We start from the raw sequence: 72089 nt of genomic DNA, 5'->3' as shown, positions 1-72089 counted from the left end.
GTGGTAGAGCTGGGATCAGAGTTCAGATCCTCTCACTACCAGGCCCACACTCTTTCCAGTAGGCCATGCTGCTTCTAAGTGGGAGCTCAATAAATATTACCACTACTTAGCACTTTGCACACTGTAAGCACACTCCATAAATACTATTGATGGAGTATGGGGTATAATAAGGAGGAGATTCTTCAGCCCAAATTTCCCTCCCTAAACTAACTAGTAGAGAGAAAAACAAGCAGGAGAAATGACAGGGCAAAAAGTAATCTCTCAAGGAGAGCCTCATGGGATTCAAGTTCAAGAGTCAATGCAGGGCCTGGACCACTATCGTCTGGTGTTGCCCCCTAATAGCATTGACAGCCCTGGGTCCCTGGGCCCATTCTGGGCTGGGACTCAAAGCCAGTGCCAGGGGGGTGGTTGTGAAACTGGCAGAAGACGAGATGGTTCTGCCACATACGGAGAATACCATTTTTCCCCTTTCGTCCTCTCCCTAGGTCCCTGCTACATTGTAAGATGCCTGAAGACAGGGATCCTATCTGCCAAGTCTACTGTACTCACCCAAGCACTTAGTATAGTGTTCTGCATACAGTAAGTGCTTGATAAATATAAATTGATGGGCATCAACTGACTTCCTTTGGAAGCCAAGGCAATATTCGAATGCACCGAGAAGTGAATTCATCGCAGGTGAATCGGTGGTTTTACTTCTAGAGATTGCGGAGATCATCATCATCATCATCATCATCAATCGTATTTATTGAGCGCTTACTATGTGCAGAGCACTGTACTAAGATCAGGTTTTCTCATTTTTATGACAAATTTCACTGATGGTTGAAGAGGATTTAACATGTCCACAAAACCGTTGCTTTAGAAATCTTCCACACAGTGGAGACCCAACTTGGAGAAGTAAATTTGCAACAGATCAAATGGAATAACGTGGATACAGTTTGGAAAGTTTAACCTTTGAAAGACTTATCTGGGGATACCAAGCACCTTTGAACAGTGCTCGACATACTCCAGGTCCTCAATAAATATTGTTGATGGTGAAGTGGCCTTTTCTAAGCAAGTAGTTAAAAAAAAAAGTGTTCATTTCATTTATTTGACCTGTGCATTTCCTTGGAGAGAAAGAACGCAAATAAATGATAATGGGCTGGTTGATTCCTTTATTTAGTGCAAGGCCACTAGAAGAATGGTAGAGCAAAAAGAAGGAAGAAGGAAGGTTATTCAAGAACCCATTACAATCAATCAATCAGATTAGAAATGACAAGGAGCACTTACACATAGCTGGGGCTAGCAACCTACTAACTTTTTCAATTAATCAATGCTATTTATCAAATGCTTACTGTGTGCAGAGCACTGTACTAAGAGCTTGGAAAAGTGTACTGCAACAGAGTTGGTAGACAGATTCCCTGTCCACAATGAGTTTACAGTCTAGAGGGGGAGGCAGATATTAATAGAAATAAATTCTGAACTTTATAGTGATGAGTTTACAGTCTCGAGGGGGAGGCAGATATTAATAGAAATAAATTCTGAACTTTATAGTTATGAACATAAGTGTTGTGGGGCTGAGGATAAAGACTACTGATCTTTACCTTATTCTTCCCTGCTTTTCTCTAGCATCCTACAAGGAAAAACCCTGCCTGTCTCCACAACCACTAAACAAACAGAATCCATGGACAAAAGGAGAGTGGGAATTCTCTCAGGATTTGTTTTTTTTTTTTTTAATAAAAAATGTCATTTGTTAAGTGCTCACCATGTCCCAGACACTGTACTAAGCACTGGGGATAAGAACAAATCAGGTTGGACACAGTCCGTGTCCCACATGGGGTTCACAGTCTAAATTCCTATATTACAGATGAGGTTACTGAGGCACAGAGAAGTGAAGTGATTTGCCCAAGGTCACACAGCACATAAGTTGGGATTAGGACCCAGATCCTTCTGATTCCCAGGTCCGTGCTCTATCCACTAGTCTGTGCTGCTGCTTCTTGGGCTAATCACTTCACTTCTCCGGGCCTCAGTTACCTCATTTGTAAAATGGGGATTAAGACTGTGAACCCCATGTGGACTAACCCTTGGCCTGCTGACGAAAAGCTAAACAGAATCAGGGATGGAGATCGGCCGGAAAAGGCAAGAAGCACTGCTTGATCTTCACCCCAAAACATACCTTTATGTTTTCCACGCAAGAGTCTCTATCAAGTGTCAAGAAGCACAATTAGCCAAAAGCAGAGAGGAGACATGAAACCATGGAAATTTATAAAGGCGGTGGCAGGTAGACAAGGAGATTGCGATTGTGGGCCGCTAAGGGGGACAGTATGTCTTCATTAAATCTTGTTAGAGCTGGATCTGCGTATTCATTAGATAATATTAAAAGGCCAGTTTCTGTAAGAATCATTACTTGGCTGGTGTCCCCTGGTCTCAGGGATCAATCAATCAATGGTATTTGAGTGCTTACTGTGTACAGAGCACCGTACTAAGCGCATGGGAGAGTACACTAGAACAGAGTTGGTAGACACATTCCCTGCCCACAAAGAGCTTACAGTTCATAGAAATATAATCTGGATGACAGACAGGAATTTACTGATGATGAAAATTGAACACACTCCTCATCTCCTGGTTTACAGTCTACTTACATCATTATGTATAGCCACCCTCAATCAGCTAACAAATCCATCGATCTTCTCATCACTCCTATCCATGTATCTCTTTATAGATTATTCACTCAACCACCTGTGTTTGTTATTGACTTTCAAATTTTTACCTATTGCACAACCGCTGGTTAATGTCTGCTAATTGTCTGCTGTGTGACCTTGGACAAGTCACTTTTACTTCACTTCTCTGTGCCTCGTTTCCCTCATATGCAAATTGGGGATTAAGACTGTGAGCCCTGTATGGAACATGGAGCTCAACATGTCCAAAACTGAATTCCTCCTATTAATTGAATCTATTGAGCACTTACCGTGTGCAGAGCACTGGATTAAGTGCTTGGGAGAAAACACTATAACACAGTTAGTAGACACGTTCCCTGCCCACAATGAGTTTACATTCTAGAACAACTCTAGACTGTAGACTCCTCCTCTTTCCTCCCAGACGCTCTCATCCCCTAACTTTCCCATCATAGTTGACAACCCCACCATTCTCCCCAACTCTCAATCCCAAAACTTTGGACAGACGTGGGAGCATTGATAGGCAGGTACTGTTTAGACAGTGGGCATTTGGGAGGAATTAAGAAAATAAGTGGAAGAATAGCAGGTTGAAGAGAGCTGATAAAATGGGGCCAGACTGGGGAGAGCAGTTTAATAACCGAAATCTCCCTCTGTGATTTTAGGGAGTAATAAAAATAATAATGACATTTATTAAGCACTTACTATGTGCAAAGCACTGTTCTAAGCACCCTGGAGATTACAAGGTGATCAGGTTGTCCCACAGGGGGCTCACAGTTTTAATCTCCATTTTACAGATGAGGGAACTGAAGCACAGAGAAGTTAAGTGACTTGCCCAAAGTCACACACCTGACAATTGGTGGAGCTGGGACTTGAACCCATGACCTCTGACTCCAAAGCCCGTGCCGTTCCACTGAGCCACGCTCCTTTTCATAATAAATAATAATAAGTATCTCATAAGTAATAAATTGACAGTTTTGATTTTAAGTTTTGAACGCATTTTAATCACTTTCTAGGCTTATTTGAAAAACAGGTCATAAGCAGAGGACAGACTGTACTGCTTATGCTAAAGCTAAAGTTTTGTCACCTTTAGAACATCTTTCTGTTCTCTTCCCATGGTGACTAACAGCAGTCTGTCATCTTTCCCAGTGTGTCTGTTGCACCAAGGCTTCTGAACATCCCAACAGCACCAGACCTCTGTTCTACTGAACATTGTCATAGCATCAACAGAGCAATGTGATTCAATGGACCGTCTCTGCCTGTCTCAAAAGGCTAGAGAGGAAAAGGGATAGTAACAGGGCGTGGAGTTCTTTATCGATCATAAATAATAATAATAATAATGACATTTATTAAGCACTTACTATGTGCAAAGCACTGTTCTAAGCGCTGGGGAGGTTACAAGGTGATCAGGTTGTCCCACAGGGGGCTCACAGTCTTAATCCCCATTTGACAGATGAGGTCACTGAGGCCCAGAGAAGTTAAGTGACTTGCTCAAAGTCACACAGCTGACAATTGGCAGAGTGGGATTCGAAAGAGACCTGGCAGTGAGACACTTTTTTAAAAATAATATTTGTTAAGCACTTACTATGTGTCAAGCACCGTTCTAAGTACTGGGGCAGACACAAGCTAATCAGGTTGGACACAGTCTTACCTCCTATGGTACTTGGACCGTGTCTAACCTGCTTATCTTGTACCGGGCCTTGAAACAATGCTTGGCACATAGTAAGCACTTAACAAGTGCCATAATAATAGCACATATTTACAGATGAGGTACCCTAGGTACAGGGAAGTTAAATGACTTGCCCATGGTCATACAGCAGACAAGTGGTGGAGCCAGGATTAGAACCCAGGTCCTTCTGACCTATGCTCTAGCCGCTAAGCCACACTGCTTCTGCCGACAGGTGGTCGTTTCCCCTGAGATGTCCCTCAGGGAGATCCTGGGATAACTCAGCCTAAGGGACAACCAGGAAATCATCATCATCATCATCATCAGTTGTATTTATTGAGCACTTACTGTGTGCAGAGCACTGTACTAAGCGTTTGGGAAGTACAAGTTGGCAACATATAGAGACAGTCCCTGCCCAACAGTGGGCTCACAGTCTAAAAGGGGGAGTCTAAAAGGGATATGATCCTAGGCACCTTCAGGGCAACCCTATGATTGTTGACCCCATTAGAACCCCTAAGGGAGGCCCCAGGGGTGCCTGCTTGGTGAAAGCCAACCAAGTGGAGCCTTGGGAACCTTGGCATTTAGCATTCAACCCAGTGGCATTCACCTCATGGAGCCCTGAGGGCACTGAATCTGGGCACCTGATGGACAAAACCCAAACCCCTTGTTGGAAGGCCACGGCTTAATGGAAAGAGCACGGCCTGAGAGTCAAAAGGACCTGAGTTCTAACCCCGGCTCTGCCACTTGTCTGTTGAGTGACTTTGGGCAAGTTGTTTAACTTCTCTGTGCCTCAGTTCCCTTATCTGTAAAATGGAGATTAAGACTGTAAGCCCCGAAGGGGACATGGACTGTGCCCACCTTGATTAGCTTGTATCTAACTCAGAGCTTAGTACAGTGCCTGGCACAGATTAAATACTTAAATATATAAAAGAAAGGATGAAGTCAAGTCACCCCAGGAATCTACTCATATCACTGCTCGCTGCCCCATGCGGGATAGTATGATAGGTTCCCCCTTTTAGACTGTGAGCCCACTGTTGGGTAGGGACTGTCTCTATACGTTGCCAATTTGTACTTCCCAAGCGCTTAGTACAGTGCTCTGCACACAGTAAGAGCTCAATAAATACAATTGATGATGATGATGATAGGTTATCTGGAGTGCCAGGCAGGAATCCCTGTCCTACATGGGGCTCACAATCCAAGCAATAGGAAGAACTGGTAACCCATCCCCATTCTTCAGATAAGAAAACAGACATGGAATGTATAAGTGACTTGCCCAAGGTGACATCAGGCCAGGTCTCTTGACTCCCATTAGACACACACTCCCCCCACCCCACCTCCACTTCCCTGCCTATAGCAGCATTTTTTCCCTCCCTGTTTTTCTTAACCTCATAAAGACTGGTGAAGAAAAAGGGTGATGGTGTTTTTCAACCATCCTACCTTTATTTTCAGTGATTTTCCCATTCATTCATCTCACTGAGATACCAAGGATTTAAAAACCACCCTTAAGCATCTGAAATCCTGGACTTTCCAGACGAATAAACCAATTGCCACATTCCCCTGCTCCCCAGCACTGCTTTGTAAACTCTTAGGTTGCTTTGTTAAACTTTCACCACCAGGCCCATTGCCTTTTTCCAGGAGGCACAGCAGTCCCCACCTTTAAAGTCCTCTTGAAATCCCACGTCTTTCAGGAGACATTTCGCGATTCATTTTTCCTCTCCTCAGATCATATCCTCCCAACGACCACCATGCCACTTATGTGATAACAGCCACCCAAAGCATTCTAGGACATATTTTCCCACCAAATCCAACAGCCTCCACTCCGTCCTAATCCTCCTCAACCGCCCCCGACCCATCCCCTAGCCCACATCTTGCCTCTGGCCTGAATGACCTCTCTTCTCAAATCTGACAGACAATTACTCTCCCCCCAGTTCAAAGCCTTACTAAAGGCACATCTCCTCCAAGATGTCTTCCCTAACTAAGCACCCCATTGATCTTCTCCCACTACCTTCTACATCACCCTGTCTTGCTCCATCTGGTCTTCCCCCATAATAATAATAATAATGTTGGTATTTGTTAAGCGCTTACTATGTGCAAAGCACTGTTCTAAGCGCTGGGGTAGATACAAGTTGATCAGGTTGTCCCACGTGAGGCTCACAGTCTTAATTCCCATTTTACAGATAGGGTACCTGAGGCACAGACAAGTTAAGTGACTTGCCCAAAGTCACACAGCTGACAATTGGCAGAGCCGGGGTTTGAACCCATGACCTCTGACTCCAAAGCCCGTGCTCTTTCCACTGAACCACGCTGCTTCTCTATCCCCATCCCCTCCCACAGCACTTATGTACATAACTGTAATTTATTTATTTATATTAATGTCTGTCTCCTCCTCCTCCAGACTGTAAGCTCACTGTGGGCAGGGAATGTCTGTTTATTGTAGTACAACGTGGCTCAGTGGAAAGAGCACGGGCTTTGGAGTCAGAGGTCATGGGTTCAAATCCCAGCTCTGCCAACTGTCAGCTGTGTGACTTTGGGCAAGTCACTTCACTTCTCTGTGCCTCAGTTACCTCATCTGTAAAATGGGGATGAAGACTGTGAGCCCCCCGTGAGACAACCTGATCACCTTGTAACCTCCCCAGTGCTTAGAACAGTGCTTTGCACATAGTAAGCACTTAACAAATGCCATTATTATTATTATTATTTAGTACTGTATTCTGCACACAATAAGCACTCAAATATAATTGAATGAATGAATGAATATACTGGGAAACATCATGGCCTAGTAAAAAAATTACAGGCTTAATTGTCAGAGGGCAAGTGTTCTAATCCTGGCTCTGCCACTTGTCTGCTGTATAACCTTAGACAAGTCATTTAACTTCTCTCTGCATCTATAAAATGGAGATTAAGACTGTGAGCCCCAAGTGGGACATATACTCTGTCCAACCCGATTAGCTTGTATCTATCCTAGTATAGTGCCAGGTACATAGTAAATGCTTAACAAATTAAAAAAGAAAAAGATTAAATTCTCCTCCCACCAATTTAAACTGTAGGGACTGTGTCTGACCTGATTATCTACCCCACATTTAGTACAGTGCTTGGCATATTATAAACACTTCAAATACCGCAATTCTTATTATTACTCGACTATTTTAGTACTTCATTCAGCTATTCACATTCCTTTTGTTTTCCTCCTATCTGTAAATTATTTTGTGTCTTTTCCTCTCAAATTTGTAGTAGTTGTGTTTGTTAAGCATTTACTATGTGCCAAGTTCTGGGGGTGATCCAATACAAATTAGTATGGTTCCTGTTCCACATGGGGTTCACAGTCTAAAAGAAGAGTAAACTCCGTGAAGCTGACAATTTTGTATTTTACCTCTATTGTACCCTCTTGAGCTCTGCACAGAGTAAGTGTTCAATGGATACTACTGATTGATTCTTCCAAAGGCGAATCTGGCAGCAAAGACAGGTTAAACCAAATATTGCTTGTATGCTGTGTCTGGTTTTGTCCACACTGACTAAATACATTTTTCTACTCTCCTTCTCTCAGACTCTGGAGACCTGTTCAGTGAAATATATAAAAAGAATAAGTGAATCACCCACACGCCACAGCACAACTTTGGGCCTCCAAAAGCGAGGATTTTATATATATATATAGATAGATAGATATACATATAGATATAGATATATACATATAGATATATAGTTATCTATATATACATGTGTATATATATGTGTGTGTGTGTGTGTTTATCTGGAGGTATTAGCAATATACTCTTAGTTGCATTTTTTGTGTTTTGCTATTTGGTTAAATTTTCTGGATTGGTATTTATGTAGGTCCCCCCAGGGTACAATCAAATAAGTGAGTATTGTCAGCTTAGGTGCAAATTAGCCAATTTTGAGACACACAGTGAACTATCTACGCAGCAATGTGAGGCTTATAAAGGAAGTTACTGGCTGTGAAGGACTTTTTCTATAGGCAGAATCTTATAAGTGGCCATTATGCCTCCTAGTTCCAAAGAGGAAACATGCATTGTCACAGGAAAATTCATTAAGTGGACAGGCTTTCAAGTCCTGGAACTTGACTTAACTGGAACTTAACTAGAGAGGAATCATAAATGAGGGAAGGACAAAGCCAAAAAGACTCTAGCAATAATATCAGCTCGGAGAGAGAGGTTTTTCCCACCTGTTGAATAGTTGAGGATAGAAAAATTACTTGGTTATTTTTCCATAGTTCCAGGCCATTCTTAAGTCATTAACTTTTATGGAGCAAAATTTCTTTAAAGGATGGTCAAAAGGAACGGAGGTGTTGCTGCCCTCTCCCGGTCATCGGGGAGAATTATCTTCTTCTTTTCAAAATTAGGATCCATCTCTAGGATCCAAAGGCCCTTTAGGAGGTCAAACAGTTCATCAACTGTATTTATCGAGCACTTACGGTGTGAAAAACACTATTCTAAACAGTTGGAAGAGTACACTATAAAAGAGTTGGAAGACATGTTCTCTGCTCGTCAGGAGAGATAAACAATAAATTATGGACATGTACCTAAGTGCTGTGGAGCAGAGGGTTTGGTGAATAAAAGGTACAAAGTTAAGTGCAAGGGACTAGGGAAAATTAGGGCTTAGTCGGGGAGGGCCTCTGATCTGGAACACCCTCCCTCTTCATGTCTGACAGACGATTACTCTCCCCCCTTCAAATCTTTATTGATGGCACTTCTTTTAGACTGTGAGCCCACTGTTGGGTAGGGACTGCCCTATATGTTGCCAACTTGTACTTCCCAAGCGCTTAGTACAGTGCTCTGCACACAATAAGTGCTCAATAAATACGATTGATTGATTGATTGATCTCCTCCAAGAGGCCTTCTCTGATTAAGCCCTTGTTGGGTAGGGACTGTCTCTATGTGTTGCCAATTTGTACTTCCCAAGCGCTTAGTACAGTGCTCTGCACATAGTAAGCGCTCAATAAATACGATTGATGATGATTAAGCCCTCATTTCCTCTTCTCCCACTCCCTTCAGTGTCATCCTGATTTGCTCCCTTTATTCACCCCCTCCCTCAGCACTTGTGTACTTAGCCATAATTTATTTATATTAATATCCAGCTCCCCTGCTAGACTCTAAGCTCATTATGGGCAGGGAATGTGTCTACCAACTGCTATAGTGTACTCTCCCAAGGATTTAGTACAGTGCTCTGTGCACAGTAAATGCTGAATAAATACGATTGATTGATTGATAAGGCTTTGAAGGTGGGGAAAGTGATAGTCTGTTGGATATATGTGGAAAGCCCACAGTGAGCTTGTTGTTTGTCTTCTGCAAACAAGAGAATGGTGAAGACTCTGATGAGCTCTACTTGAAGGCAGGTGATTGCTGGCCTGTGAGGGTGGAGCATGGAGGGAGGCGTCTCCTTCTCTCCCTGTTCTACCCAGTAATGGGTCTGGACCAATCAATGACCACCGCATCACGCCACAGCTGCCATGCTTAAAGCAGATAAAAGGTGGTCATTTTGAATCCTGTGGAAGTGGGCAGAGAAGATGTATCTGAAGCACCATTGAGGCATGGAGAGAGGCATTCAGGGGCAAAGCACGCAGAGGAGAAGGAAAGAGCAGCACTTGGAAGCAGAAAGAAGCAGCAGAATCAGCTCCCCTTGACCAGCAGACTGGTATTGGACCCTCGGTGGAGTGAGTGAGAGTGTATATGTGTCACTCCCTTGCATGTTGGTAAAACTAAGTAAAAAAAACTTTCCACAGTAGCGTTGGTGGTGTTTGACTCCACTACATGTCACTGAGTCTCCCCTGGTCCAGGAAGATCCTGGTTGGTATGAGACAGGGGCTCGTGAAAACATAAAGGTGGAGGGAATGCCAGGCCAGAGGCGGGACATGGATGAGATAGATAAGATAGAGGTACAGTGAGTATGTTGGCATTAAAAGATTAAACTTATAGTGCTGGGTTTTAGTAGGAAATCAATGCAGCTGGGGTAGAAGAGGGGAGGTGATTAAGTGTTTTAAAACGACTGGTAAGGAGTTTCCTTGCAGAGATGCAGTCTGGACCATGAAATTCATAACCCTTTCCCCTTCTCAGAGGTTAATTATTGTTGACTTTTCACTACTATCTAGGACAAAGGAGCATATGGGCCCACAGTGGGGAGGGAATGCTAGGAAACTCTCCACCTGTACAGGTATTTAAGGAATTATTCACCTGAAGGCAGTCACTGGGAGAGGGGTTGGAGAATCAAGGTGGGGCACATGACTACCTCAGGGCCATTGATTTAGTTTGATTTTTTTAAAGAAAAAAAGAAGCTGTAGCCCTTCCCATCTCACCCTATAAAACCATTTGACCAAGTGCTTAATCAGAGATCTACCTCCCACACAAGAAATGGAAAGAGCATGGTCCTGGAGATCAGAGGACCTGGGTTCTAATCCCAGCCTCAGTTTCCTCATCCTCAAATGGGGATTCAATACGTGTTCTCCCTCCTAGACTATGAGACCCAGAAGAAACAGGGACTGTGCCCACCATGATTATCAAGTATCTACTCCTACACTTACTACAGTGATTAGCCACTGTAAAGACAACATTTCTGTGACAATGTGGGAAGACTTAAGCCTTGTTACTAGCTATCTCTCTTCGACCTCAATGGCGATAGAGGAGACATACAAGAAATCCAGGCAAGGCAGGAGAAGGGATGGGTTCCATCTACCCAAGGCCTTGTAAATCTCTACAAGCTAAAGGACACAGGGTTAACCTAATATCAAGCTTTCAAGGAATGTGTCTTTGGCCCTGACAATCATGGGCAGACTGGAAGGTATTTAGCAGCTGGGCAATGTAAACTCATGTTCTTTCAGTGCCATTTTGCAGGGAGACTGATTGGGAAAATTCCACCTTTATCCATTCCATTACCACAGTTTGGACAGTCAGGAGCCAAACTTAGGTTGTCACTGAGAGCAAGGTTGTCCTTGGGTGTTTGCAATACTAATAAGGAACAACACCTCCAGCAGTTATAGCTACTGCACCCAGTTGTGGACAAGGCAAAGGTCACCAGGGGAAGGAGTGGGACCAGAGTCCCCCCACTTCAACTTTCTTTCTCTCCATTTCCTCTGCCCCTTCCTTACCTCTCCTCCCACTGTACCTCATCTGCAGAAGCCCTCTCAGCTTTCCTGGCACTCTCCAGGCAAAGGAGTTGAAATGAGTGAAGCATACATTCCCTTTTCCCTGCAGTGTTCTTGTAACAAACTGTGGTATATCAAATACCACGCACTGTACTAAGCACTGGGGTAGATTCAGGATAATTAGATCACACAGTCCCTGTCCCACGTGGGGTTTTCAATTTAAGACAGAGGGAAAACAGGGATGTATTCCTCATTTTACAGATGAGAAAACTAAGGCACAGAAGCTAATTGATTTGCCCAAAGTCACACAGCAGGCAGGTAGTGGATCCGGGTTTAGAGAACCAGGCAACAGACTCAGCATAATTCAGTCACTCGCACCAGGAAAGCCAGAAGAATTCCTGGGACTTAAGTATTTTCACTTGGATGGGGAGGGATAAAATACTTTCCTCTAGGTCAATACCAGAAATCTGTACACAAGGGACCCGAGATCACTGCTTACTGGATTTTCTGGCTGGGACTCCCTATTTATTCTTATCCAATAATAATTATGGTATTAAGTGCTTACTATGTGCCAAGCATTTTTTTGAAGCCCTAGGTACGTACAAGTTAATCAAACAACCCCAGGGTGGTTTTACATTCTTTTAATGTCATGTCTTCCAGCTGGGCCTCACTCTTGACTCTCCCTCCTCCATCCCCTTCCCCATGCTCAACAGGCAGACCATACCTTTACTTGGCAGCAGTGTGGCCAAGCGGAAAGAGCCTGGGCCTGGGACTCAGAGGACCTGGGTTCTAATCCCCGGCTCTGCCGCGTCTTCTGTGTGACCTCGGGCAAGTCACTTAGAGGCCCAGAGAAGTTGTTTCCTCATCTACAAAATGGGGATTCGATACCTTTCTCCCTCCTACTTGGTTGTGAGCCCATTATGGGCAGAGACTGTGTCCGACCTGACTAATGTGCATCTACCTCAGCAGTTAGAACAGTGTTTGACAAAAGGTAAGTGCTTAATATGATAATGAGACAACAGGGTTTAGGGGGGAAACTGCCAACAACAAAAAAACAATCTGTAAATTCTAGGGGGTGATGGTCATTGAGTGAAGAACTACAGCCTTTGTTCCAGCTAAACTCAGCTGCCTCAGCGTGGGCAAGAACATGTCATTCCATGCTGTTATATTGTACTCTTCCAAGTGCCTAATACAGTGCTCTGCACAAAGTGCTCAATAAATACCAATGACTGATTGACAAGGTGTTTTTCCTTGAACCCAGTGGCTAACAGCTAGGGACTTTTAAAAATGACTTCATTCTTCTAGAACCCCACTACCAACACCAATCAATTGCATTTATTCAGAGCTTACTGTGTGCAGAGCACTTTGTAGAGTACAATCTAAGAGTTGGTAGACACATTCCCTCCCCACACACACAAAAGCATCTTGAGGAACAATGAAATTAGGATCTAATCCTCCCACTATGCCAGTTGGAAATGCGGCAAATAATCATGGAGCATGGGGATAAATGCAGTGCCAGAGAGATTAGAATGATGTAAATGAGTCAGTGAGACCCAGGCTGAAGAACTGAGGCAGTCAGCTGGTCTGCTCTCCTGAGCAAAGCACCATATAAGTTCAAATAATTGTTTGACTGTTCCTGGCCCAAACCCTGAAATCCCCAGTGAGATTCTGAGGGTTGGCATTCTTCCAGCCAGACTAGGAATGGAGTGGAAAGAGTCGCATAACGGACCTGCCCATACTAGGTCTCTGAGGGACATTATAAACGAACACGTCCTCCCTACTTGATTCCGTAGCCAAAACCTCTCTCAGAGCACTAAAGAGCACTTATTGCCTTCTTTGAAATATCAGTAGCACTTATGAGCACCTGTTATGTGCAATGCACCATACTAAATGCTTGAAAGAGTACACTTGATAAGCAACATGGCCTAATGGCTAGCGCAGGCCTGGGAGACAGAAGGACCTGGGTTTTAATCCTGGCTTCACTACTTGTCTGCTGTGTGACTTTGGGCAAGTCACTTCACAAAGAAGTGAATTCTTTGTGATTCAGTTACCCCATTTGTAAAATGCGGATTAAGATTGTGGGGCCTGGACTTTGTCCAACCTGAATACTTTGTATCCACCCCAGAGCTTAGAACAGTGCCTGGTACGTAATAAGTGCTGAATGGATACCATAAAACACAAAATTGAGATTGTAGGAATGATCCCTGCCCTCAAGGAGTTTACAATCTAGCAAGGGAGACCGACATTCATATTTTAAGAAAGGTTAGAGAAAATCTTTTCCTAACTCCTCTTCCTTTTCTCCCACTTTGTCCCTGCTTTCTAGTAGTCAAAGAGGATGGGCCTTCTGGTCTCAGCTTCAGGATGTAAGCAGAGCATATTGGTCACCTTGCCAGCTTGCCACTCTTAGTCTCCTGTCTCAGCGTACCCAGAATTTCTTATTCCATCCCAGCCTCAAATGACAGTGTATAGGGGTGGGATTTTCAGACTTGGGCAGTATGAGTGAAGTCAGCCCGCTAAGCGTTAAGCTCCCTCCTCTAGACTGTAAGATCCTTGAAGGCGGAGACCATGTCTACCAGCTCTAGTGTACCTCCCAAGATAGTCATTGCTCAATAAATACTATTAAGTGGTAGTGATATTACAGGTTAACAACAGGCAAAACATGCCATTTCTAACTGATTTTAGATAAAGGCACCCAGTGATGCTTATAGAGTGAAACAATGACATTACACTTTACCTACCTCACATTTCCAATCCCTGTTAATATGCAGGGAACATTTGCCTAACTCATAAGGTAGGGCAGAATGGAAATTCATGTCTGCACCTGAGCTCTGAAATAAATTTTCCAGAAAAAACAGATGTTCTTATAGAAAAAGAAACAGTGCTCTTTCCAAATGGATTCAAGTAAAGAGCTCTTCCAGTTTAGTCCAAGTGGGATTTTTCTCAATCTCCATGGTGATTTCGGTGTTGTAGAAGTTAACTGCTTAGAAAAGCCTTTAGAATAGAATTAAAAGTAGAAATTAAAGCCCAGTTCCCCAAGCAGGCTTGTTGTTGATGATGATTATTAAACACGTTTGGCAAAATTTGCCAAATGTTTCACTAAGTTCTTGCCCAAAGAAGGGAGTTTCACTAATGTTGCCCTTGAGGGGTGGGGGAATAATAGTAACAATAATATTAAGCACTTACCATGTACCAAGCACTGTACTAGGTACTGGGGTAGATTCAAGGTAATTGGGTCAATGATTAGATCAGGTCACTAAGCTCTTATTATTATTATCATGATTATTATTATTATTATTATTATATATAGTATTATTTATAATATAATAATATTATTATAATATAATATTAGTATAATAATAATAATAATGGCATTTGTTAAGCACTTACTATGTGCAAAGCACCATTCTAGGAGATAGGGAGGATACAAGGTGATCAGGTTGTCCCACGTGGGGCTCACATTCTTAATCCCCATTTTACAGTTGAGGTAACTGAGGCACAGAAGTTGTGACATGCCCAAAGTCACACAGCTAACAATTGATGGAGCTGGGATTTGAACCCATGACCTCTGACTCACAAGCCCATGCTCTTTCCATTGAGCCACGCTGCTTCTCTGGAGTGCACTTTCCCAAGCATTTAGTACAATGCTCTGCACACAGTAAGCACTCAAATTCTATTGAATGAATGAAGAAAAAGTGTTGCCTAGTGGATAGAGCACAAACCTGGGAGTCAGAAGGACCTGGGCTCTACTCCTGACTCTGCCAATTGCTTGCTGTGGGACCTTGGACAAGTCGCTTAACTCCCCTATACCTCAGTTTCCTCAAAATGGGATACCTGTTCTCCCTCCTACTTGGAATGAGAGCCCCAGGCAGGATAGGGACTGGGTCTGATCTAATTAACATGTACCTACCACAGTGCTTGGAACAGTGTTTGAGCATCGGAAGCACTCAAATACCATAAAAAAACAGGTCCCAGAAGAGTCTCACAGTAAGTAGGAAAAAGAACATGAATTTAATCCCCACTTTGTAGATGAAGGAACTGAGGCTTAAGAGTTAAGTGACTTGCCTTCCTCCCTTCAAGGCCCTACTGAGAGCTCACCTCCTCCAGGAGGCCTTCCCAAACTGAGCCCCTTCCTTCCTCTCCCCCTCGTCCCCCTCTCCATCCCCCCCATCCTACCTCCTTCCCTTCCCCACGGCACCTGTATATATGTATATATGTTTGTACATATTTGTTACTCTATTTTACCTGTACATATCTATTCTATTTTATTTTGTTAATATGTTTGGTTTTGTTCTCTGCCTCCCCCTTTTAGACTGTGAGCCCACTGTTGGGTAGGGACTGTCTCTATACGTTGCCAACTTATACTTTCCAAGCGCTTAGTACAGTGCTCTGCACACAGTAAGCGCTCAATAAATACAATTGATGATGATGATGATGGTTGCCTGCATTTAACAGGCAGGTGGCAGAGCAGGGATTAGAACCCGGGTCCTCTGATTCCTAAGCCCTGGCTCTTTCCCCTACTTTTCTGGATCTGCTCTGTGTGCAAGGCCTTCGGTGATGGTGGATCTATGAGAAGATGGGATAATAAAAACCTTTGCATCCTGCCACCCTGCTCTGAGGAGCAGGCTGGCACCCCCCACCCCCCCCCCGATCCTCTTTAATGGAAAATCTGGGCCCAGATTGTCCCTTTCTAAGCTCACCCCATCCTATCTGGGTCACCTTAAAGGTTGTGGGGAAGGAAAGGCATAAGCAGAATCCAGGAAGGGAAGGACTGTGAGCCCATTGTTGGGTAGGGCCCGTCTCTATATGTTGCCGACTTGTACTTCACAAGCGCTTAGTACAGTGCTCTGCACACAGTAAGCACTCAAATATGATTGAATGACTATTCAAACTATCACTAAATCCTGTCAGACCAACCCGCACAGCATCACTAAAATCCACCCTTTCCTCACCAAACTGTTACCACATTATGTGGCTCAGTGGAAAGATCCCGGGCTTTGGAGTCAGAGGTCATGGGTTCAAATTCCGGCTCTGCCACTTGTCAGCTGTGTGACTTTGGGCAAGTCACTTCACTTCTCTGTGCCTGTTACCTCATTTGTAAAATGGAGATTAAAACTGTGAGCCCCCAGGGGGACAACCTAATCACCTTGGAACCTCCCCAGTGTTTAGAACAGTGCTGTGTACATAGTAAGTGCTTAATAAATGCCATTATTATTATTAATCTAAACACTTATCCTATCCTGCCTTGATTACTATATCAGCCTCCTTGCTGACCTCCCTGCCTCCTGTTTGTCCTCACTCCAGCCCATACTTCACTCTAAAAAAAAGTTCATTCCATTGTTCCCCACTCCTCCAGTGGTTGCCCATCCACCTCTGCATCAAACTCCTTATCAGCAGCTTTAAAGCACTCAATCACCTCGCCCCCTGCTACCTCACCTCACTGTGCCCCTACTACAACCCAGCAAGTCCACTTCATTCCTCTAATGCCAACCTACTCACTGTAACTCGATTTCATCTATCTCACCACCTACCTCTAGCCTGGAACATCCTCCCTCTTCAAGCCAGCTCTTAGTACAGTGCTCTGCACACAGTAAGCGCTCAATAAATACAATTGAATGAATGACTGTCCAACAGACAATTACTCTCCCCTCCTTCAAAGCCTTATTGAAGGCACATTTCCTCCAAAATATCTTCCTTTACAAAGCCCTCATTTCATCCTTTTTCCAAACTCCCTTCTATGTCACCCTGATTTGCTCCCTTTATTCACCCCTTCCTCACCCCATAACACTTATATACATATCCATAATTTATATTAGTACCTGTCTCCTCCTCTAGACTGTGAGTTTTTTGTGGGCAGGGAATGTCCACCAACTCTGTTATACTTTCCCAAGCACTTAGTAAAGTGCTTGCTCTGAACACAATAAGTTCTCAATAAATGATTGATTTGGCGTCTCCTCTTCTCAAGCTATACTAACTCCCTCGAGGAGCACTCCTGATCCTACCTCTATGAAGAGAACTCCCAAATCAACCTCTTTAATTGAGCTCTCCTCATCTGCAATCTCCTGCCTCTAGGATGTTTTTATATGGCTGCCTCCCAGGTACCTAAAGCTCAACATGGCCAAACCAAACTCCTAATTTCTCTCCAAAAATCCCCTCCTCTTCTTAACTCTCCCATGACAGTTGACATCACCATCACTCTCCCTGTCTCTCAAGCTCACAGCCTTGGCACTGTCCTTGACTCCTCCCTCTCATTAATTCAAGCGCTTAGTACAGTGCTCTGGACACAGTAAGTGCTCAATAAATACAAATGAATGAATGAATTAAGCCCTTACATTCAGCCTGTCACTGCATCCTGTCAATTCTTGCTCCACGATGTTTCCAGACTCTGCCTTCTGCTTGCCATCCATAATGCCACCATACTGGTCCACGCACTGGTCATAGTCTTACTTTCCTGCATCGTCCTCCTAACCAACTTTCTGCCTCCAGCCATGCTCCTCTCCAGTCCACATTTTCCTCTGGTGCCCAGATCATTTTTCTAAAACACCATCTCCCCACTCCTCTAATTTCCAATCATTACTCATTTTTGTGTTGTGAGAATAAATAAGTAATTATCAGAAGGTTTGAAAGGAGTGATGCCTTCTAAACAGTGATTGAAGAAGTTGGTCATCACCATGAATGGTATTTGAGTGCAGAGCACTATTCTAAACACTTGGGAGAGCATAATACAAGAGTTGATACATGCTATATGTAAGGTAGAAGCTTAAGGCAGAGAGATCAGTAAAGAAGCTATAATAGTAATCCATCCAGAAGCTGAGATGCCAGGGTGGATCCATGAAATATATTATTTGTAATCTATTAGAGTCTGTTTCCCGCAACTAGCCTGTAAGCTCCCTGAGGGCAGGGATCTTGCCTACTAATTCTATTGTGCACTCCCAAACCTTAGTGCAGGATTTTTCATACAGTCAACACTTAATAAATACAATTGATTGAAACATATATTCAATAACTACATTCAATGATTCCACTATTTGTACATATTACCAAGACTGTTTCCTCCATTAAAGCGTAAGCAACTTGTCCTGAGCTTTTGTCGAACTTTCCCAAATCACTCTCTCCCTGAGCACCCAGTTGGTGCTCAATAAATACCACTACTACTATAATTATTACTACACACTCCATATGATTATTATAACATTTGCTAAGCACTATGTGTCTAGCAGTGTTCTAAGCGCTGGGGTGGATACAAGATAATGTTGGACATAGTCTCAGTCTCACAATCTAAGTAGGAGGGAGAACAGGTGTTGAATCCCCATTTTACAAATGGGGAAACTGAAGAACAGAGAAGTGAAGTGACTTGCCCAAGATCACTCAGCAAGCAAGTGGTGGAGGTGGAATTAAAACCCAGTTCCTCTGACTCTCAAGCCCTTGCTCTTTCCATTAGTCCATGCTGTTTAAAGAAAAAAAAATAGATTTGGAGGCTGACTAAATGTGAGAGGTCAAAGGCAAGTTGGAGTTAAGGTTGACAGCAAAGTTGTGAGCTCCTGGATGAGAGGATACTAATGGTGTTTTTGGTGAAGGGAAAGTTAGGAAGAAGAGAGATTTAGGAGGGAAGATGAGGGGGACTCCATTTCTAACATCAAGTTAAAGAAGCTGGCAGATCATCCAGGTAAAACGTGCCACAGACAGGAGGAGATATCAAGTTGTAAAACAGATGAGAAGACAGGGATGAAGTTCTGGATTTTGAAGTCAATCAATCAATCGTATTTATTGAGCGCTTACTGTGTGCAGAGCACTGTATTAAGCGCTTGGGAAGTACAAGTCGGCACAGAATGTAACTAATACAATGTGAGCAAATGAGTTTCCCAAAAGAAGAGAGGAACCACAACCATAGACTTAGTAAAGAGTCTTGAAAGCCATTTACTGTTAAATGATAGTAATACTATGTTAGGTACTTTTTATGTGCCAAGCACTGGGGTAGATAAAAAGTAATCCTATCAGATACAGCCCTTGTGTCCAACATGGGGCTCACAGTCTAAAGAGAGAGATGGGAAGAGACCAGATACTTAATCTTCATTTTACAGGTGAGGAAACTGAGGCATGGAGAAGCTAAGTGGCCCACCCAAGATCACACAGCAGGTGAAGAACAGAACCAAAATTAGAAGCTGGGTCTCCTGGCTTCCAGTCCTGTGCTCTTTCCACTGGGCCACATAAACGGGAGGGAGGATGAAAGAACCGGAAAAGGAAACTAATGAAGATGAATCAAAGTTAGGGGATGAGTTTTGTGTTGGCAAAAAAAAAAAAAAAAAAAAAAAAAGCTGGCAAGATAGTTTAGGAGGAAGGGATCAACAATATCAAAGGTAGTTGAGAGGAGGAGGGAGAAGAAGATTAGGAGTAGAGCCCATTAGATGGATGACAGTCATCGCATATAAAAGGACTTAGCTTTTGGGTGGAGAAAAGATTAAAAAAAAATGGTACTTGTTAAGTGCTTACTATGTGCCAAGCACTCTACTAAATTCTGAGGTAGTTACAATTTAATCAGATTGGGTACAGTTTCTGTCCCATATTGGCTTCACACTCTTAATCCCCACTTTTTTTTTTTTTACAAGTAAGATAACTGAGACCAAAGAATTTGTGACTTGCCCAAGGTCACACAGCAGACAAGGGGCAGAGCTGGGATTAGAACCCATGACCTTCTGATTCCCAGGCCCATATCCACTACACCATGCTGCTCCTCCAAAATAAATGAAGTGTAGCCCTTATGGGTGAGCAACTTCCCTGCCTAGAGAGGTCTGGTCTTTCCCCTTTATCTACACTGAATCTAGCCTGACCCTGTATTGCATTGCTTAATATAAACTAAAACCACTTAATCCATGGGCCCAGCCACAAGCAAAATCAGATAGGATTAGAACGCTGATCTATGGCATTTTACTATCTTAGTTACAGGTCTCATCAGTGAAAATACTTTCCTGTTGGCCAGGAGCTTCAGGCGCACTAGCTAGTTAAGATTTGTTAGCTATTGCCCAAGATTATTTGGAAATACATCCAATTTGTCCACTCGAGTAATGACAATGGATAGGATAAAAACTGCAGGGAATAATAATAGTTACTTCTCAGAGTAAAAAAAAATATAATGTCAGGATTACTAATGAATTAATTCGAGGATTGTTACTTTAGGTGAAACAGTCCATTTAAACAATCCTAGAATTGACAATACAAAGTCATTATTTCAGCAGACTAAATATCCAGGAGACATCCTAATAAAGAAAGGTGAGGGAACAATTTGCGGTTTTATATTCAGAAGTCATTTCTAAGCTTGCATTTAGAACCTACAATATGCTGGAGTTGTAAAGAGCTCAGACGTGATTTACCATAAGAATACATTCCACTTTATAAGAATCATGTCGTTATATTTATCTGGTTCCTGAGGTCCTTCTGAAACCCATTCATTCATCCTAATTCAGGATCAAAAGGTTCAAAGAGTTTCATCCAGACCACAGTATTATTTGAGTAAACTCAGGAGTTAAGCTGAGCCATTTTACTGATAACTCAATGGCTAAAGATGTAACAAAGGATTTGTAGTGTAGGCAAAATACCCAACAAGACATCTCCACTGAATTCCAAATTCCATAATTTCCTACTCACTTAAACCCTTCCATTCAAATATCCACTCAAGAGTTTTAACATAAATACTGATTCCACTCAATAGTTTTAACATAAACACTGACCTTCATATGTCAAAACAGCCATAATGTTTATTTATAAAACAAGCTATTCACTCTGTGGCTCAATCCCATTACAAGAAGTCTGGCAGTTTAGATAACTAGAAGCCAAAATATTTACCTTGCAGGTAAATAAAATTAGAGGTATTAACCTTACTGATTCTTACCTTTCAAAAGGTTATCAAGGGGCTTCTGATTATGCAAACAAAATGTGTGAGTCTGAAATTACTCTGTGATTACAAGTGCTACTGGCAAGGAAGAGCTGAAAATGCCTTCAAGAGAGTTCAAAAGAGCAAAGCCCTTCTCCTTGTGTGTTAATGAATTACTGTGAGCAGGAATAATAATCCATAAGTCATTTGAGTTGATGGTTTTTAGCTGAAATATATTCTGGTCAACACAGCAAGAGCCAGCCATACTAAAATCTCCAAATCAAAGAATTCAATAGCACTTCCAACCATCTGCTAGTGGATAACACAAGCAAACTGCCTAGGTTTTTCAAATAGCATCTCTCCTCCCCATTAACAATGCCCCAAAGATTCAGTTTTTCCTCTAAAGCCACCTGCAACTTGCTGATATTGCTCACCTGGCTGTCTGCCCCTGCTCTCTCTCCCTCCAGGCTTGTACCTCCTCCTGCCTTCAGGAAATCTCCATCTGGATGTCCACCCACCATCTAAAACTCAATACGTCCAAGACTGAACTCCTTATCTTCCCTCCCAAACCCTGCCCTCTCCCTGACTTTCCCATCACTGTTGATGGCACTACCATCCTTCCCATGTCACAAGACCACAAATTTGGTGTCATCTTTGACTCTGCTCTCTCATTCACCCCTCCCATCCAATCCGTCACCAAAATCTGCCAGTCTCACCTCCACAACATCACCAAGATCCGCCCTTTCCTCTCCATCCAAACCACTACCTTGCTGCTTCAATCTCTTATCCTATCCCAATTGGATTACTGCATCACCCTCCTCTCCGATCTCCCATCCTCCTGTCTCTCCCCACTTCAGTCTATACTTCACTCTGCTACCTGGATTATCTTTGTGCAGAAATACTCTGGGCATGTTACTCCCCTCCTCAGAAATCTGCAGTGGCTGCCTGTCAACCTACAAATCAAGCAAAAACTCTTCACTCTCGGCTTCAAAGCTCTTCATCACCTTGCTCCCTCCTACCTCACCTCCCTTCTCTCCTTCTCCAGCCCAGCCCACACTCTCCACTCCTTCTGCCGCTAACCTCCTCACTGTACCTCGTTCTCACCTGTCCCACCGTCGACCCCCGGCCCACATCCTTCCCCTGGCCTAGAATGCCCTCCCTCCACACATCTGCCAAGCTAGCTCTCTTCCTTCAAAGCCCTACTGAGAGCTCACTTCCTCCAGGAGGCCTTCTCGGACTGAGCCCCCTTTTTCCTCTCCTCTTCCCCATCCCCCCAGCCCTACCTCCTTCCCCTCCCCACAGTCCTTGTATATATATTTGTACAGATTTATTACTCTGTTTTACTTGTACATATTTACTATTCTATTTATTTTAATAATAATGATGATGGCATTTATTAAGCGCTTACTATGTGCAAAGCACTGTTCTAAGTGCTGGGGATACAAAGGGATCAGGTTGTCCCACGGGGGGCTTACAGTCTTAATCCCCATTTTACAGATGAGGTGACTGAGGCCCAGTGAAGTGACTTGCCCAAATTCACACAGCTGACAATTGGCGGAGCCGGTATTTGAACCCGTGACCTCTGACTCCAAAGTCCGTGCTCTTTCCACTGAGTCACGCTGCTACTCTGTTCTGACAATTTTGACACCTGTCTTCATGTTTTGTTTTGTTGTTTGTCTCCCCCTTCTAGACTGTGACCCCGTTGTTTTGGTAGGGATTGTCTCTTCCTGTTGTCGACTTGTACTTCCCAAGCACTTAGTACAGTGTTCTGCACACAGTAAGTGCTCAATAAATACAATTGAATGAATGAGTGATCTCTTCTATTATTATTGTTATATTTCTTAAGTGCTTACCATGTGCCAAGCACTGTTCTAAGCACTGTAAATAATAGAAGTTAATCAGGCTGGATATGGTGTCAGTCCCACATGGGGCTCACAGAGAAAGTAAATGGAAGAACAGGTATTAAATCCCGATTTTACAGATGAGGAAACTGAAGCACAGAGAAGTGAAGTGACTTGTCCAATCTCACACAGCAAGCAATTGGCAGAACCAGTATTCAAACCCAAGTGCTCTGACTCCCGGGCCCATGCTAGAGAAGCAGCGTGGCTCAGTGGAAAGAGCCCGGGCTTTGGAGTCAGAGGTCATGGGTTCAAATCCCGGCTCCACCATGTGTCTGCTGTGTGACCTTGGGCAAGTCACTTAACTTCTCTGAGCCTCAGGTACCTCATCTGTAAAATGGGGATTAAGACTGTGAGCTCCACGTGGGACAACTTGATCACCTTGTATCCCCCCCAGCGCTTAGAACGGTGCTCTGCACATAGTAAGTGCTTAACAAATGCCGTCATTATTATTATTATTATTATTATTATATGCTTGCTCTTTCCATTAGGCCCTAGCCCATAATCCTTCACCCTCTGTCTAGCTGAGTGTATTGCTGCTACTACTACTACCACCTTTTCCACCTGTCTTCCCCGAACCATGTGAGAGTCAGCAATGGGACCAATAAATCTTTCTCTTTGGCAATGCAAGACTGTTTAACACTTAGACAAACAATTACTGTTCTACCTTTTCAGACTTTTCCTGACTTCTCCAAACCACCTTTGTGTTTTCCTAACCGCAGTTTAAGTCACTGAGATCACAGAGAAAAAATTAGAGATTGCCACTCCTAAAACTCTTCTCGGCACTGCAAGAATAATTAAGATTCCATGCTGGCAAAACACAGTACCTGTCTATGAATTTTTCATAAACTTGCTCAAGGATGGATTCCTTTTAATGAATTGGATATGTGACTACCTTTTCTATAACTTTTCTTGGCAATGTATTCTCTGTCTCTCTCTGTCTCTCTGTCTCTGTCTCTCTCTCTCTCTCTCTCTCTCTCTTTCTCTCTCTCTCTCTCTTTTCCTTCCTTCCTTCCTTCCTTCCTTCCTTCCTTCCTTCCCTTCCTCTGCCCCGACCACTCCATGCCCCCCACCAGCTGAAATGAGATAGAGACCTTATAGGGGATAGGTGGGAAAATCTGGGATGAATCTGCTTATCTGCCCAGAAAGAAACTTCTTCTCTACTTGAATAGCAAGGAAAGACACAAGGCTCAGTAACTTCAAAAAAATATGGGTAAAGCAGCCCTCAGAAATGGTGAAGGAAGAATTAGGTAGATGGATGGGAAAACGACAGAGAGTGTAAAGAAGAGAAGAAGCCACATGGCCTAATGGATAGAGCATGGCCCGGGAAGTCAGAAAGATCTGAGTTCTAATTCCAGCTCTGCTACTTTTGTGCTGTGTGACCTTTGGCAAGTCACTTAACTTCTCTGTACCTCAATTATCTCATCTGTAAAATTCATTCATTCAATTGTATTTATTGAGTGCTTACCATGTGCAGAGCACTGTACTAAGCACTTGGGAAGTACAAGTCGGCAACATATAGAGACGGTCCCTACCCAACAACGGGCTCACAGTCTAGAGGGTGGAGACAGACAACAAGGCAAAACATGTAGACAGGTGTTAAAACCGTGAGAATATATAGAATTATAGCTATATGCACATCATTAACAAAATAGAGTAGTAAATATGTACAAGGAAAATGAATAGAGTAATAAATCTGTACAAATATATACAATTGCTGTGGGGAGGGGAAGGAGGTAGGGTGGGGGGATGGGGAGGAGGAGAGGAAAAAGGGGGCTCAGTCTGGGAAGGCCTCCTGGAGGAGTTGAGTCTCAGTAGGGCTTTGAAGGGAGGAAGAGAGCTAGCTTGGTGGATGTGTGGAGGGAGGGCATTCCAGGCCAGGGGAAGAACGTGGACCAGGGGTCAATGGTGGGACAGGAGAGAATGAGGCCCAATGAGGAGGTTAGCAGCAGAGGAGCGGAGGGTGTGGGCTGTGCTGTAGAAGGAGAGAAGAGAGGTGAGGTAGGAGGGGGCGAGGTGATGGACAGCCTTGAAGCCGAGAGTAAGGAGTTTTTGCTTGATTCGTAGGTTGACAGGCAACCACTGGAGATTTTTGAGGAGGGGAGTGACATGCCCAAAGCATTTCTGTACACAGATAATCCGGACAGCAGAGTAAAGTATAGACTGAAGTGGGGAGAGACAGGAGAATGGGAGATCAGAGAGGAGGTTGATGCAGTGTAATCCAGTCAGGATAGGGTGAGAGATTGAGCCAGCAAGGTAGTGGTTCAAATGGAGAGGAAAGGGCGGAATTTGATGATGTTATAATAAAAATAATGATGATATTTGTTAAGCGCTTACTATGTGCCAAGCACTGTTCTAAGCGCTGGGGGTGATACAAAATAATTAGGTTGTCCCCCCCATGGGGCTCACAGTTTTAATCCCCATTTTACGGATGAGGTAAGTGAGGCCCAGAGAAGTTAAGTGACTTGCCCAAGGTCGCACAGATGACAAGTGGTGGAGCTGGGATTAGAACCCATGACCTCTGACTCCAAAGCCTGGGTTCTTTCCACTGACCTACTCTGCTTCTCAAGACTGTGAGCCCCATTTGGTACACAGATTGTGTCTAATCTAAATAGCTTGTATCTACCCCAATACATACTACAGTACCTCAACCCCATAGTCCTTAAGTACATATCTTTACATTATGTATCATAAATTATTCATTCCTTCCTTTCTTTCCTTCCTTTCTTTCCTTCTTTTCCTTCCTTCCTTCCTTTCCTTCCTTCCTTTCCTTCCTTTCTTTCTGTTTACCTGTTTCAATCTGTTTACCTAGTCAGTAAACTTGTTATGGGCAGGGAACATGTCTGCTAACTCTCTTGTATTGTAATCTCCCAAGCATTTAGTACAGTGTTCTGCTCATAGTACGTGCTCAATAAATGCCACTGATGGATTGATTGATTGATAGTAAACTGTTCACGAATACCATTAAAAAAGAATTAAAAACAAATAAGAAAGGTCTTTAATCAGAACAAAATTTATTTGAAATCTAAATTCACAAAATGCATAGGAACACAGATTGATGATACTTGTGAAAGTTATGGAACTATGAAAGCGAAATGTAGGCAAGTCCTTTTATGTAGCAATGTTTCAAAGATGTCATTTATGCCACCTGGGAAAAGGTGGGGAGCAGATACTTTCAAATCATTTTAAAATATGATTGAATGTGAAAAAGAGGTGTTGGGACAAATCATGAAGGTGTATTGTTTAGCTCAGAAAGAGAAGCAAGCCTCTTTTTAGGGCAGGGGAAAATGGAATTTAGACAAATAATAGAAGAGAGGAAATTTAGGAAATTATTCATTTATGGGACAGTTTTGAGATTTGATGATTAAAGACTAGATAATTGGCTGAAAGGGCAAAGTGTTAATATTGGTTGTACCAGAAGATGGGAAAGGAATTAGTGAGTGGTGAGTTTTTACAAAGCTGTATGCCACCCCAGAAAACTGTTAAAATATTTTGGAGGATAAAATAAGCCACATAGAAGTGCTAGTCAGTTCCTGGTTACTGAGGGAAAAATGAAACAATGGATATAAACCAAGGGAGGCAGAGTTAAGACCAGCTAAGTCCTATTGGGACCCAGCTGTATAGGGGAGAGGTAATTGAGCCTGGAGACTGCGACACCCCTAGTTCAAAATAGTGGCAATGAAGGCTAAGTGAAAGCAATCTTAAAGATCTGACATGGATAATGAAAAGTGGACTCAGTAAAGGCAAATAGATTACTACAGAATGCTATTAAAAGCTATTTTTTCTCACTCTGAGGGATGTGGGCATAAAGAACGGGAAATCAGCTGAATACAATAAAGAGAATCCAAGCTGGGCTCTCCAGGGTGAGTTCATGCTTTCCATGCTGCAGAGGCTTCAGAGGATTTTATTTGCATAGAAGAACTGCAAGAGTTCTGGGTGATAGTGACTCTGAGAGGAAACACAAATTCAGATATGAGCAAGAGATTCAATAAAAAGCTCTTTTCACATTTTAATACTAAACATCATTCTGCTGAACTTCTCCAGTGGAACCTAGATAATCTCCCCCAAACCGGTAGCTTTCTTCGTTTGAGACTTCTGGATTTACTTTATCTAAAGCTCCAGTGAGCATTTTGATAAATATTGAGCATAACTACTTGCATCCACTAGTGCAGACCTCCAGGGACAGACTCTCAAAACTCCTGGGTGGTGGAGACTGTCTCATTTGAGTTAAAAATGAAATCTGTGATGCAGAAATGATTGAAGGAGCTACATATTCCCTTTAGAAAATGACAGTAAGGAAGTAAAAATAAGATGACATTAGGATTCTGTGGCATTCTTTCAAATGAGCTGATTCTGTTGAACTTCATTTGATGAGATCAGTTAGACAGCATTTTAAGAAATTGGAAATGAAAAGCACTGCCAATCTAGTCCACTTTCTCTCAGAAACAAAGTGTGACCTCTACCAATCCTTGCGTCAAACACTTACCCTGAATTATGAACAAGCTTTTCATCCAACCATCCACCTATGAATAGCTCGTCTTGAAGGCCTACCCTTCCCCTTCCAAAAAGAGACATTTTTTATCACTGAGGTCAGGGCTCACTCACCAGTTGTCGGTAGAGTTTAGGGTTCCTTTGTTCTTCCTGGATCTGAATTGAGTATTCGAGGGATCTCTTTCTTGGCCTCAGAAATGGGGAACAGGCATGAAAAGTAGCTCTGCATGCCTGGGGAAGAAGAACACTATCACTGCTTTCTGAATCTTAGAGGTGGAAGGGATGGGGGAGAGCCCCTCAAGGTCAACTTTTAAGAGTTGATGGTCTTGAAGCAGTGTGGCTTAGTGGATGGAGCATGGGCCTGGGAGCTAGGAAGACCTAGGTTCTAATCCCTGCTCCCCCACGTGTCTGCTGTGTGACCTTGGGCAAGCTACATTGCTTCTCTTGGCCTCAGTTACCTCATCTGTATAATGGAGATTAAAACTGTGAGCCCAATGTGGGACAGGGACTGTATCCCACCTGATTACCTTGTATCTACCCCAGCACTTAGTGCAGTGCCTGGCACATCGTAAGTGCTTAACAAATACCATTATTATAATAATAATAACCAATCCAGTCTCCTGTCTCTAGACAAAACCCTTATGAAGGATCCATGCTCAGGGGTTGATTTGAGCAGATGAGTATTCCTCTATTTCCGAGGAACACGGTTGGGTGACGAAATGATGATCACAAAAGCTAGGATTAGATAGAGGAGTAACAAATATCAAGTATTCAGCTAGCAGGTCAATGGCTGAACAGGCCCCTTTCCAATTAACACACCCCATCAAAGTCTGCTTCACCATCATTACCAGCTGCTGTTCAGTGGCATGGGAATGGAGAAAATGGGAAAATTACATGAATTTATTCTGAAAGATTCTGCTTCAATGGGGGAAGAGTTATCAAATCAAATTAGCTCAAGGGTCATAGCCCAAGAAGAGGTCTGGGGAGATTGCCTGATTATAATTCTCTGATGGGGTGCGCAAGGTGGTCTTACCATGGCCACATTGGAATTTATGTCCCGGGAGTGGACCAGGAATGAGGCCTGAGTTCGTTTAACTTGAGTGGTGAAAAATTTCTTCCACTTCCACCCAGCAAATGAAGCCAGTTGTCCGAACAAGATAAACGCCGAGTACCTCAGGTTGTCATTTTCCTGCAACCAAGGAGCACAAAACAGTTAATTAGGCAAATGGCCCTTTGACTCATTCATCCATTCAATCATACTTATTGAGCACTTACTGTGTGCAAAGTACTGTACTAAGTGCTTGGGAGAGTACATACATCAACAGACACATTCCCTGCCCACAACGAGCTCACAGTCCAGAAGGAGAGACATTCATTATTATTATACATACATTAAATAAATAAATGACAGATATGTACATATGCTGTGGGGATGAGAGAGAGGATGAATGAAGGGAGAAAACCAGAGTGACTCAAAAGGGAGTAGGAGAAGAGGAGAGGAGGGAAGGCTTCTTGGAGGAGATGAGCCTTCAATTAGGCTTTGAAGTGGGGAAGAACAATTATCCATCTGATATGAGGAGGGAGGATGTCCAGGCCAGAGGTAGGAAGTCAAGAGGTCAGTGGTGAAGTAGATGAGATCAAGATACAGTGAGAAAATTAGTGATAGTGGAACCAACTGTACGGGCTAGATTGTAGTAGGACAGTAGCGAGGTGGGTAGGAGCAGGCAAGTTGATTAAGTGCTTTAAAGCCAATGGTGAGGAGTTCTACAGTGAGCTACCTAAAAACCATCCCCTATACTGAGCAACATTACAGGCCGTCAACTCTTCCTGACAAACTCACTGAGCAGGTGCTGAATCCTCAGGGAGGTTCTGAAAAGATGGCAGAGCAAGAAGCAGCGTGGCCTAATGGATAGGCCGTAGGCCTGGGAATCGGAAGGATCGGGGTTCTAATCCTGTTTCCACCACTTGTCTGCTATGTGAGCTTGAACAACTCACTTCACTTCTCTGTGCCTCATTTTCCTCAACTGTAAAATGGGGATTAAGGCTGCGAGCCCCGTGAGGGACAGGGACTCTGTCCAAACTGACACACTGTATATACCCCAGTGCTTAGTGTAATGCCTGGCACAAAGTAAGCCTGGCACAAAGTAAGCATTTAACAAATACCATAAAAAGTGGCAAAATGGGAAGAGCACAGAACAAGGAGTAAGAACACCATGATTCTAGTCCCATATCCTCCACTTGCCTTATCTGTGACCTTGGATAAGTCACTTAACCTCCCTGGGCTTCAGTTTATTCATCTGTAAAATGGAGAAAAAATAAGAACTCTCTCTACCTCTTAGACACTGAGCCCCAAGTGGGAGAAGGGACTTTGATCTGATTATTTTAGCACAGTGCCTAATAAATATTATTATTATTGTCATTATTATTATTATTACTGAACAGAAGAGGAGGTTTGTACCGTCAGTAGTGAAATTACAGAATATTGAGGGTATTGCTTGTTCTTTTGTGCCTGAGTTTTCGAACAAGGTTTGCAACCTTGAGGGACAGTGATGAATATTAAGATGTTATGGTGACAAGTTAGTGGTGTTCTAATAGAAAGAATCTTTGCCAGCTGATATAGCTTAAAATTTTCCGGAGAAGACAAAAAAAAAAAGATTAGACAGAATGAATTCCAGGGCAAGGAGATAAAAATCTTATTTTCCAATCGCAAATGCACTCAAAGCAGCACAGCAGACAGGGCCTACGTCCTTTTCATTGACCTGACCTTTGACTAGAGCCACCTTAGCTGAAGAGCAGAATTTTCTCGGTTGGTTTACGTGATCTCACTTACATCATCGAGCAACGTCCTGGTTTGGAGGGTGATGTCTATGAAGAAGGAGCCCAAACCTGTCCCCTTGATCTTGCCCAGGAGAACACTAAGAGCCTTTACGCTTTCATATATGACTTCAGGACTCACAGGATCATAGAGCCCATGAACCAGGGGATCCAGTAATACCTTCTTATACTTCTTGACCTGTTCAAAAACAAAGGCATTTAAGGCATTAGGGGCCAATCAATAATAGCAATAATGATGATGGTAACTGTTAAGCATCTACTATGTGTCAAGTATTGTTCTAAGCACTGGGGTAGATACAAGCTAATCGAGTTGGACACAGTCCCTGTCCCACATGGGGCTCACGGTCTTAATCCCCATTTTACAGATGAGGGAACTGAGGCCCATAGAAGTGAAGTGATTTGCCCAAAGTCACACAGCAAGCACATGGTGGAGACGGGTCCCTCTGACTCTCAGGCCCGTGCTCCAACCACTAGGCCACACTGCTGGGAGACTACAAAGATGAATTGTCCCACCTTCCAAATACCTACCCCACTTTTGTCTCCTAATCAGTGTGAATTTTCAGAATCTGATCTCTTTGAAAATGTTTCATGTCTGCCCAAAGAACCAATTTAACAACAACGAAAAATAATGTAATTCAGATTCCTATTCACACTAAGTCCTGGTTTAGCCCTTTAATTATTCTCAGTGAATAAAATAGCCATATATTCCTGTTTTCTTCATTTGAACATGAAACCTCTGGCAGGAATGCACTCTTTCTGTTCTCAAGTGTGGTTGAACAGAACGATTCAGTTTCCTCATATAAATCCTGTCCTTTGGCTTGCTATTGGAAAAGTGTCTGACACCGTTTTCAGTTCTGCCATTTTGCCTCTTGAGGTGTCCAAAGCCCTAGCTTTGTAACTGTGGTATTTGTTGAGTGTTTGTTATGTGCCAAGCACTGCAGTAGATACAAAATAATCAGGTCCCACATGGGGCTCAAAAGTGAGAGGAAGAATGGGTATTGAATTCCCAGATGAGGTAACTGAGTCACAGATAAGTTAAGTGACTGACCCAGATTGAGCCCCCTTTTTCCTCTCCCCCTCCTCATCCCCCCCACCCTACCTCCTTCCCCTCCCCACAGCACCTGTATATATGTTTGTACAGATTTATTACTCTGTTCATTTTACTTGTACATATTTACTATTGTATTTATTTTGTTAATGATGTGCATCTAGCTTTACTTCTATTTATTCTGATGACTTGACACCTGTCCACATGTTTTGTTTCGTTGTCTGTCTCCCCATTCTAGACTGTGAGCCCGTTGTTGGGTAGGGACCGTCTCTATATGTTGCCAACTTGTACTTCCCAAGCACTTAGTTCAGTACTCTGCACACAATAAGCGCTCAATAAATACGACTGAATAAATGAACGAATGAAAGTGACTTGTTCAAGGTCACACAGCAGACAAGGAGCAAAGCCAGGAATAGAGCCCAGATCCTCTGACTCCTCTATCCACTAGGCCACACCGCTTTTCGGTCAGTCAATTGTATTTATTGAGTGCTTACTGTGTGCAGAGCACTGTACTAAGTGCTTGGGGACAATATAACAATAAACAGATACATTCCATGTCTACTATGAGCTTATAGTCCAGAGGGGGAGGCCGATATGCCGGGCTGGGCTGTCCACTAGAGCTTAGCATGGGCTAGCAATCTAAATCCTGGCTGGATTCCATCCACCTGAATTATTTCCAACTAGGCTCCTGCCAGGGCTTGCTGGACGCCGCCTGTAATCACTGTAGCACAATAGTACTGAAACAAGAGGAGCAGAAACCTGCCCATCCAGCCAGAAGCGAGTTGTTGGCTGCTCTAATTTAATGCCAAATATTTCTAATTCAGCCCCACGACAGTCACCTGCCTGAAACAGAGGCCAGAGGCATCACACTGAGATTCACTTTTGTACCAACAGCCCCTGCCTTGAGGGTTCCGGATGCTAATAGTAATAATAACTGCGGTATTTGTTAATCCCTCACTAAGTGCCAAGTGCGGTATTAAGCACTGGAGTAGATACAAAGTAACCGGGTTAGACAAAGACTCTGTTCCACAAAGGGGTCACAGTCTTAATCTCCATTTTACGGATGAGGTAACTGAGGCACAGATAAGTTAAGTGACTTGCCCAAGGTCACACAGCAGACAGGTGGCAGAGCTGGGATTAGAACTCAGGTTTTCTGATTTCCAGGCCCGTGATCTATCCACTAGGCCATACTGCTTCTTCAGGAAGACATGAGCCAGTGACTGGCTCTACTGTCTATTGTAGTTGCCAGTAGTCTCCCATCTCTCACACTGGCTACTTAGCTTATGGTTGCCCCACTTCAGCTAACTAAACTATTACTCTTTGTTATTATTCGCTTTCTTTTCATGGTATCTGTTAGGCACTTTCATTCATTCATTCAATCGTATTTATTGAGCACTTACTGTGTGCAGAGCACTGTACTAAGAGCTTGGGAAGTACAATCAATCAATCAGTCATATTTATTGAGCACTTACTGTGTGCAGAGCACTGTAGTAAGCGCTTTTAGACTGTGAGCCCACTGTTGGGTAGGGACTGTCTCTATATGTTGCCAACTTGTACTTCCCAAGCACTTAGTACAGTGCTCTGCACACAGTAAGCACTCAGTAAATATGATTGATTGATTGATTGGGAAGTACAAGTTGGCAACATATAGAGACAGTCCCTACCCAACAGCGGGCTCACAGTCTAGAAGGGGGAGACAGACAACAAAACAAAACATATTAACAAAATTAAATAGAAGGCAAGATGGCATACAAGATGGCAACATATAGAGGGTTCAAATCCCAGCTCCGCCCATTGTCAGCTGTGTGACTTTGGGCAAGTCACTTCACTTCTCTGGGCCTCAGTTACCTCATCTGTAAAATGGGGATGAAGACTGTGAGCCCCATGGGGGACAACCTGATCACCTTGTATCCTCCCCAGCGCTTAGAACAGTGCTTTGCACATAGTAAGCGCTTAACAAATACCAAAATTATTATTATTATTATTATTACTAAGTGCCAGGCAGTGTTCTAAGTGCAAGGGTAGATACAAGTTAATCTGGTTGGGCACAGTTCCTGTCCCACATGGGGCTCACAGTTTTAATCCGCATTTTGCAGATGAGGGAAATGAGGCACAAAGAAGTTCAGTGAATAGCCCAAGGTCGCAGAGCTGGGATTAGACCCCAGGTCCTTCTGATTTCCAGGCCTGTGTTCCACACACTTAGCCACAACTCTTCTGACAACACCCTGTCCACAGATGTTGTGTTGCATCAAGCAACATTTCAATGCTGGTGGATTGAACAGCCTCCCTAATTGACAGAGCACAGGCTTGGGAGTCAGAAAGACCTGTCTTCTAATCCCAGCTCCACCGCTTGGCTGCCACGTGACCGTGGGCAAGTCACTTAACTTCTCTGCTCCTCAGTCACCTCATCTACAGAATGAGGGTTAAGACTGAGAGTCCATATGGGACATGGACGGTGTGCAGTTTGATTAGCTTGCGTGTACCCCGGCGCACAGTACAGAGCCTACCACAAAGTAAGCGTTTAAATAAACTCCATTTTAGAAAAAAAGACTTCACTTTAGCACTGCTATAGCACATGGCCATAGGTGGTACTAATGAAACTGTTCAGAGTCATCTGACATGTCTATTGGGCATGTAGTTGTAAAGGAAATATGAAGGCCCACCCTGAAGACTTTCTGTTTGAGTGAAGTGCATGCCACGTTTGCTCCACACTCTGCCAGTCTTTCACACTATATGACTTGCATCCTCTATTTTACTTGTACATATTTATTCTATTTATTTTATTTTGTTAATATGTTTTGTTTTGTTGTCTGTCTCCCCCTTCTAGACAGTGAGCCCGCTGTTGGGTAGGGACCATCTCTATACGTTGCCAAATTGTACTTCCCAAGCACTTAGTACAGCGCTCTGCACACAGTAAGTGCTCAATAAATACGATTGAATGAATCTTTGAACCCAAGCCCTCCAGGAAGCTCTATCTGACTATCAATCAATCAATCAATCAATTGTATTTATTGAGTGCTTACTCTTGGCAGAGCACTATACTAAGTACTTGGGAGAATACAACAGAATTAGCAGACACGTTCCCTGCCCATAATGAGCTCACAGCCTAGAAGGGGGGTCTAAAGTATAGTCTAGACTGGGTTAAAGGAAGTCTTGGACTCATACAAGAATTCCCTCCTAGTCTCATTCAATTCATTCCATCGTATTTATTGAGCGCTTACTGTGTGCAGAGCACTGTACTAACTGCTTGGGAAGTACAAGTTGGCAACATATAGAGACGGTCCCTACCCAACAGCGGGCTCACAGTCTAGAAGGGGGAGACAGACAACAAAACAAAACATATTAACAAAATAAAATAAATAGAATAAATATGTACAAGTAAAATAAATAAATAGAGTAATAAATAAACATATCCCCATTTGAGACAGGCATTGTGTCCAACTTGATTTCTTTGTATCTACTCCAGCTTTTTGTGCAGTACTTGGCACATAGTAAGCGCTTAACAAATACCAGAAGGGGAAAAAAAAAAAAAAACCTTTTACCTCTGTCTCCCACCTGGTTCACATCCTTGCCTACCTGGAATTCCTTCCAGCTTCAAATCTGCCAGATCGCAAATCTCCCCATCTTCAAAGCCCTTCTGAAACCCTACCTCCTCCAGGAACTCTTCTCTGATTTGTTTCTCTTCTACCACGGTTCCCCATTTTGCCCCACGTATTTCACTTCTGTACATATTTAATCAGAGACTCTATTATTTGGGCATTTCTTCCTCCTATTTGTCATCTAGAGTAGCCCCACACTGAGATAAATTAGCCAGGCAAGAAGCAGGGAGGTTCCTCTCCCCCTCGTCCCCCTCTCCATCCCCCCCATCTTACCTCCTTCCCTTCCCCACAGCACCTGTATATATGTATATATGTTTGTACCTATTTATTACTCTATTTATTTATTTATTTTACTTGTACATATCTATTCTATTTATTTTATTTTGTTAGTATGTTTGGTTTTGTTCTCTATCTCCCCCTTTTAGACTGTGAGCCCACTGTTGGGTAGGGACTGTCTCTATATGTTGCCAATTTGTAGTTCCCAAGCGCTTAGTACAGTGCTCTGCACACAGTAAGCGCTCAATAACTATGATTGATGATGATGATGATGATGATTTACCGAGTGCTTACTTGTGCAGAGCACTGTGCCAAGCGTCTGGGAGGGTGCAATATGATGGGACTGTACTGTAGTGGTGGAGACTATTCATTCAATAGTATTTACTGAGAACTTACTGTGTGCCAAGCGCTGAATTAAGTGCTTGGGAGAATATAATACTACAATAAAGAGATACATTCCCCACCCACAACAAGCTCAGAGTCACTTTCTCAGAGAGTAGTTTGGATCTGAGCCATGTCCGGAGGGGGTGTTCAGGGGTGTTCCTGAGTGAGGTTGTCCTGGGAGTTTGTTTAGTCTACGATGACCCCACCCTATCAGACTTGGATCCATAATTTTCCCTCTAGATTGTAAGCTCATTGTGGACAGGGACCGTGTCTACCATCTCTGTTATTGAGTACTCTCCCAGTGCTCTGCAATAATGATAATAACATAGCATAGCATGGCACTTTTAATGTGTCAAGCACTGTTCTAAGCACTGGGGTAGATACAAGCTAATCAGGTTAGAGACAGTCCCTGTCCCACATGGGGCTCACAGTCTTTATCCCCATTTTACAGTTGAGGTATTCAATCATTCAGTTGTATTTATTAAGCATTCCCTGTGTGCCGAGCACTGTACTAAGCACTTGGGAGAGTGCAATAAAACAATAAACAGCTCCCACAGAAGGCTTATAGTCTAGAGAAGGGGAGACAGACATCAACATAAATAAGTAAATTACAGACTTGCCCAAGGTCATACAGAAGACAAGCGGAGGAGCCAGGATTAGAACCCAGGTCCTTCTGACTCCCAAGCTTATGCTCCATCCACTAGGCTATGCCACTTCTCAAAAATCATAGATGGAGATGTCAGGGATTGAACCCGGGGCCTCATACATGAGAAGCAGGTGCTCTACCACTGAGTTACATCCACAGCTCTTGACAATGGCGTACATAGTACAGAGAAGCAGCATGGCTCAGTGGAAAGAGTCAGAGGTCATGGGTTCAAATCCTGACTCCACCACTTGTCAGCTGTGTGACTTTGGGCAAGTCACTTAACTTCTCTGTGCCTCAGTTCCCTCATCTGTAAAATGGGGATGAAGACTGTGAGCCCCCCGTGGGACAACCTAATCACCTTGTAACCTCCCCAGCGCTTAGAACAGTGCTTTGCACATGGTAAGCACTTAATAAATGCCATTATTATTATTATCATTATTAAAGTACTCAATAAATACCACTGATTGATTTGATTGAGCTTGAAGATGCAAAGCCTGTTCTGGGGCTCTCTAGAAGTCCAGATCTCCTTCTCATCTTTCTTCTGGGCTTTGAGCTAAACCCCTGGATTTACCTGGGAGTAAACCAATACTCAAGCAGGCAGAGGGTGCCTTCACCCTAATCCCCCATTCAATTTTTTTAATGGTATTTGTTAAGCACTTAGTATATGCCCAGCACTGTTCTAAGTGCTGGGGTCAATGCAAGCTAATTAGCCTGGATACAGTCCCTGTCCCACACGGGGCTCGCAGTTTAAGCAGGAGGGAACGCAGGTAATGAATCCCCATTTTGCAGTTGAGGAAACTGAGGGACAGAGACGTGAAGTGACTGGCCCAAGGTCACACAGTAGTAGGCAAGTGGCAGAGCAGGGATTAGAAACCAGGCCCTCTGGCTCCCGGGCACCTGCTTTATCCGTTAGTCCGTGCTGCTTTTCAGTTTCAGTACTGGCTTCCAGATAGACTGTGTTTAGCCCCCCACCTCCCAACCCCAATCGCCTTGCATATATTTACCTGGCTTATTCATTCAATCGTATTTATTGGGTGCTTACTGTGTGTAGCTCACTGTACTAAGTGCTTATCTATCTATCATATTACCTATTGTTTGTCTGTTGGGTTTGCCAACTACCTTACTGGACTTCGAGGTCCTTATTTTACCTTGTCTGGGGCTTCGCGGGCCATATTCCCTAAGCCTCGAATAGCCATGTGACGCTTTGTAATGTTGCTGTCTCGGGCCTTTTCCGCCAAAAGGAAAAACGCGTTCTTCAGAGGCTCCTGGTCTTTGAACATCAGGTTCCACGTCACCTGCAACTGACATACCTGTTAGCTCTTAGTGAGAATGCATCCCTCAGTAGTTACTATGTTGCAGTTAAAGCGTAGAATATTTCATAAGGAAGATGATGTGTGCTAGACTTCAAGCTAGGTGATGATGTGCTAGACTTTAAGCTCGCTGTGGGCAGGGAACGTGTCTATCAGCTCTGTTCTACTGGACTCCCCCAAGCACTTAGTACAGTGCTCTGCACACAGTAAGCACTCAATAAATACGATTGATTGACTGATGTTCCCTTTGATGGAATGAAATTCACCAGACACGCAGAGCTTCCTTGAGATGCTTTTACAGTTTTTTTTTTTAATGGCATTTATTAAGCGCTTACTATGTGCAAAGCACTGTTCGAAGCACGGGGGAGGTTACAAGGCGATCAGGTTGTCCCACGGTGGGGGGCTCACCGTCTTAATCCCCATTTTACAGATGAGGTAACTGAGGCACAGAGAAGTGAGGTGACTTGCCCAAAGTCACACAGCTGACAAGTAGCGGAGCCGGGATTTGAACCCATGACCTCTGACTCCAAAGCCCGGGCTCTTTCCCCTGAGCCACGCTGCTTCTCTGTTCCTCACAGTGAACAGAGTGTGCTAAAGTGATTTGGTAACATGGCCAGACCTGGAAATTCCAATAGACTGGGGCAGAGCTTGACAGACTCAGGAAGACATGAGGTTGTAAAGCTCACTGCAGGCAAGGAATGTGTTTATTGTTATAGTGTACTCTCCCAAGCGCTTAGTACAGTGCTCTGCACACAGTAAGCGCTCAATAAATACAATGGAATGAATGAGGTTCCATACTATGGATACGAATTGCTGAGCTCAACAAAATGGTGGGCAAGATAGGTGAATGGGGAGGGCTCTTCCTCTTGCCCACATTCCCAAAAGCTGTGCTTCAAGGCTGGAAAACGACATTATGAGCAAGAAGGAGCATGAAACAATGGCAAGGGAAAGAATGAATGGATGAACACCTCTTTAGATTCCCGGAGAATCTAACCTTGGAAAAGAATGCTATCCCAGTTTTCTTCGGCTTCTCCACCTGGCAACTGGGAATGGGGCTGTCTGGGATTTTGCTTCGTGATTGCTCTTCTTTACTAGAAAAGAAAAATCTCCACATGAAACGTGGGATATGTGTTTTAGAAATAATGAGAAGGGGGAAGCAGTGGGGATATGTAAACACACCTGGGAGCTTTGGAGTTCAGGTGTAGTGCTCCTGGGACTATTCACAAACTACCAGCATGGCTCCAAACCCTGTTCCCCTGAAGGTGTTGAAAGCCAGGTGAAGGCTGAGAATTATCTAAATCCCCTGTCACCAGAACCAGTTTGCTTTAAAAGGATCATGGCTTCAGTTTTTCCCCAAAATACCAGCATGGCTCTAAAACTGTTGCCCAACATTTAAAAACATTGGGAGGTTGTGACGATTTGGAAAAAGGAGCTCCTTGTTGAGAGTAGTGAGAAACAGGAAGATTATTAATCAATGACATGTTTTGAGCACCTACCGTGTACAGAGCACTGTACTAAGTGCTTAGAAGAGACAATACAATAGGGCTTGTAGACACATTCCCTGCCAACAAGGAGTTTACAGTCAAGAGCGGAATTATTCATCTCCAACAGTAAAGTACTATTAATATATTGTTGGTTTTTCTGAATTTACCCTGTCATTCTTTCCCTGTGTGTCTGTTCTTTCCACCACCTCTTCAATCTACAGTATTTCCTGGCACAGTGGAAAGAGCAAGAGCTTGGGAGTCAGAGGTCAAGGGTTCTAATCCCGGCTCTGCCGCTTGTCAGCTGTGTGACTTTGGACAGGTCATTTCACTTCTCTGTGCCTCAGTGACCTCATCTGTAAAATGGGGATTAGGACTGTGATCCCCACGTGGGACAACCTGATCACCTTTTAACCACTCCAGCACTCAGAACAATGCTTCACACATAGTAAGCGCTTAACAATCAGCGCTTAGAACAGTGCTTTGCACATAGTAAGCGCTTAATAAATGCCATTAAGAAAAATGTCATCATTATTATTATTACTGAGAACCCCGTGTGTTCACAGTGCTGAATTAAAAACTTGGTACAAACAGTTGTCAGAAACATGGTTCCTTTCTTCAAGGAACTTATGGCCGAAGAGGGAAGACACAAGTCATTCACAAGTAATTAGAGAAAAAAGAAACAGCATTACAGATTCTGATAGCAGAAATATGGAAATAATAATAATAATGATGATAGCATTTATTAAGCGCTTACTATGTGCAAAGCACTGTTCTAAGCGCTGGGGAGGTTAAGGTGATCAGGTTGTCCCAAGGGGGAGCTCACAGTCTTCACCCCCATTTTACAGATGAGGTAACTGAGGCCAAGAGAAGTTAAGTGACTTGTCCAAAGTCACACAGCTGATAAGTGGTGGAGCCGGGATTTGAACCCATGACCTCTGGCTTCAAAGCCCGGGCTCTTTCCACTGAGCCATGCTGCATGGAAAGGTAAAAAGATACATAAATGAAGTAAATTCATGTAAGCTGAGACTATGCATTATCATCATCAATGTATTTTTTGAGCACTTACTGCAGGTAGAGCAGTGTACTAAGTGCTTGGAAGAGTACAAAAGTTAGAAGACGTGCCCTTCCTGCAACGAGTGCTACTGGTAGGTAATAATTATGGCATTTGTTAAGTGCTTACTATGTCGCAGGCAATGTACCAACCGCTGGGGTGGATGTAAGCAAATTGCACAGCAGACAAATAGCAGAGCTGGAATTCGAACTCATGACCGGCTCTGCCACTTGTCGGCTGTGTGACTTTGGGCAAGTCACTTCACTTCTCTGAGCCTCAGTTCCCTCATCTCTAAAATGGGGATGAAGACTGTGAGCCCCACGTGAGACAACCTCATCACCTTGTATCCCCCCCAGCGCTTAGAACAGTGCTTCACACATAGTAAGCACTTAAAGAAATGCTATCATTATTATTATTATTCTGATTCCCAGGCCCATTTTGATGTGTACATACCTTTAATTCTATTTATTTATATTGATGCCTGTTTGCTTGTTTTGATGTCTGTCTCCCCCTTCTAAACTGTAAGCCCAATGTGGGCAGGGATTGTCTCTCTTTATTGCTGAATTGTACTTTCCAAGCACTTAGTACAGTGCTCTGCACACAGTAAGTACCCAATAAATAGGAGTGAATGAATGAATGAATTATGCCATACTGCTTAGAATGAACAGATGCTAAGGGCATCTGTTGGGTGAATGTGATGGATGTGGGAAGATGGAGCTTAATCAGGAAATGCCACTTGTAGGAGGTGGGTTTTCAGGAGATTTTTGAAGTTGGGAAAAGCTATGGCAAGGAATGTGACTGTTAAATTGTTATATGGTACTCCCAAGTACTTAGTGCGTGGCTCTGCGCGCAGTAGGAGCTCAATAAATATGACTGAGTGACTGTGGTATGGCAGACTTAAAGGGGCTGGTATTCCAGGTAGAAGGAAGGATGTGAGCAAGACTTTGTGCGTGGGAGAGATGAGTCAAGGCACTCCAAGTTGGTTAGCTTGGAAGGACCCAAGAGTGCAAGCTGCGGGGTAGTGGAAGAAGACACTGGATATGTTAAAGAGAGAGAGAGTTGATCAAGAGCCTTAAAGCAATGGCCAGGACTTTCTGCAAAGTGCAGAAAGAAATGGGTGACCGTCGGAGGTTTTAAAGGAGTGGAGAGAAGTACTGAATAGCATTCTCGAAAATTGATTGTCTAGCAGAGTGTAGTATGGATTGGGTAGTGGAGATTTGGGAGCCCCTTGTAACTGAATCGGGGTCCTTGAATTTCTTTATTCCGGTGTTTAGTAAAGTGCTTCGCACATTACGAGCGCCTATTAGTGACTATTACTTCCCCTACTTTAGCCCCCAAAATGTTTGAACTTATAGAGCATCCAAATCAGTTTGCCTTTAAAATTGAATTGCCTTTTAGGTTACTAGGAGTGATTAGGTCTTCTCTCCCTCTCTCATGGACACCAGATAATTCAAACCCTCCATACTTGGTCAACAGGTCTGTTCCATTAGAGTGCATCTGGGGAGATCCTGAGAGATTCCACTTGTTTTCCTCCTCAGGAAGCTGCCCAGCTTCACCATCCATCACGGCATGGGCAGGAAAGCACCTCAGCCCTTCCACAGGAAAGCTAAAGTAAAACACATGAGGTTACACCCCTTTAGTGGGTTGGTGCAGACTTTTCAGAACCAACAAATAATCTCTTGGGAAACAAAGAACCTTACCTATTCAACCAGAATCTCCTCTTAAGAGCATCAACAGTTGGAAGTAAATGACAATTTCCTTCATGATAGCTACCCATCAAAAGGGCTTCCTGAGAAGAAACTTGCCTTTGTTTGAGTCCCCTAAAAACATAACCTTTCCCTGTAGAATCTTTCTTTGGGGAGGAAAATGTAAATTCAGAGCTGTCACATACCTGCCAAAAGGCTTGTTTAAGAAGAAAACAATGATTTTCTCAAAGGAGTGGTCTTCCAAGAGAAGGGCAGCATGCTTCATTATAACAGAGCTGAGTTGCCTTTGTTCACTGACCAGGAGGAAAAGGTCAATTCTGCCATAAGCGCCTCTGAGCTGGAAAGAGAAATAAACACGTTACCATTTTTACATCCTTCATCTCCTTTCACGGCAAAGATGTAAGCCAATATAACTCATGTCTTGTAAACCAGTACAGCTTCAGCTTTCTCTGATATCCAGGTCAAGTTTTCAAACTGATGCTTCTAAGTGGCAGCAGCGGAAGCTAAAGCAAAATGCTGATTAAAATGGCTTGAGCTGTACTTCTATGGGAATTAGGGGAAGCAGCGTGGCTCAGTGGAAAGAGCCCGGGGTTGGGAGTCTGAGGTCATGGGTCCTAATCCCAGCTCCACTGCTTGTCAGCTGTGTGACTTTGGGCAAGTCACTTAACTTCTCTGTGCCTCAGTTAACTCATCTGTAAAATGAGGTAAAATGAGACTCTGAGCCCCACGTGGGACAATCTAATGACCTTGTATCCTCCCCAGCGCTTAGAACAGTGCTTTGCACGTAGTAAATGCTTAACAAATGCCATCATCGTTATTATTATTAATTCAGGGACAATTGTTGTTCATTAATTCATTCATTCAATCGTATTTATTGAGCGCTTACTGTGTGCAAAGCACTGTACTAAGCGCTTGGGAAGTACAAGTCGGTCCCTACCCAACAACGGGCTCACAGTCTAGAAGGGGGAGACAGACAACAAAACAAAACGTTTATACAGGTGACAAAACATGTAGACAGGTGACAAAGCATGTAGACAGGTGAGGAAGACAAGACACAAGGCCTCTGTCTTATCTCTAAACACAGGTGCTTTCAGACCATATATAACCTAAGCTATCACGAAAACTAAATCATGGCAGATCCCCAGCATGAACTGCCACTTTCTGAACAGGAATCTCTGGGAGAAAAAACCCAAATCCAACACCAGATTAGCAACTATACCACACTACTTCGTACGCCAACCCAAGAACCTTCTGCTTCTTAAGTGGTTAGTTCTGCACACCTGTTGTGTGTACAGCACTCTAAAGGAAGTCCACAGACTTATGAAATAATTGGTTCCTGAAAACTCTTTTAAGTCAAAATGTTGTTTATCTCCTAGGCTCAATCTTATAGCTGGGGACTGGTTCCCGACTTGGAAATATGTTCCCTAATTTTTCCAAAATGATCAGAAATGATCATAAGAGGCAGCATGGCCTAGTTGATAGCACTGGCATTGTGCCTCAGTGTCATCTATCTTACCACCGTGCCTCTAGCCTGGAATGCACTCCCTCTTCATATCCAAAAGATAGTTACTCTCCCCACCTACGAAGATTTATTGAGGACACAGCTTCCCTGACTAAGCCCTCTTTTCCTTTTCTTCCACTCCATTCTGCATTGTCCTGACTTGATCCCTTTATTCATCCCCGCCCCTTAGCATGTATGTACATATCTGTAATTTATTTACTTATTTTAAAGTCTGTCTCCACCTCTAGACTGTAAGCTCTCTGTGGGCAGGGAATGTGTCATTGAAATGTACTTTCCCAAGCGCTTACTATAGTACTCTACACACATTAAGTGCTCAATAAATACCACTGATTGATTAACTGACTGATAGAGCATGGGCCTGGGTGCCAGAAGGAAATGGGTTCTAATCCCGGCTCCTCCAGTTGTCAGCTATGTGACCTTGGGCATGTCACCAAACTTCTCTGTGCTTCAGTTACTTTATATGTAAAATGGGGTTTAAGGCCATGAGCTCCATCTTAGACACAGACTGTGTCCAACCTGATTAGGTTGTTTCTACTACGGTATGCACATAGTAAGCACTTAAAAAATAACCATAAAAATTGTGTCTTCAGTCACTTGTGGATAATTAGTCTGGCTACATTAAAGTATTTAAATTAAATCAGAGAGATTGCGTGGTAGGGCAGCTGATTTTTACTTCATCAGACCTGGTTGCTCTAGCCCCATTTTCCAGCCTCACTCTCTTCACCGTAACTTTTCTTTCTCATTCCTTACCCCTCTGTGACTTTTAAAATTATTCCCCCTCAAATTCCATGAGTCCCTCCCACCACTTGGACCCCTAAAACTAGTGCCATAGTGGAGGCTAGTATTGTAAAGAATTGAAACCAATGTATTATAAAACTGAAATAGGGAGCAAATTCAGAAACGTTGAAAGTGCTATTTACCTTAGCTCAAAATAGCTCAAGGTGGATTTCCTCTACTAAGTACTTCAGAGATTAGAGATAAAAGATTCAATCTCTGTCCTCAAATTCACAAATTTGCAGTCTCGTGGAAAAGCTCCTCCTTGGCTAGGAGAGATGGGGGTGGCTTTGGCAGGTACTGAAGCACCAGGACAGGGGAAGTGGGAAGGAGAGCAGAATTGCAATTGCGCTATAGAATCGACTTGACTTCATCTGACAAAAAGCCTCTGAGAGGTTTTCACAGATGACCTCTTGTTCATAAGGGAGAACATGAGCAGTTAAAAAAGCCCTGAATCACTCCACAATAAGCACAGTTCATAATAGAAGTCTGAAAAGAGCTCTTTTCTAGAGCCTCGGTAATTTATCTGGGGGTTTCTAGAGCAGTTTTATGTCAATATCTTGTGTTCCCCATTAGACAAATTTCTAACTCCTATAGGGTCTGGTATTAAACAGCCAGCAGCACACTCTACCTCCATCTCTGAACTTGCTTCCTTGTAAATTGCGGTGGTGATTCTGCTGGAGAACTGGTTCAGTGTGCCTCTGGGGAAATACCACAGCTCCCAATTTTGACGGTCAAATGAAATGACTCTACTGAATTTCGCCAGTCCTTCATTTCAGACACAAAAAGAAGAATCATTAGGAAAGACACCACTGATAAGGCATGGCTCAAAGGCTTCTAGATAAACAGCTGTACAGGATGACCATTTGCTTCAAGTATTGTGTCGAATGGGCACAGGAAGCAGGCTTAACCTTGAAATCTGGTATAGTGAAGATGCTTCTCTTCATCCCTTTTACTGTGATTCTCATTTCTATAGCTGATTTTTTAACTCTTTTGAAGGAACCGTGTTCCAAATTACTGAAACTGTCTTCCAAAGGATGACTCTGAAATTCAAGCTGAACCCACAAGATGGCAGGGCAGCCACTCTGTTGTTCTGAGGACTTGGAAAATCAGTGGTCCCCCAAATGTGAATTTCCTTTTCATATCCTTATTGGAGGTGCATTTTTCTCAGGGAGAGCAGACTATTTGCTGGTGAATAAAGAAAGAATTGTTGGTGATTGGGAGTACTACAAATTAAACTTTAATTACAAAACACAACCAAACCCCCCCTCAAACTTGATTTTCCTCTTCCCTTGCTTTCTATTTCCCCTGTATCCACCCCGAAAGATATCAGACCTTACTGCCCTAAGATTCTGTAGAATTTAAAATCAGGCAATGCAAATAATTTGAGAGGCAGCATGGACTAGCGACTAGAGTCCGGTCCTGGAAGTCAGAAGGACCTGGGTTCAAATTCCCAGTTCTATCACTTGTTTGCTGTGTAACCTTGGGAAAGTCACATCACTTCTCTGTGCCTCTGTTACCTCAGCTGTAAAGTGGGGATTAAGACTGTGAGCCCCATGTGGGATGGGGACTGGGTCCAATCCACTTAGCTAGTATTCACCCCAGTGCTTAGTCCAGTGCCTAGCATAAAATAGGCACTTGACAAATGCAACAATTATTAGTAGTAGTATATAGAAAATGCCCTTTGTCTGAAAGTCAGAACTTCATCTAGAAATAAGAATCATTATTTGGTTCTCATTTAATGGTTGAGAAACTTGAGGTTCAGAGAAGTTTCAGTGTGGTCTAATAAGAAGCAGCGTGACATAGTGGACACAGAATGGGCTTGGGAGTCAGAAGGACCAATCCCGGCTCAGCCACTTATCTGCTGTGTGACCTTGGGTATGTCACTTAACTTCTCTGTGCATCAGTTACCTCATCTGTCAAATGGGGATTAAGACTATGAGCCCCATGTGTGACGGGGACAGTGTCCAACCTGACAAACTTGTATCTACCCCAACTCTAAGTACAGTGCCTGGCACATATTAAGTACTTAACAAATACCACAATTAATGTTACTATTACTATTTCAGAATTTGTTTTGATGTTGCACTGAAAGTCTGAGGTAAAGTTAAGATCAGCACCCAGAATTACTTCTGAGTATCCTAGAACAACATTCCAGAGACAGTGGACTTTCAATATCTGGCAATAATAGTATTTACTGAGCACTTATTCTGTGCAGAACATGTACTAAGAAACTGAGTGAATACAATAGATTTAATAGACATGATCCCTGAACTTAAGAATCCTAGACTTAACAGACGTGATCCTTGAACTTAAGAATCCTACAATTTAGTGTCAGAGACAGATCCTAAAATAAATTACAGGCAGGGGAAGCAACTGAATATAAAGGTATGTATGAAGTACTGTGGGGAGAAGGGCTGGCTGAGTACCTGTGCTTAGGGGTCAGAACTTTGTCATACTGGGTGGACTCTCCTGAGCACTAAGTATGGTGCTCTGCACAGAGTAAGTGCTCAATAAATACTGAATAGTTAATGCAGTAGGTATGGAATAGACTGGAAAGATGAGAGAATAGTCAAGTAAAACTTCCTGGAAGAGATGTGATTTTAGTAGTGTTTTGAAAATGGGGTCAGTGGTAGTCTGTCAGATGTGAAGAGGGAGGGAATCCAGACAGATGGGAGGACATGAGAAAGAGGTCAATCTTAAGAGAGATGAGAGAATTAGCGTAACAAAATGTGCAGGCTAGGTTGTAGGGGGAGAAGTGCAAATGTATTAATAGGGTAATTGTTAGGCATTTGAAGTCGATACAAGATGACTCAATCAGACACAGTCTCTGTCCCACATGGGGCTCACAGTCTAAGTGTGAGTGCGCGCTTTAGTGCCAGTGGTCAGGGATTTAGAGTTGAAAATATATTGAAACTATTACCATGGCTGACCTCTGCTGTGAACATTCTCATTTTTGACATTGTAGTTACTGAAAGCCACTTAGACTGCAATGAAGTCATCAACAGCTCCATGAGGTCTCAGGCACAACACAAGCACAAAAACCATCAGTAATAGGACTTGGGCTCCCCAGAACATTTAAGATGTTCCCCCTGTGGCTTTAAGCTCTTTTTAAACCCCAATCATCATCCACCTCACATACCCACAGACTCAATCTCAGGCCATTCAGCTGTGAATTCAAAGCTAAAAACAAGGTTTACCTGAATTTCATCGATAAACTCACTACATCCTAGTAACCCCAACCTAGCAGGTGAAGCTTTAAAATAAAACACCAAAAATATTTTCAACATCGTCACGTTGATTAATATTTATTGATCAACCAAAGTTCCCTGGTTGCTGTGCAACATGCAGAACATGGAAGGACAGCTATTGATTTAGAAAAACAGTAATCAGTTGTACTTCATTGAGAAAATTCATTTCTACCATAGACTTAGTACTGGGAAATTCGGTCCTTAAGGAACAATAATAATGTTGATGGTGGAATTGCAACCCCTTTGTGCTATGTGGATTGGCAGGAGGATAAAATACTAATTTATCTTCAGAACTGCCTCGGTTGCTTATGATAGACTGGCTCCTATAATTACCTTTAAAGGCCTTTTTTACTTCCAACTATAGGCAACTTCCAACTATATAGCTCCTCTTATTCTCTTCAAAACATCACTAAAATTTGCTTCTTCCTCTCTACTATAGACACAAACATCACTATTCCCCTTTTCCTCCTTTGTTTCTACAACTTCTCCCTCTCCCCACCACCATGGCTCGTATTAGCTCCCATTTTCCGGAAGAACGTGGATTCATGTGACCCTAAAGTGTTTCCCCCGGGGGGGCCTTGAATTCCAACTTGTTCCAGCGCCTTCATGTTGTCCCAGTTCAGTATGATGTCTGGTGCAAAATCTGAGCCTTGGAATTAGGTAGCAAAAGCTGTGATAGAGGGAGACTCTATGCTGAAAATTTAAAAACAGACATATAAGCCTGCAGAAATCTCTCAAAGCTGAATTGCTGGGGGACGGAACAGAAAAGTGGACATCTGGCCACGTTAGTTCCCTCTGCCTTCACCCCAAGCTGTGACTCCCTGCGCCATTATAACAGCCTTTAAGTTATCTGCTAGGCCCTTGGACTCATTGGCAGTCGTAAGCAATAGTATTTATTGTGTCCATTGGGTACCATGGACTGTATTAAGCACTTGGGGAAGTACCACAGAAGCATAAGACACGTTCTCTGCCCAGCAATAGAGAGACAATCCCTGCCTACACTGGGCTTCCAGTCTAGAAAAAAAGGTGTTTCTACTCCTTTCCTCTTTTCTAGCCCCACAGTTGGAAGACAGCTCATTGGAGGTGGAGGAAGGAGAAGGGATGGGTGGAGATGGGGGAAAGAGCTGGTATTCAGCCTTCCAGCTCCTAAGCAGAAAATAAGCCCTGATATATACTTAAGTTTCTTAGAAGAAAGATGAGCTGCTGAAAAGATAAGACATGCATTCAGTTTGTGTGAAAAACTTACCTTTAGAAAGGCAATGAAACCAAGGCAACACATCCACTTGAAGTTCCGTTTCAAACATATTCCCGTATTCATTTGGTCACCTAAAATGGTCCTGCTACAGAGACCCTCGTATTTTGTAACACCAGAGTGTTAATAACAAAGCGTGATCAGAAGCAACTAAAAGAATCACTCGGCCGCATGGCGTAAAGATAATCTGCATTTACAGTTCCTGTTCCTCCTCCAGGAGGCCTTCCCAGACTGAGCCCCCTTTTTCCTCTCCTCCTCCCCTCCTACCTCCTTCCCCTCCCCACAGCACCTGTATATATGTTTGTACAGATTTATTACTCTATTTTATTTACTTGTACATACTTACTATCCTATTTATTTTGTGAATAATGTGCATCTAGCTTTATTTTTATTTATTCTCATGACTTGATACCTGTCCACATGTTCTGTTTTGTTGTCTGTCTCCCCCTTCTAGACTGTGAGCCCGTTGTTGGGTAGCAACCGTCTCTATATGTTGCCAACTTGTACTTCCCAAGCGCTTAGTACAGTGCTCTGCACGCAGTAAGCGCTCAATAAATACGATTGAATGAATGAATGAATGTTCCTCCCAAACTATAAAACAAAATACTGGAAAAAATAAATTTATTTTCTTATTAATTCATACGGGTTTCAGCCTGAGTTTTATACCTCTGAATTTAGGGAATATAGCGTTCAGCTGCAAATAAACAAATTTAGACTCAGAAAAAAAAGGTGCATAATTTGTAAACACATACATTTAACCAAAATTATATAAACAGAACTTCATTTACTTATGTCTGAGGTTTGACTATGTTTGCTGACTGAAGGATTTGCTGTGGCTACCCAGTATTCAATTAGGCAGTGTGGCTTAATGGAAAGAATATGGTTCTGAGAGTCAGAGGACCGGGGTTCTAATTCTGGTTCTACTATTCATTTATTCAATCATATTTATTGAGTGCTTACTGTGTACAAAACACTGTACTAAGCGCTTGGGAGAGTATACTACAACAACGGATACATTCCCTGTCCACAGCAAGCTCACGCTTGCCTGCTAAGTGGCCTTGGATAAGTCATTTAATGTTAGTTGTGGGGCCTTAGTTTTCTCATCTGCAAAAGGGGGATTCTTTACCTGTTCTCCTTCCTTCTTAGACTGTGAACTATGTGTGGGACAGGAATTGTACTATATCTACTCTAGAGCTTAGAACATTAGTAGGCACATAATAAACACTTAACAAATACCACAGGTATTAATTATTATTGCAGGGGGAAAATATATATTGCACAGTTATGGAAATTGAAGGAGACATCATGGTGAAGCTTATTTACAGGTGTGGGTCCCTAGAGATCTAAGAAGCCATTGTTAATGGTCAGTCTTTCTTAAGGATATATAACGCTCAGAAGGGGATGGACAATCTCAACCCACCAGGTACACACAAATATTGACCCTTATTGTGTTCTTTTTGTGGTTTGGAGTTTGGAGAGTCTAGCACTGTTTTCATTTTGGGCTCATCTCATTAGGCTGAAAAAATTGTTTAAAAACGACATTTGAAAGAAAATTTATTCCAATATAAATGCAGAGGATGTGTGAAAGCTGAGACAGCTAGACTCGTAATTAGAGGAAGTGGTGGATTGGCTACAGAGGATTACATTGATTAGCACAATAATTCTGTTGAATTCACTTATTAACAGATAACCTTCAATTGCAAGTTAGTGGATGGTTAACCGCAATTTAGAAATAGGAATCCCAAAATATGAGTTCATTGTGGGCAGGGAGCATGTATGCTAACTCTGTTAAATTGTATTCTCCCAAGTGCTTAGTACAATGCTCTGCACATAGTAAGTGCTCAATAAGAACCATTGTTTGACTGATTCTAAAAACAACTATTGTAAATATAAGTGGGACCAAATAGTCTGTGGCTTGTTAACCAGGAAAAAACTGTAGAATTTATGGATACTGTTGTTTCCCAAAATGGAAATTCTCCATGAAATAGCAAACATAGAAAAGATTAGTAGATTTGGGGGTCCGTATAGGAGCTGAAACAAACATGGAGATTGAAAAGTGGCAAAATAAATTTTTTTGTCTATCGGCAACTATGATCATGCCAAATAACCTCTTTCAGCATCTTAAAGAACTGCAGATTCATCATTTACTGACCTGAGTTAAAAAGACAATTTTTCTGCATACCTGCTACATAAACAGAAGATTTAGAGCTCAACAATAGATAAGGACAATGTTCTGGGATAATGGCCCAAGATCACACAAATCAATCAATCAATGGTACTTAATGAGTGCTTACTATGTGCAGAGCACTGAACTAAGCACTTGGGAGATTACAACTCAACAGAGTTAGACACATCCCTTGCCCACAACGAGCTTACACAGTAGGTAAAAAGTAGATTAATATTTTAAAAAAACAAAGGTAAGGTTCTACTCTCTTCTACAATGATCAGGAAAGCCTCATAGAACAGTGATTGTATTAAAAACAACTAAAACTATCAGGGCTCAGGAAATGATTTATCTTACCAGTGCTTGATTTCTTCTCGACACTAGGAATTTGTTTTTCCATTCTTTTCACTCCACAGGTCTATATCAGATTGCAGTCATATTTGATTTTCACGTATGTTAATTCCACAAAAAGATAAAAAACAATTTAGTCAATTATCATACTTTCATACCGAAACAGAAACAAGTAATTATTAATTTTAATTGAGATCATCATCCCTTAGGATGCATATCTTACTCATAAATTGGAACGGTAATGCAATTACTAACTGGAAAGTAAATGGTCTCAAAATAAGCTTAATAAAAACTTAGTAACTGAATTGATGTAATCTATAGGAAAGTTAGTGCTACTAATAGTAAAACAATTAATATTAATATTTTTGTCTATTTAATTAATATTAAACCTAACCTCAAAATTCTCTGCCTCTTCCTGTCTTCCGTACATTCCTGAACACGTAACTGAATTGATGTAATCTATAGGAAAGTTAATGCTACTAATAGTAAAACAATTAATATGAATATTTTTATATATTTAATTAATATTAAACCTAACATCAAAATTCTCTGCCTCTTCCTGTCTTCCGCACATTCCTGAACACTTACCTTAGGCTCAGTAATTCTTTCCACACTGATTTCTGCCTGGCTGCTAGCCTTAACGCAGGATGGATACGAGTCACAAGATTTCTGTCCCTTAAGCCATGTGAGGCAGATAGCGAGATTGTGTCCTTGAAGATGAAACATGGGGCTGATTAATGTTTATTCATCCACTTGGGCAGTGAGAAAAACACATAGAAAAACTATGCATGTTGTTCTTACTGATTTATAGACATCTCAGTATTACAGAAACGTGAAGAATTGTTGTTCTCATTGCTGCAGGAGGCCGGTGTCCTCTTTTTGAAGCCAGTTTGGACAGCAATCAGAAATCAGGTTGCTAGAAAATAATCACAGGGAGGGAAATGGACGTAGACAGGTCATCTGGTCTAATCTAACCCCCTACCTCCATGCAAGCGAAGAGCCAACCTAAAGCAAGTGGTTGTCTGCCCTTACCTTAAAGCTTTTCAGTGGGGAGGCCTTCTTGGGAGCTCATTCTTATGTTTTTTTTCACTATATCAAGAAGCTCTTTCTTCTATCCAATCAAAATCACCCCTGTGTCCGTTTATTGTTATATTGTACTCCCCCAAGCGCTTAGTTCGGTGCTCCGCACACAGTAAGAGCTCAATAATTTTGACTACTTTAATATTAAGCCTGTTTTCTCTTGCTTGATCCTCAGTAAACATGGAGAACAACTGTTTAGCATTCTCATTCGTTCATTCATTCCATCGTATTTACTGATTTGCAGCCCGTTGTTGGGTAGGGACCGTCTCTATATGCTGCTGCCTTGTACTTCCTGCTGGTCAGTGGTCAGGACCACTTTCTCTCCTGAATTCAATCTGAAAAGAGACAAATATTCAGTATGACTGGTGATGTATGGAGAACTAAGAGTTAAAATAACCTGAAGACGAGTGGAAATACTAGATGAAATACTTAGAAACCAAGCACTCAATCAGCATTCTTCCTACTTATCCACTCTCTTCTCCCACTACACCACAACTTGAACCCTTTATTCCACTCCAGTTAATGACCTGCTCACTGAGCCTCATTCTGTGTTTGCATTGTTGGTATTTTTGAACTGTTTTAATAATTATAATAATGGTATTTGTTAAGCACTTATTATATGCTTAATAATGGAGAAGCAGCGTGGCTCAGTGGAAAGAGTCCGGGCTTTGGAGTCAGAGGTCATGAGTTCAAATCCCTGCTCCCCGACTTGTCAGTTGTGACTTTGGGCAACTCACTTAACTTCTCTGCACCTCAGTTACCTCATCTGTAAAATGGGGATTAAGACCGTGAGCCCTCCGTGAGACAACCTGATCACCTTGTAGCCTCCCCAGCACTTAGAACAGGGCTTTGCACATAGTGAGTGCTTAATAAATGCTATTATTATTATTATTATTATTATTATTATTGTTATTATTATTATATGCCAGGCACTGTTCTAAGTGCTGGAGTACATACAAGATAATAGGGTTGGACACAATCCCTGTCCCACAAAGAGCCCAGAGTCTTAATACCCATTTTACAGTTGTGGGTACTGAGGCACAGAGAAGTGAAGTGACTTGCCCAAGGACACACAGCAGACAAGTGGCAGAGCCAGGATTAGAACTCATGACCTTCTGATTCCCAGGCCTGTACTCTATCCACTACACCATGCTACTTAGTGCTTAGTACAGTGCTCTGCCCATAGTAAGCGCTCAATAAATACAATTGAATGAATGAATGCTACTTCTCTGCTTCTCAACTTGCTTAAATTATACGGAGTTCTATTCATTTTTCAAAGTTCATTCATTCATTCATTCAATCGTATTTATTGAGCGCTTACTGTGTGCAGAGCACCGTACTAAGCACTTGGGAAGTACACGTTGGCAACATATAGAACCGGTCCCTACCCAACAGCGGGCTCACAGTCTAGAAGGGGGAGACAGACAACAAAACAAAACATATTAACAAAATAAAATAAATGGAATAAATATGTACAAATAAAATAAATAAATAGAGTAATAAATACATGCAACATATATACATATATACAGGTGCTGTGGGGAGGGGAAGGAGGTAAGGCGGGGGGGATGGAGGGGAGGGAGGGGGAAGTATTAGCCACCCTGCTAGATAGCAACTCTGCCCATTTAGTATCAACAGCAGTTTTATCCGTTGGACAGTGAACCACCAGTGTGGCCCAGTGGTTAGAGCACGAACCTGTGAGTCAGGAGGACTGGGTTCTAATCCCTGCTCTGCCACTTGTCTGCTGTGTGACCTTGGGGAACTCACTTCACTTCTCTGTGCCTCAGTTACCTCATCTGCAAAATGGGGATTAAGACGGTGAGCCCCACATGGGACATGGACTGTAACCAACCTGATTGTCTTGTACCTTCCCCAGCATTTAGTGCAGGGCCTGGAAAATAGTAAGTGCTGAAAAAGTACCCTAAAAATAATTTTTAAAAACCCCACTGGGCCACTGAACCAAGGTCACACAGGTATGTGGAACCTTATCTGTACTTTTATTATTTTATTATTTATTATTATTATTATTATTATTTTATATTCCAAAGGTTCATGAGAATGCAATCAATAAAACAATCAGTGGTATTTATTGAGCACTTACTATGCGCAGAGCACTTTCCTAAGCACTTGAGAGAGTATAGAATTAGCAGTCACATTCCTCTGCTCATAATGAGCTTGTAGTCTAGAGGGGGAGACAGGCATTAATATGAATAAATAATTTATAATAAATAATTTAAATATATACACATAAGTGCTCTGGGGTTGGGGGTAGAGTAAATATCAAATGCAATGACTGGATAGGTCTCAAGCCAGCAAAAAAAGTATAATTTTTTTCTTTTATAGTTGTAGCTTGAGAGATTACCTTTATTATCACTTTTAACTTCATTAATTTGCATTCACAAAACAGTGCCACTGACTCTGTAAAAAAAAATGTTTCCTTCTGATGGGACTAAGTTTCCCCGAGAATAGCGACAATCATAATAATACCTTGTGGGGTATTTTTATAGCACTTTGATTTTACTCAAGCACTTTCACATCAGTTACCTCATTTTATCCTCTCTTTTTTATCCTTCATCTGTAGGAAAAGGTAGGTAGTATCAACCCCATTTTACAGATGGGGAAGCTGTGAGCCCACCTTTTAGACTGTGAGCCCACTGTTGGGTAGGGACTGTCTCTATATGTTGCCAATTTGTACTTCCCAAGCGCTTAGTACAGTGCTCTGCACATAGTAAGCACTCAATAAATACGATTGGTGATGATGATGATGATTTATCTAAGTCACACAGCAGGCCAAGGGCAGAGTCATGACTAGAACTCAGGCCTCCTGACCTCCAGTCCCATGCTTTCTCCACTAGACTATGATACCTCAAGAAACTCTTGATAGGACAGGTTTTTTTAATGGTATTTCGTATTTGATATTTGGTATCGTATTTATTTTACGTCACCATTTAATAATAATAATAATGATGATGGCATTTGTTAAGCGCTTACTATGTGCAAAGCACTGTTCTAAGCGCTGGGGGGATACAATGAGATCAAGTTGTCCCACGTGGGGCTCACACTCTTAATCCTCATTTTACAGATGAGGCAACTGAGGCTCAGAGAAGTTAAGTGTCTTGCCCAAGGTCACACAGCAGACATGTGGCAGAGCTGGGATTCGAACCCCTGACCTCTGACTCCAAAGCCCGGGCTCTTTCCACTGAGCCATGCTGCTTCACAATAATAATGACATTTATTAAGTGCTTACTATGTGCAAAGCGCTGTTCTAAGCGCTGGGGGGGATACAAGATGATCAGGTTGTCCCACGTGGGACTCACAGTCTTAATCCCCATTTTACAGATGAGGGAACTGAGGCCCAGAGAAGTTAAGTGGCTTGCCCAAAGTCACACAGCTGACAAGTGGCAGAGCCGGGATTTGAACCCATGACCTCTGACTCCAAAGCCCGGGCTCTTTCCACTGAGCCACGCATTTCTTTGCCCTATTACTCCAGCTCCCAAACCTTTCACCTTATCTCTACATTCGGTCCACAGGTGAATGTTCCTCTGACTTCTCATTCATTCATTTGATCGTATTTACTGAGCGCTTACTGTGTGCAGGGCACTGTATTAAGCGCTTGAGAAGTACAAGTTGGCAACATATAGAGACGGTCCCGACCCAACAGCGGGCTCACAGTCTAGAAGGGGGAGACAGAGAACAAAACAAAACATATTAACAAAATGAAATAAATAGAATAAATATGTACAAGTAAAATAAATAAATAAATAGAGGAATAAATATGCACAAACATATATACATATATACAGGTGCTGTGGGGAGGAGGGGCAGAGGAAGGAGGAGGCTCAGTCTGGGAATTAACTTGTATCTACCCCAGAACGTACAGCAGTGTTTGGTACATAGTAAGGGCTTAACAAGTACAATTATTATTGTACTATTACTACTCTCCTCCATGATAAACCTACTCTGCCTCTTCTCCCAAAGAATCACAGCTCATCACTTTCCTGCCATTTGTTTGCATCTAGCAAAGTGGTAAAACCTGTAGTGCATGAGATTATTATCAGAAGAACCCAGGGAACATGTAGAAAGCCCCTGTTCCTGCACTTTCTGGGAATGCCAAAAGTTTTCAAACTATTTACTTGGACCAAAGAATGCTATTTGCTCTGGCTCTTTCTGCCAGTAGAAAGAAGACGATTCTGAAGACACTATCTTTGAAATGCAAACTAGTTTGAATGAAAGCAAAGTTGAACCTGTTTCCATTCTCCCTGTAAAAAATGCCCTTTCCCAAAGTGGTGTTTATTCGGATTATTCATTCACTGACCCTATAGATCTGCAAAATGCCTAGCAGAGAAAATCACTTTATTTGGAGAAGGGAAGTTATTTTTGGTTTAACACGGGAAGCACTGGGTAAATACCATGGATTGATTGATTAACATGATTCACCATACAAATTAGAGTCATTTTTCATAGTTCCTTGATTTAGGAAAATCTGATCAAACATTTACGTAAAAATTGGACACTTTAAAAATTATCTGCACAATAGGGATGTGAGAACATTCTCACAGCGGAGAATCTCAGCCAAGAGTAGAACAAATAGTCTTTTCTATTTTGTGTTTTAAAGGGAATGTCTGTTCCCATTTAATCTATATTCGGGAACACAAGGCTAAGTGTTTGTTACAAGTTGTAATAATTATTTTCTTCTATGCTTAGAAAATTTGAGAATGTTTTTAAAAGTATTTTCAACGCAAAGTCTTTGCAGAACAATGCTAAGCACCATTTACTGCCTCCCAATAACCTCACTGAGTTTCTGTTTACTTATCACATCTACATTTTTTCTCCTTTCTGCACACCTGGAATTGAAATTTCCAAAGTAACTGGTCTCGTTGATTCGGTGTCTAATGTAGAAAATATTATATGACTATGTATTTAATAAGAGACCATCTCAGTTATTTTTTCATAATTCAAGTTTATTTTCTACAAAAATGCAAGACCTTTCCTAAACACTGCTCCAAGAGACTTCTTGTTGAAACTTCAGTCTCACCAAAGTTATTCCCTTATCTTACCTTCCAGTTGCTGCTTGAATCACTCACTGGTATTTATTGAGCAAAGAGCCCTAAACTAAGCAGTTGAATCAAACTGAAACTGTTCATCTAAATGCACTAAATTCATCTAAATGCACTGCAGCAACTGAGTCCTTACCCTACTGCCCCTCTACTAAGCACGTGAGGCAGTAGAGGAAAAAAAAAATCAGTCAGTCATATTTATTGAGTTCTTAATGTTGCAAAGCACTGCACCAAGCACTTAGGAGAGTACAGTAGAACAGAGTTGGTATACATGTTCCTGACCACAAGCAGCTTACAGTCAAATCAAAGTGCAAGAGTGATGCCGAAGGGAGAGGGAGTAGGGGAAATGAGGGTTTAGTCAGGGAAGGGCCTCTTGGAGATGTGATTTCAATAAGGCTTTGAAGGTTGGGAGAGTGATGGTCTGCTGGATATGAAGGGGAGGAAATTCCAGACCAGAGGCAGGATGTTTGCAGGGATCACCGGTGAGATCGATGAGATTGCGGTAAAGCACTCAATAAATGTGACTGATTGATTATTAAGATTTGTTTCATGTGTCAAGCACCATGGTGAGCACTGAGATAGACTCATTATAATCAGATAAGGCACAGGGAGTTTAGGTGTTTTGCCCAAGGGATAATAATACTAATAATGGTATTTGTTAAGCGCTTACTATGTGCAAAGCACTGTTCTAAGCGCTGGGGTAGATACAAGGTTATCAGGTTGTCCCACGTGGGGCTCACAGTCTTAGTCCCCATTTTACAGATGAGGTAATTGAGGCACAGAGAGGTTAAGTGACTTGCCCAAAGTCATACAGCTGACAACCGGCAGAGCCGGGATTCGGACCCATGACCTCTGACTCCAAAGCCCGGGCTCTTTCCACTAAGCCACGCTGCTTCTCTAGATACAAGACAATCAGGTTGGACACAGTCCATGTCTTACGTGGGGCTCACATTCATAAGTCCCATTTTACAGATGAGGTAGCTGAGGCACAGAGAAGTGAGGTGACTTGCCCGAGGTCACAGAGGCACCAAGTGGGGTTGGGATTAGAACCCAAGTCCTCTAATTCTCAGGCCCACGTTCTTTCCACTAGGCCATGCTGCTTCTCCCTAGGCTACACGGCTTCTCACTAGGCCAAGCTGCTTCTCACTATGCCTCGCTGCTTCTCAAGTCAGTCTTCTAGCACCCAGTCTCATCAATCAATCAATCAATCAATCATATTTATTGAGCACTTACTGTGTGCAGAGCACTGTACTAAGCGCTTGGGAAGTACAAGTTGGCAACATATAGAGACGGTCCCTACCATGCTCTTCTCATTAGGCTGCTATCAAAAAGCTTATGATCTAGTAGGAGAGACAGGCAGGCACGAATCATTTATGAAGAGTAGGTAGAGGAGAATGAAAAGCACTACAAATGCCGGAAGGAGAAATATGGCAGGATAAATGAATAAACATGTGTATGTGCTAAGTGTGGGTGTATACACACGGCTGCTAAGGTTAGATGTTGGATTGATACAACCTGAAAGCTTAATTACAAAAATTCTCCCGGAGAGGGTGAGCTTTCAGGAGGATTTTGAAAATGGGAATGATCTCGTAGATTTGAAGAGGGAGGGAGTTCCATGCAGGAAGAAGGGTATAAGCAAGGCATTGAAGGCAGGAAAATCAACGATGAGGCATAATATCTAGGTTAGCTTGGGAAGAGCAAAGAGCGTGACCCGGGATATGATAATAGTAAAATTAATAATAGTACTTGTTAAACACTTACTCTGTGCCAAGCACTGTTCAAAGCACTGAGATAGATACAAGTTAATCAGGTTGGACACAGTCCCTGTCCCTCGTGGGGTTGGCACCCTTAATCCTCATTTTACAGTTGAGGTAACTGAGACCTAGAGAAGTAAGGTGACTTGTCCAAGATCACACAGCAGACATGTGCTAGAGCAGGGATTAGAACTCAGATCCTTCAGACTCCCAGTCCCGGGCTCTATCCTCTAAACCATGCTGCAAGTGAAGTAAGAGGATGAAGGAGAGGGATAGATTAGTAAAGTCTTTTAGACTGTGAGCCCACTGTTGGGTAGGGACTGTCTCTATATGTTGCCAACTTGTACTTCCCAAGCGCTTGGTACAGTGCTCTGCACACAGTAAGCGCTCAATAAATACGACTGATTGATTGATTGATTGATTAAAGAGAAGACCCTCCAGTGACTGATGGGTTTCGTATCCACCTTCGGTACTTGGAGCTTCAGTCTGGGGTTGTGCACCTCTCAGAGTCACCTCTGGAGAGTTTCCCGTACTCTACCAGTCTCGACTACAGGAGGGAGAGTCAAGCAGGGGCCTACTCATTCCATTCCTAGCTTGGGCAGTGGCTAGCGAGTGGAAGGCAATCTGCTATAAGGCAAAATTCCCCTGTGCTGGGCAGCAGCGGCACAGGAGAGAGTCGAGAGGGGAGACTCAAATTAACTGTGAGGAAGGAGGCGATGGTACCGTATACCAAGAAAACTCTATGGATGCACTACCAGAACGATTGCAGATGGAGGTGGGGCGTTCTGGGAGAGAGGTGTCTATGGTGTCGCTATGGGATGGACCAAACTCAACAGCATAAGATAAGAACAACTGGGGTTGTGTTGCCTCCACCATAGTGGGGTTCCACATGACTTTTAATACAGCCCTGGAACCACTCTCTGGTCTTTTGCGGCTGTTCTCCCCCTTCTAGACTGTGAGCCTGCTGTTGGGTAGGGACCGTCTCTATATGTTACCAACTTGTACTTCCCAAGTGCTTAGTACAGTGCTCTGCACACAGTAAGCGCTCAATAAGTACAATTGAATGAATGAATGAATGTGGCGGTGCGGCTGTTGCAGTTCTTCTGCTAATCTTATTGCAAAGCCCTACCGAGAGCTCACCTTCTCCAGGAGGCCTTCCCGGACTGAGCCTGCTTGTTCTTCTCCTCCTCCCCATCCCCCCGCCCTACCTCCTTCCCCTCCCCACAGCACTTGTATATATTTGTACAGATTTATTACTCTATTTATTTTACTTGTACATGTTTACTAGTCTATTTACTTTGTTAATGATGGGCATATAGCTATAATTATATTTGTTCTGACGATTTTGACACCCGTCTACATGTTTTGTTTTGTTGTCTGTCTCTCCCTAGGAGACTGTGAGCCCGTTGTTGGGTAGGGACCGTCTCTATATGTTGCCAACTTGTACTTCCCAAGCGTTTGGTACAGTGCTCTGCTCACGGTAAGCACTCAAATGATATGATTGAATGAATGAATGAATTCAGTCAATCGTATTGAGTGTTTACTGTGTGCAGAGCACTGTACTAAGTGCTTGGAAAGTACAATTCAGCAATAAAGAGGGACAATCCCTGCCCACACCGGGCTTACAGTCTACAAGGGGGGAGACAGACATCAAAACAAGTAAACAGGGATCAATGTAAATAAATAGAATTATAGATCTATACACATCAAGACAAGTAAATAGGCGTTAATATAAATAAACAGAATTATGGATATGTACATATATATACAAGTGCCGTGGGGCGGGGAGGGGGTAGAGCAAAAGGAGTGAGTCAGGGTGACACTGAGGGGAGGGAGAGCTGAGGAAAAGAGGGGCTTAGTCCGGGAAGGCCTCTTCAGGAGGTGAACCTTCAGTAGGGCTTTGAAGAGGGGAAGTGTATCAGACTGCCCTATCGTCTCTTTTCACCCAGGCCTCTGGACGGGGGAATCAGATGAGAGATCCACACCCGCAACTATAGTTAGCCTGCAGTCGTATCGTCAGTCTTTGGAGAGAACTGTGTGGGCTCAAAACATCCAAAAGGTCCTATGCAAAGTTGTCAAGTGAATTGCAAAGAAGAGGAGAAACTACGCATCCCCAGAAACATAGCGGCTGGCTCATCATCGTAGTAAGTGGTAGTCCTGGGCAGAGCCAACTCCTCCCTGCATTTTCTTGGTGGAGGCAGAGAAAGATTTCTTCTCCCTGTTTCACTGCTGGTGGTGGCCGAGGGATGAGCTTCTTCATCTCAGCTCTGCAGAGCTGGCTCCATGTGGGTAAACCCATATCCCTTCCTTAAGCCGATGAAAGTGTATGCTAGGGAAGTTGGGGGTTGATGATCTCTCTGGGAGTTTTTTGGTGTAGCTCTTCGTTTGTGACTTTAAATCTCTATTGGGATGAACTTTCTTGCATTCTTTTCAATAGCATCTCCAATTTAAATAGCACCAGCACAGTGTAGTGAATAGAGCATGGGCCTGGGAATTAGAAAGGACTTGGTGTCATCCTCGACTCCGCTCTCTCATTCACCCCTCACATCCAAGCCGTCACCAAAACCTGCCGGTCTCAGCTCCGCAACATTGCCAAGATCCGCCCTTTCCTCTCCATCCATACTGCTACCCTGCTCATTCATGCTCTCATCTTATCCCGTCTGGACTACTGCATCGGCCTTCTCTCTGATCTCCCATCCTCGTGTCTCTCTCCACTTCAATCCATACTTCATGCTGCTGCCCGGATTATCTTTGTCCAGAAACGCTCTGGGCATATTACTCCCCTTCTCAAAAACCTCCAGTGGCTACCAATCAATCTGCGCATCAGGCAGAAACTCCTCACCCTGGGCTTCAAGGCTGTCCATCACCTCGCCCCCTCCTACCTCACCTCCCTTCTCTCCTTCTCCAGCCCAGCCCGCACCCTCCGCTCCTCCGCCGCTAATCTCCTCACCGTACCTCGTTCTCGCCTGTCCCACCATCGACCTCCGGCCCACGTCATCCCCCGGGCCTGGAATGCCCTCCCTCTGCCCATCCGCCAAGCTAGCTCTCTTCCTCCCTTCAAGGCCCTGCTGAGAGCTCACCTCCTCCAGGAGGCCTTCCCAGACTGAGCCCCTTCCTTCCTCTCCCCCTCGTCCCCCCTCCATCTCCCCATCTTACCTCCTTCCCTTCCCCACAGCACCTGTATATACGTATATATGGTTGTACATATTTATTACTCTATTTATTTATTTATTTATTTATTTTACTTGTACATATCTATCCTATTTATTTTATTTTGTTGGTATGTTTGGTTTTGTTCTCTGTCTCCCCCTTTTAGACTGTGAGCCCACTGTTGGGTAGGGACTGTCTCTATGTGTTGCCAATTTGTACTTCCCAAGCTCTTAGTACAGTGCTCTGCACATAGTAAGTGCTCAATTAATACGATTGATGATGATGATGATGATGAGTTCTAATCCCAGCTCCACCACCTGTCTGCTTTGTGACCTTAGGCAAGTCACTTCTCTTCTCTGGGCCTCGGTTACCTCATCTGTTAAATGGGGATTGAGACTGTGAGCCCCACGTGGGGCAACCTGATCACCTTGTATCTCCCCCAGTGCTTAGAACAGTGCTTGGCACACAGTAAGCACTTAACAAAATTCCAACCTGCATCCAACCTGATAAACTTGTATCTACCCTTGTGCTTAATACAGTGTCTGGCATGTAGTAAGTGCTTAACAAGTACCACAATTATTGTTATCACTATTGTTGTTGTTATTATTATTATCATTGGTTCCAGACAAGGAGAATGAGCTTTATACTTCTTCAAAGTACTCAGGCAGAGTTTCCTTTCAGATCTGGCCAGATTTCATATCTCTTTTGTACCTTTCGAGTGCCCAGTCTGGAGACGTACCTAATTCTAGTATTTTTAGATGCTCCTTACCTATCAAGTAGTAGCCCAGGAGATTAGAGGGCAGAATCAACAAAAGCAGGAATTTCAGGGAAAAAGGGAAGCCTCAGAATGGGGTGGGCAGTGTTCCTCTAAAATTGGTACAATGACACACCCTCTTCCCCTACAACCTTTCAGGAAATAGCAATGGCATAAGAGTGTCCCCCCCAAAAAATCAACTCCCACTCTATTTGCATTTACACAATTGCACTGTTTTGTAACTTCTATAGTTCTTATGTTTCTGCTACATATGTGTGTTTGTATATTTGGTCAGTGCTTAGTACAGTGCTACCATAATTATTACTATTATCATCATTATGGTCTCTACTGTTAGGATTTCCCATCTGGCCCCGATGTATTAGCCTGTGGCCTACTGTTCATCTACCTGAATCTGGACAAATTGTTACGAGACCAAAACCTGTCCCAACTATAATTTGTCCCAGTGTGACAGTAAAAGGAGGGCAGAAGAGTAGTCCAATCCATGAGTCCAAATCAAGCTTGGAGTGGCCAGATAAGGACAAGGGGCCCCCCTGCCCAGAGAGACACTCCAGGAAAGAGGAATTAAAATGGATATTTAAAATGGATACTCAAAATGATCACACCGAGTAAATCAGAGATGCTTGTAACAGGTTCCCCTGAAACAAAGCCACTCCCAGTCAGATTGTTTCTCGGTGTTCCAGGTAGAAGGGCATTGGTATCAATCAATTGTATTTATTGAGCCCTTACTGTGTGCCAAGCACTGTATTAAGTGCTTGGTAGAGTGCAATATGACAGAGTTGGTAAACACGTTCCCTGCCCACAACAAGGACTGGTAATACAATTATGCAATTTGTCTCCTTACCTCCCAGGAGGAGTCATGAGCTGACAGTGGAATTGCAATTACAAAATCCTTGTGATTATATGGCAACATTCAGACTATGCAAGGGGGAACCCGCATTTAATGACACAGCTAGGAGTCAGTTCCCAAATGCACTTGCATGCCACTGGGGTAATAATAATTATGATATTTAAGTGCTTACTATTTGCCAGGCACTGTACTAAGGAATGTGGGTGAGGCCCTCATTTATCATCACAGATTACCCAGTTTACTGAACTAATTACCTTATTATTCCTGCTGCCCTTAATTTGGGTCTCTCCCTACATAGCTCAGTACATTCCAGGCCTTCTCCAGCCATGCTGTCTTCCTTACTTAAGATGTTGGCATTTTCATCAGTATATTTAATTACTTATTCAGCTATTTCAACAGGTTGTAGTTGCACTGCTTCCTGTTGTATCCTTGTTCTTCCTGCTGCTCATACTATTTGTGAATAATTTTGTCTGCCTGTACTCCTCATGAGGTCGTGGGCTCCTTAAGGGCAGACTATGAACCCTTTACTACTTCTTTGCGTCCCTTTGCTTCTTAAGTGCTGTGCTCTGCCAAGCACTTATTAGGCACCCAATAAATATCAGTGATTGACTGACTGATCCCCCATTGGTCACACAATTTTATTCTCATCCGTTAGGGCTCCACTATCTGATCTCTGATCAATGTTCTGACAGTTAAGGGGTTGATTTGGAGTCTGTTCTGCCCTTTGTGTGGTGAGGGAAGAGGTCATAGAAGGAGTTTGAGATCTGTGGAATCCTTTACTGAGTCATTCTTTCCTGCTGTATCTCTAGATTCAGCTCCTCTCTAACAGCAGCAGCTTTAGTTGTACTAAAAGTAATGGAGCGGCAACACACCGTACTGAGCTCTTAGTCCTTATGGTATTTGTTAAGTGCTGACTTTTGTTGTCTGTCTCCCCTTTCTAGACTGTGAGCCCGTTGTTGGGTAGGGACGGTCTCTCTATGTGGCCGACTTGTACTTCCCAAGCGCTTAGTAAAGTGCTCTGCATACAGTAAGCCCTCAATAAATACGATTGAATGAATGTCAGGCGCTATACTAAGCTCTGGGGTAGACACAAGCTAATGAGGTTGGACACAGTCCAAGACCCACATGGGCCTCTCAGTTTTAATTCCCATTTTACAGACAAGGGAACTGAGTCCCAGAGAAGTTAAGTGAGTTGCCCAGGTTCACCCAGCAGACAAATGGCAGAGCCAGGATTAGAACCCAAGCCCTTCTGACTCCCAGGCACAACCCCTATCCATTATTCATTCATTCATTCATTCATTCAATCAATCATATTTATTAAGCGCTTACTGCATGGGCCACACTGCTTCTCTTTGCTCAGCACACCACTCTATTGGGTAAGCATTATGCTTACATTTACCCCTACTGGAGAGGTTGCGGGAGAAAGGCCTTCATTACTCACTGTTATCTCCACTTCCAGAGCAGTGGGTTCCAGTGTTTTATCTCTGCAATGCCTTGTCTATTCTCGGTTCCAACTTCACAGGGGTCACCTTCCATTTGTCAGCGAACTCGTGTTTTCTTGCCATGCCCAGGTTTTGAAAACTCTGTCTCCTGCTTGGAGCTTCTGGCTACATATTTTAGTGTCATAGCATCACAGCTTGTGTTTATCAGAGTCTTTTTAGGCTCTCCTAGATGTCGAGGGGAGTATCTCTGCAAATCGATGGAGTGGTTGTTATACCTCATTCACCACCCTAATGCTGAAATACATTCATAGATAGGCATGGCTCCTACCCAGAGATCAGTGAGGGCAGAGGAAATCCAGAGGCATTATTTTTTCATGTATTAATTCACTCAATTGAGTGCTTACTGTGTGCAGAGCATTGTACTAAGCTCTTGGGAGAGAACGATGCAACAATAAACAGTCACATTCCCTCTACATATTGAGTTTACAGTCTAGATGGGGAGTTTACATTCTAGAGGGGGATTATAGATTGGTACCAGGAAGAGCTCCTTCCCTGCGTACAGGGGCTCCACATTCAGCGGTGACTATTTCAAGCATTCTGGTAGACGACCTCCTTAAGGCTGGTATACCGTGCTCCTAGACATCTCCATCCCCGTTCCTCTCTGCCATCTATCACCTCAGTGCGTTCTTAAAGCGAGGTCCTAAATCGAAGTGTATCCACAGAGCAAGTTATAACCTCAGAAGTATTTTCCCCAAGATTTTAGTGAGAAGGAAGAAGCCTCTGGTAGCTATGAAAAGGAAAGCCTGGTTGTAACTTTGTGAAATAGGCCAGGACCACAAAAAGAAGAGATTCCCATCCCAAGCTTCCTTCTGGACCCAAGCCAGCCTTATGGTTGTACATATTTATTATGGTTGTACATATTTATTACTCTATTTATTTATTTATTTATTTATTTATTTTACTTGTACATTTCTATCCTATTTATTTTATTTTGTTGGTATGTTTGGTTCTGTTCTCTGTCTCTCCCTTTTAGACTGTGAGCCCACTGTTGGGTAGGGACTGTCTCTATGTGTTGCCAATTTGTACTTCCCAAGCGCTTAGTACAGTGCTCTGCACATAGTAAGCGCTCAATAAATACGATTGATTGATTGATTGATTGATTGACCTCCCTCCCAGCTTTTCTGACTCCTTCCACTCCCCAGAAACCCAAGGCTGACAGTAACTGTGGGTTTGACGTCAGCGGCTTGAGCAGTCGAGGCGGAGGGTGGGATTAGGAGAGTGTGTGAGCGCTGAGTTGGAATTCCTTTCTGCCTCTTAAATCTCCACCCTGCGTCTTGGAAATATGATGAACAGCACAGTGTGCTCATGGAGGCGGCTCTTCCTGCTCGCCTCCCTCGTTCTTCTTGAAGCTTCTAGCCCAGGAGGGCCATGGCTTGCCCTTTCTTCATGGCCCTCGATGACTCCTAATATTGTTCTTTGTGTACTGCAGGGGCTCACTTGGTTTTACTGACTCCCGACTGGGAATGTATTTGATTTTCTCTCTGGAAAAATATAACCCTTCACTTAAAAAAATGCACTTGTCTTGAAGCATTCACATTAGTGTCACGATCATTAGGGCAATTTCTTCCCCAGCTGCTGTTTAAAGCTAAACAGTTTAAAATTAAACTTTTACAATGAACTAAAATGGAGCAACAAGAAGAGATTTTAAAAAAACACAACAGTATAGCACAACCTTAAGTAATGCAGAATTTCTATGGACTGCTTGGGAACCCACAGCTGTTCTTTTTCAGGCCTGGGCTGACAAGAATCTTTGCAGAATAATTTTTCAAACAAAGTCAGGTTTGGAAGATAGCAGCTTCAATTCACATGACAGTGTTTAGGATCCGATACTGGTCTTTCTCAGCCTCACCTGAAAAGCTACTTCAGCCCATAACACCAATCAGTCAAATTTATTGAGTGTTAACTGTGTGCAGAGCACTGTATTAAGACCTTGGGAGAGTACAATATAACAGCGTTAGAAAACATGTTCCTAGCCCACAATGAGCTTACAGCCTAGAGGACTCATCCAGTTTATTCAGAACCCCTTGTAGAAACTGTAACCCAGGGACTGTCTCTATCTGTTGCTGAATTGTACTTTCCAATTTATTGAGCACTCTGCACACAGTAAGCACTCAATAAATATGATTGAATGAATGAATAATAATAATAATGATGGTATTTGTTAAGCGCTTATGATTTGCGAAGCACTGTTCTAAGTGCTGGGGAGATACAAGGTGATCAGGTTGTCCCCCGTGGGGCTCACAGTCTTAATCCCCATTTTACAGAGGCACAGAGAAGTGAAGTGGCTTCCCCAAGGTCACACAGCTGACCAGTAGCAGAGCCGGGATTCGAACCCATGACTTCTGACTCCCAAGCCCACGCTCTTTCCACTGAGCCACGCTGCTTCTCTATGAACCATGCACACAAGGCACTTTGGCTGAGACTCCATTCTCAAGACTACAACAAGTGGAGTGTGACCCTGCATATCAATCAATCAATCATATTTATTGAGCGCTTACTGTGTGCAGAGCACTGTACTAAGCTCTTGGGAAGTACAAGTCGGCAACACATAGAGACAGTCCCTACCCAACAGCGGGCTCACAGTCTAGAATGGTTCCATTATGCTTGAAATCTCCCAACAGGTCACATCTGTACAGCATTGCATAGACTAGGTTTCATGGAGTCTTTGAAATAGAGAAGCAGCATGGTCTAGTGGATAGAGCATGGGCCGGGGAATCGAAAGGACCCGGGTTCTAATCCCGGCTCTGCCACTTGTCTGCTGGGTGGCCTTTGACAAGTCACTTCACTTCTCTGTGCCTCAGTCACTTCATCTGTAAAATGGGGAATAAGACTGAACCCCCTTTGAGACTGGGACGGTGTCCAGTCCGATTTGCTTGTATTCATCCCAGCACTTAGAACAGTGTCTGACACACAGTAAATGCTTAACAAATACCAAACAAAACTAAAGCAGCCTTGTGATGAGAATCATATAGATGTTGGTGAACCGATTGTCTTTCAGTAGCACACGGTTAGTGAGGATTAACCTGATGTTATTTAATCAAAGGATTCAGCAGGGGGAAAGTAGTTTCTTCATTTTCAGTGAAAAAATTATTATTATTATTATTATTGCTTTAATGGTGGCATTTAAGTACACATATGCCACCCAGTGTACTAAGTGCTGGGGTAGACTCTAGTTAATCAGTTCCCACATGGAGCTTACAGTCTAAGTAGGAGGGAGAACAGGTCTTGAATCTCCATTTTGCAGATGAGGGAACTGAGGCACAGAGAAGCTAAATGACTTGCCCAAGGTCACACAGAGGGTAAGTGGCAGATCCAGGATTAGAGAAGAAACCACACATCTATTTGCAGGCATCTACTGTAGGTAGAGACTGCTATAATCTGTGAGACGGTTCCTCCGGACTAAGAATAATGTTGACTTTCTAGTCTCTGAAAATACCTCATGGAAAAAGTACTGGCCTTTTAACCTCTTGATTTCTTGGAGCTGTATATAAGCATCATTTGGAGGCAAGGTAGTTTGGAAGTTTTCCAAACGAAGTCAGGAACTAAACAGTATTCTCCTTTGATCAATAGCTACTATAGCTATCAAGCAGGCCTTTAAAAAAATGCTCTCTGGGCTGTTTACCTTAGTTTCAGACCCACTGATTGCTTTATGTTCTTGTGGGACTGCTCATTATACCGTGTTCCCAGCTTCTCGGTGTGTTTAATGTCTGTGGAAATGCGAAATGTTGAAATTATACAGAGATCGCCGCGGTAATGTGATTAAACATCTGGTCTTTTGTGGGCATGTTGTTCTGATAGAGCTGGAGAAGGTTCCTTATGAGGAAATGTTATAAAGGTTAGTACTCTTTAGTCTGGAAAGACAGAGGCTGCCATCCAAGCTATGCTTCAGACTGGCACAACGTGAGTGCCCACTGTGGTCTCAACCAAAGCCAATTGGCCGGCTCCAGGTTGGAGTGAAGGGATCTGGCACTGACCCTGCCTGAGGTATAATAATAGTAATAGCAATAATAATGATAATAATAATATTTGTTAAGCACTTACTATTTGCTTACTTACCGTTCTAAGTGCTTGGACATGGGCCCAAAGCTCCTCTTACCCAAGCCCTGAGCACTCAGCGCTAATCCTGACTGGCTCCTACCTTGGGCAGTGGTGGCAGCAGTAATTTGTGGTCAGCAGTAGTGGATTTTACTTGTGTTTCTGTGTGCCTGCATACCTCTAGGTCTCTGAGTATTTCACCCTTTCTCTGACCCCCTACTCTTTCAGACTTACTGTCACCTTCTGTCCTCCTTGTCCTCTCTTTGCCCAGCACTTAGCACAGTGCCCAGAGCTTAGCACAGTGCCTGGCACACAGTAAGCACTTAAACAAAAACCATAAAATAAATAAATTTGTCCTTCATTGCCCTCTCTGTAATTCATTCTTTCAATCTCTCTCTCTCCCCCTCTGTCTTTTTTCTCTTTCCAACTCTGTGTTGCTTTATTTTTTACCTCCCTCTCTTTCTGCATATCTTTGGCTCTCTAGCTTTCTATCTTTCCTGCCTTCTCAGCCCCACACCATTTTTCACTTTGAACTCCCCCAAATCCAGTCACCTTACACATGATTGAAATCTACAAAATCATAAAGAGTGTGTGCACAGGACAAACAGTATTGTTGGTCATCAAATCTTAAAATACCAGGACCAAAGGGCATCCAGTGAAGCTTGAAGGTGGTAGGTTCAAAACAAACTAAAGGAAGCCCTTCCTTCTTGTAAAAAAGGGATTTGGATATTCATATCCAAGAGGCCCATAATACATTACAAGAAAGAAAGTGCAGGATAAACTTACGGATAGTCGGGGATATTAGATGATATGTCCCAAGGGATGTACTATAGGAGGCCAGGTGATAGGAGGACTTATCCTTCGATCAAGGAGGACAACCATCGAACAGTTCCACCAACCATCCGGAAGCAACCGTGAGGGACAGATATTAGGCTGGATGCCCATTTGTGTGAGCCAATATTTCTTATGAAAGGTGATGAAAACTATTCAAGTAAAGTTCTGGCTGCTTCCAACAGAACCACCTCTGGTTTTAACTTCATAATTATTAGTGCATCTAGAAGTTGAAAATTTGGATAATGGGCATCTCTCGAAAGCGATGCAGGAAAGGAAGTGTCAGGAGATTAAGATTCCCTTCTTATTTACAACTCCATTCCAGCCTTGAGGTTGTGCTTGAGGCTGACTCCTAGAAAATCTACCTTTTCAAGAAGGAGCACAAGGAACTTCCTTCATCTCACCTTGGCAGGAAGGGAGATGCATGAAGTCCATAAAAGGAAAAATTTCGGTGAACCAGTAAAATTTATTTGGATTATTTGGATATCTGGAAAGACAACTTTTCACTTGAAGGGCCAAAGATATGCCACATAAAAACTTACTGGCAAAGCAAGGGAAGAAAAAAAGAATTATAAAAAACTGCAGGGACAGCAGCAAGAGGACCCTTTGTTCAAACCCCAAGCCCAAACAGGAAATGATGGGGAGGGGGACTTCTTCTGCCCTACTTGATGAAGACAAAGATACATTGTACATTACAAGTACTGCTGAGAACTTACAAGGGATAGATGTGTGGGTGGAATGTTTAGGAAAAACCACTCCTTTCTGTCTCTTTTTCTCATTCCTCTCTTTTCTTCTAAACACTCTAATTCTCTCTCACACACTCTATCTTGACCCTCTTTTCCAATAGAACCAAGTAGCTCAATGACTCACTAGTTTTATCCATCTCTGTCTGAATCCCAGACCTCCTTGCCTGACTTGAGTGAGGTAGTATGGCCAAGTGTCGGCTGAGGAATCGGGTGTCTTTGCAGGCTTTCCATGATTTATTTTATTTGTACTTATTTATTCTATTTATTTTATTTTATTAATATGTTTTGTTTTTGTTCTCTGTCTCCCCCTTCTAGACTGTGAGCCCACTGTTGGGTAGGGACCGTCTCTATATGTTGCCAACTTGTACTTCCCAAGCGCTTAGTACAGTGCTCTGCACACAGTAAGCGCTCAATAAATACGATTGAATGAATGAATGAATGATAATAATTCCCATTTTACTTTCCTACAGTTCCATGTTTTCCTCTTGGAGGTGAGGGAATGAACAGATGGAGGCAAGGAGTGTGGAAACCCCTTGAGAAGGGAGAGATAGGTCTCAGTGGTTGTTGAGGGGCAGCGAGGTGACTAGTTAGAGTGCAGACAACTTTGACTGTCTCTCCACTACCTGCAATAATGTGGTCCACTCTCTTCTCCTGGAAATACTATCTAACCTTGGTTTTTTCTGTGGCAGTTCCCTTCTGGTTCTCCTCTTACTCCTCTTGATGTTCAATCCATCAGACAATCAATGGTATCTATTAGTGCTTACTGCATGCAGAGCACTCTACTAAATGCTTGGGTGGGTACAATATAACAGAGTTTATAGATACGATACCCACCTACAACTCAGTTTCCTTCACCAGCTATTCCTCTGCCAACCACTCACTAGTTGAGAGCATCCCTCAAAGCTCTGTTCTGGGTTCCTTTTTCTTCTCAATTTTCTTTCACTCCCTTGAAGAGTTTGTCTTCTCCCGTGCCTTCAATCCCCACCACTGTGGGGTTG

General features: G+C 42.9%; 1 protein-coding gene and 1 non-coding gene across 4 annotated transcripts; one reads left to right on the top strand and one right to left on the bottom strand.

The window, feature by feature from the left end:
• Positions 1-26165: 26165 nt before the first annotated feature.
• MRO (maestro) lies at positions 26166-51985 on the bottom strand. 3 transcript variants are annotated; one of them, XM_038744089.1, is made up of 11 exons: positions 51903-51985; positions 51321-51381; positions 44928-45064; positions 42186-42337; positions 41760-41900; positions 38754-38865; positions 37598-37744; positions 30492-30674; positions 28695-28850; positions 27776-27892; positions 26166-27118 (listed from the first exon to the last, which is right to left on the bottom strand). In XM_038744089.1, exons 2-11 carry the CDS (start codon positions 51361-51363, stop codon positions 27065-27067), a joined length of 1242 nt encoding a protein of 413 aa, XP_038600017.1. In that variant the 5' UTR covers positions 51364-51381; positions 51903-51985; the 3' UTR covers positions 26166-27064. The 3 variants fall into 3 exon arrangements, with proteins under 3 accessions (XP_038600017.1, XP_038600018.1, XP_038600019.1); XM_038744090.1 differs by lacking the exon at positions 41760-41900 and having other exon boundaries at positions 38754-38850; XM_038744091.1 differs by lacking the exon at positions 44928-45064 and having other exon boundaries at positions 51903-51920.
• A 7717-nt stretch (positions 51986-59702) lies between these two features.
• LOC119926027 lies at positions 59703-59840 on the top strand. Its single transcript, XR_005449945.1, has one exon. It is a non-coding gene; the product is annotated as a small nucleolar RNA SNORA7 (small nucleolar RNA).
• Positions 59841-72089: the final 12249 nt, after the last annotated feature.

This window comes from Tachyglossus aculeatus, chromosome 3 (genome assembly GCF_015852505.1).
Source record: "Tachyglossus aculeatus isolate mTacAcu1 chromosome 3, mTacAcu1.pri, whole genome shotgun sequence".
Taxonomy (NCBI): Eukaryota; Metazoa; Chordata; class Mammalia; order Monotremata; family Tachyglossidae; genus Tachyglossus; species Tachyglossus aculeatus.
This window is presented reverse-complemented; position numbering and strand designations above follow the sequence as displayed.

Coding starts and splice junctions, on each gene's coding strand:
- MRO (XM_038744089.1), bottom strand. CDS start 51,363: ATGGAAAAACAAATTCCTAGTGTCGAGAAGAAATCAAGCACTG. Junction 41,901..42,185: donor TTAAACAAGCCTTTTGGCAG/GTATGTGACAGC, acceptor GTTTTACTTTAG/CTTTCCTGTGGAAGGGCTGA. Junction 27,119..27,775: donor CTAAACTCTACCGACAACTG/GTGAGTGAGCCC, acceptor GTTTCCTCTCAG/AGTCACTATCACCCAGAACT.